This window comes from Humulus lupulus, chromosome 9 (genome assembly GCF_963169125.1).
Source record: "Humulus lupulus chromosome 9, drHumLupu1.1, whole genome shotgun sequence".
NCBI classification, from domain to species: domain Eukaryota; kingdom Viridiplantae; phylum Streptophyta; class Magnoliopsida; order Rosales; family Cannabaceae; genus Humulus; species Humulus lupulus.
In genome coordinates, this window is record NC_084801.1 from 35,236,383 (window position 1) to 35,308,471 (window position 72,089).

Consider the following 72,089-nt stretch of genomic DNA (forward strand, 5'->3'; position numbering starts at 1 on the left):
GGGGAAAGATAAGCTTGACCAGCCATGAGTTGGAGAGCTTCGGTGGCGGCGTGTACATATGCGACTGCTCGACCACCACGACCGAGGATATCTCAGACGAACGAGGGTTGTAGCCCTAATTTTGCCGCTTAGGTCGGCCGGATGTAAATTTTTATGTGTATATACCTTTTTAAAAGTTTGGTTGTAATATTTTTGGATCCCATGAATATATAAAAATAAATAAATAAAATTCAACAGTTCCTTGACCAAAAATTTTAACACTAACCCTTGACATTAACCATAGCCACACATTTTTAACCAAATGACTTGATTAGCGAGTCTGACAGAATTTAAAGTACACAGTGTAATGGTCCTGGATTAGGAGGACGTTACACATCTCATCCCAATGAATGGGCGACCTACACTTCATTCCATACAACATCGCGTATGGAGCTTCTCAAATCGTCGATTCATAACTGTTATTGTACGAAAATCCAATCAACAGAAGGTACTTACTCCAAGACCCCTCGAAATCAAGTACACATGCCCTAAGCATGTCCTCCAATATCTGAACCATCCTCTCAGACTGCCCGTCTTTCTGAGGATGAAATGTTGTACTGAACTTCAACTGAGTCCTCATAGCCTTCTGTAAGCTACCCCAAAACTTGGAGGTAAAAATGGGATCCCGGTTCAACACTATAGTTTTCAGAACCCCATGGAGACGTAAAGTATCCCTCACATACAACTCTACATGCTGGTCCACATTATAGTTTGTCCTCACTGGAAAAAAATGTGCTGACTTGGTATATCTGTCCACTATCACCCATACCGAGTCATGTTGCCTCATTGCCTTGGGCAAGCCTCCTACAAAATCCATAGTACTATCTTCCCATTTCCACTCGAGAATACCTAAGGGTTGTAACAACCCCGCTGGCCGCTGGTGCTCAGCCTTTTCCTGCTGACAGGTTAAACACTTTGCTACATAGTCGACCACGCCCTTCTTCATTCCAGACCACCAGTACAACGACCGTATATCCTGATACATCTCAGTGGTGGCTGGATGTAATGAATATGGTGTGGTATGAGATTCATTAAGGATCTCTCGTTTGATATCTGCGTCCATCAGAACAGAAACCCGATCCTTAAATCTCAACAAACCCATCTCTGAAATAGAATCGTCCTTAGCTACCCCAGATAAACATCCTCTCTAAGCTTCACCATCTGTGTATCATTCATCTGACCCTCTTTTATTCTTTCCAACATGGTGGACTGCAAAGTAATATTGGCTAATTGGCCTACTACCACCTCTATCTTCGCTCTGGTCATGTCTTCTGCCAATTCCTTAGATATTTGCTTCAAACTGAAAAATTGTCCTGGGCCCCTCTGGCTCAAAGCATCCGCTACTACATTGTCTTTCTCTAAGAGATAAAGGATCTCATAGTCATAATCCTTTACCAACTCTAGCCAACGTCTCTGTCTCATGTTTAAGTCCTTCTAGGTGAAGAAATACTTCAAGCTCTTATGATCGGTATATATTTCTCTCATCTCTCCATATAAATAGTTTCGCCACACTTTCAGCGCAAATACAGCCACTGCTAGTTCCAAATCATGAGTAGGATACTGCTGCTCATATTCCTTTAGTTGTCGCGATGCGTAGGTAATAACCTTCCCACTCTGCATCAACACGCATCCTAACCCCAGTCTCGATGCATCGCAATATACGATGAACTTATCCCTATCTGAAGGGAGACTGAGCACCGGAGCAGTAATCAACCATCGCTTCAGCTGTTGAAAACTATTCTTACATCTGTTTGACCACAAAAACTTCAGATTCTTCCGTGTCAACTCTATTAATGGTGTGGAAATCTTTGAGAATCCTTCCATGAATCGACTGTAACACCCTGCCAACCCAAGGAAGCTCCTAACTTCCAAGGCGTTCCTTGGCCTCGGCCAGTCTCTAACTGCTTCTACCTTGGCCCGATCTACCTTAATCCCATCTCCACTGACAATGTGGCCTAAGAATGCCACTTGCGGTAACCAAAAATCACACTTCTTAAACTTGGGGTACAGTCGATGCTCCCTCAATCTCTGCAAAACCAACCGAAGATGTTTCTCGTGCTCTTCATCTGAACAAGAGTAAACAAGGATGTCACTGATGAAGACAATCACTAACTGATCTAAACAATCCTTGAACACCATGTTCATTAGGTCCATGAATGTTGCTGGGGCATTGGTTAACCCAAACAACATGACCAGGAACTCATAATGCCCGTACCTCATGCGAAAGGCCGACTACAGGATATCCTCATCCTTGATCCTCAGCTGATGATAACCAAATCGAAGATCAATCTTTGAGAATACTGTCTAACCCTATAGTTGGTCGAACAAGTCATCTATCCTTGGTAGTGGGTACTTATTCTTGATAGTTAACTTGTTCAATTCTCTGTACTCTATACACATCCTCAAGGCCCCGTCCTTCTTCTTCACAAATAGAATCGGAGCGCCCCACAGTGAGAAGCTAGGTCTGATAAATCTCAGGTCCAATAACTCCTATAACTGTACCTTCAACTCCTGCAGATCTGCCGGAGCCATTCTGTATAGTGCCCTCGACACTGGTTCTGTACCTGGTGCTAACTCAATGAAGAACTCGATCTCCCGGTGCGGCGGCAGTCCCAGTAAGTCCCTTTAGAAACACATCTAAAAACTCACATACCAATCTAGTCTCCTCTGGTCCCACTGGCATGACCATAGTGGTGTCCAAAAAACTAGATAGGAATTCTATACAACTTCCTTGTAATAGGTCTCTAGCCCTCAATGTTGATATCATGGGAATGCGAGGTCCATGCACAATACCAACAAAGATGAAGGCATCCTCACCTTCTGGCTCAAAAGTCACCATCTTCTTCCTGCAGTCGATCGTCACTCCATACTTGACCAGCCAATCCATCCCCAAAATCATGTCAAAGTCATCCATGCCTAGCTCAATCAAATCCACTGACAGTTCTCTGTTATCCACTACCACTGGCACTGACCTTAACCATCTCCAAGAAACTACCAATTCCCCTATCGGAAATATAGTCTCAAACCTCGCAATATAATAATCACAAGGCCTACACAATCTATCAATCACCTTACTAGAAAGAATGAATGTGTAGCACTGCCTGAGTCAAGGCGAACACTCGAGCTGGAGTCAAGCTATCCACCTTCCTTTGTTCTTCCTTCTTCAAAGTCGGGCAGTCTTTCTTGAGATACCAAATCACCCCACACAAGTAACACAATTTTGCTCGACATTCACCCAGAAGGCGCTTCTTGCATCAAGCGCACTCCAGGTAACTTCTCCATGCTTCACTACCGCCCTGGACACCTCGGCCCCTCCTATTAGGACCAGCAGTGGTCGAGGTATCAGGGGTCTTCCTCTTGTGATCACTAGGGCCTCTGTCCCTACCACATCCCATAAATGGAGGCACATCCCTCCGAACATCTCGTCTTGCAGCGCTTTGCCTCCAAATCTTGTTTTCTGCCTCATCAGCTTTAAGGGCCTTCTCAACCACCTGGACATAAGTAGTCTCCCCAGGTACTGAGGTAATCTGCATGTGTCGGGGTATCATGGCACTCAGCCCCCGACAAACTTGTCTTGCCTGGCTGTGTCTGTAGGCACTAGATCAGGAGCAAACTTCGCCAACCTATCAAATTTCAGGGCGTACACAGTAACTGTCATGCTGCCTTGTACCAAACCGGTGAACTCGTTCACCTTTGCCGCCCTGGTGGTACTACTACAATACTTCTGGTTGACCAAGTCTTTGAACTCATCCCTACCCATAATAGAAACATCTCGGGTCTGAAATGCCATCTCCCACCAAATACGTGCATCTTCTCGAAAAATATAAGCGGTGCAAGCCACCCTATCATTACCTACCACCCTCATGAAGTCCAAGATGGAGGTGGTCAGACTTATCCATTATTCAGCCTTAAGTGGATCTGGTGCTTCCCTCAAAGATTGGAGGATGTTGCTTCCTGAACCTTTCATACAATGGCTCCCACCTGTTCCCAATATCAAGCTACTGTACAACTAGGGCCACAACAGGTGGCAAGTCTGGTGCAGCGTTCCCTGGTGGTACCTGCTGTCTTAGAAGACAAATATCTTCCTCTTGACTTTGAAGTCTAGCTTGCATGTGAACAAGCATCTGCTGCCAGTTCCCTGGGACTGGCGAAGGGTTCTGGCCCTGGTTATCATCTCAAGCCTCGATCTCGGCCCCGGCTAGTCGAACTTATCGCCTTGGTGGCATAACTCTCAAAGTTTATCTGCAATCAACGACTCAACTGATTAGGCAATGATAATAGGTTTTTAAAGTCACCCCACGATCTCATGCCACAATCTAGCAGGAATAAGCAAACACAATGCTAACAAGCATTCAACAATTATCCACATGCAAAAGTAATGCTAATAAGCATGCCTTATCATATACACATAGCAGTCAAGGGCCAGGCCCTATCAGTATAACTGATGCTTCCTATTAAACAAGCAGATAAGGCGTTCATATTTCATTTAATCAGTCAAACATATAATCACATTTATAATTATCAAACCCTAAGTCGAGCATGTCTTTAGCGGCGAGTGTACATGCCCAGCCAGTCTTCAACAACCTTTAAACCTAGACTGCTCTGATACCAAGTTGTAGTACCCTAAATAGTGTAGACCATTATACTGTATATTTTAAGTAGTGTTGTACTTGCTAATCAATTCGTTTGGATAAAAATGTGTTACTAAGTATAATTAATGGATTAGGGTTACAAGATTTTGATCATAGGAATAGTTGTTTTTCATTAAAAAGTGTTAGTCTGTATATGGGATCCCAAAAAGAAATATGTTTACAAGGCAATTACAGCCCTCAAAATAATTATAGCTGAAGCCAGCCTAAGTGGCAAAATAAAATTTGGCTCTAGTCCCTGTCAATCCCTTGGTCATTACGGTCGAGCAGCTTCTGATTTACACACCGCCCCTAAAGCTCTCCAACTCACGACTGGTCTAGCTTTCCCTTTCCCTTATATGCACCACATAGCACTCATGAGCCAATGCTCACCAAGAAAACCTAAATCAACAAATACAAAGAATAGCAAAATATAAGCAATAAACTTGAATTAACAAATGCAATAAATAAAAGGATATAAGAAACAAGTTTTGTAGTGATAACCCGCACAATCAAATACACATGGCAATCTCAACAATAGATACAATTAGTTAAGTGTAATCAACACTTCTATTTATTTAAGCGACGTTCAGACCTGGCGCCCTTAGGCCGAGTCCTCTGGTCTTATGGCCGCCCCCGACTCGCTTAGGCTGGTTGCGTTCCGCACACTTAAAGTCGGCCCTGGCTCCCTTAGGCCACTTCCAGGATAGATACAACCACATACATATATTACATAAGCACGCAACCAGATACAACACATGCAAGCATGCCTAATTGAGTATTCAAACCTATATTCATAGTCAAATCCATTTATAGGGTTTCAAGCCTCAATCACTTCCAGGGTGCAGTTTTCTTACCTCAAGAACCGTGCAATAGACTATACGACCTCAAGTGCGATCCTGATCCCGAGCCTTGCGATATTCTAATCACAACATAAACATTCTCTTATTAGGGATTAACTTCAAATCCTAAGCCTCATTCTAAACCTTATGCTTAGAATTACTATTCCTAGGTGTCAAGACGTTAGAAATGTCCCCCGAGGCCCCAAGTGAACCACCAAATGAATTCCTGGACTCCCCAAACCCTAAACCTAAAATCAGACCATGTTTCAGGGCACCTAGCGCGATCGCACTTGTAGAAAGTTTAGGCTTTCTGCGGTACTGGCGTGGTCGCGTCGTAGCCTAGAGCGGTCGTGCCCCTAACTCCAAAATCTAGAAATAAAAAATCAAAAAATCAAATTCCCCACTCCCTGAGACACTAGCACGATCATGCCCCAACCTAGCGCGGTCGTGCTAGATCACCAAAATCCCGAAAACGAACCCAGAAACTTGAAGTTTTTCCCCAAAACCAAAATCGTGATTCCCCTGCATACCTGACCCAGAAATTCGACCCCAAACAGATTCTCCAGTCAGTTTACAACCACAAAACACCACATAAAACCCCAACAACCCAATACCAAAGTTAATATACCACAAAAACTCACCCAACCCCATCAAAACAACAAAGCACAAGAGATTGAACAAATTGAGCCAAAGGTTTAGAAACTTACCCAAATCCAAAAATTCAAGCCTAAAAATGTGAAATCTAAGTGCAATCCAAGCTTAGCTCAGCCCCCAACACAAGCCTCTTCAATATTGATAGCCACCTAGAAACCCCAAACCACACAATTCAAATCAAGAGCTTATGAATTTCAAAACATAATGAGCACCTAAGTAAACTTGAGAATTCCTCACCTCAGCTGCACCAAAATTGAAAAATCTAGGTGCAATCCTAGCTGTTCATTGCTTCAAATCTCTTCACCTCCCCCACTTTGCAGCTGAATCCTTCAAGGATAGCCTTGCAATTCACAATTTCTCCTTCACTTCAAGGGCTCTCCTTAGAATACAAAAGTAACTAAACCAAGGGAAATGAGAGTGAGAAAGTAACATGGGGAGCAGCTTCTACTGCAGCCTTGGTCTATCCCTTGGGTCAAGATGACTATATTGCCCCTTTCTTCCGAATTTCCACCAAATCCCTTTAAGGGCGATATGGTCATTTAGCCTAAATGACACTAAACCTCAAATTACACTCGTAACTCCCAATAAAATTATTAACCCTCCAAATACAAGTATTTCCTCCACTAATGTCCTACTAATTCCCGACCTATGCAAAATTACCAAAATACCCTTTGGCTCACCCCGAGCCGGGTATAAATCCCCATTGTGACTTTTTCGCCAAATCGCTCTAAAGGATCGACTTAAGTCTGTCATCGCATTTATATTCAAATAATAATGTGGTTCCAATCATGTAAAACATAATTACAATTTATACCCTTAATGGGTCAAAATTACGAAAATGCTCTTTTTCACAAAAACAGGCCCACACTTACATTTAATACACATAAGCATGCATAAGTAGTTATATCTTAATATAACTCATATATTTAACATAATCACACATATATACAATTAAATTCACATATATATCCATTTATGTCGTCTTGGCACGCTAATCGAGGCCCTAAGCCCTATTATCAAATTCAGGGCATTATAGCACATGGCCCTGGGTTGACTCTATGGTCATCTATTCAGGGCAACAGGCCCCAAAATGATCCTGTTGATGTCATATTTTGCCAACTTAGAAATGAAGAGAAATTAAACAAAATACTAGAGGAAACGAACGATAATAGACACAATTTTTACATGGTTCAGCAGTGAAAATATGCCTAGTCCACGATTCATTTTATGGAATTCTCTCAAAGCTTTATAGAAGCAATTTCACAGAGTCTTCCCAATACAAATTTCTCCGTCCTTGTTCCATGCTATTTACAGAGTGGTTTACTGAATATCTCCCCTCATATTTTGGGGAGTTATTATACAAATCAATTAAATAAATGTAATTTAACGCGGATAGTTACTACGTACACGCATAAATCCCATGTTATTTGGGACTTAATAACAAATTACAACCAATCCCTTAAATATAGGGATTCTACAACAATAACTATGTTCACACTTATTTTACGATCTTAAATATCCAATTCACTCGCCTTCGAGACTGATCAACCATCCCGAGCTCACTACCTCGATTTGCCTCGACTTTTAACAAGTAACATTGTTCAGATCATCATTTTCGAGCTCACAACGCTCTAGCTCAAACCATCTTGTCTGATGGCAGGAAATGAATCAGGAAATTTCTACAAGTGCTGAACCATTATCATTGTAGCTTCAAGCTTGACTTATAATCTCAGGGCACCTCCGAGACCACGTAGTTTCCGAGCTCATTAATTCTAACTTTGTTGTTCTAATACTGAACGAGATTGCCAACTTATTTCTCATTAAGGCTGATTATGAAGAATTTGCTTATTTCGAGCTTGCACTTTACGAGCCTGACTTTCGAGATCAAAGTTTCCTTTCTCGAAATTTGGGTGTAACAAACCCTATAATCATTTATTTGTAATTGTATGCATGCATGAGTAGGTTATTACTACTTGGCATGCTAGATATGCATCTGGAATATATATTTACTATTCATGCACTTGTTTATAGTTTTGTTGCTGAGCCTTGGCTCACAGGTGCTATGTGGTGCAGGTAAGGGGAAAGGGAAGCTAGACCAACAATGAGTTGGAGAGCTTTGGTGGAGACGTGTACATATATGACTGCTTGACTACCATGATCGGGATTATCTTGGATGAACTAGGGTTGTATCCCTTATTTTTCCGCTTAGGTTGGCTGGTTGTAACTTTTGAGTTGTATTAACCTTTTAAACGTTATTTTGGGATCCCATGTATGAATGTAAATATTTTAATAAAATGATTACTCCTTTTTAACCAAAAATTTTAACCCTAACCCTTGTTATTAGCCTTAGTTACACGTTTATAACCAATAGACTTGATTAGCAGGTCTGGCACTATTTAAAGTATACAGTGTAACGGTCCTAGATTAGGAGGAAGTTACATAGGGGGTGTGAGCTTGGTCCTCGTGCCTCCTCCATCTCTTCAAATCAACTCTTGGGTGTTGGCATCTTGTTTGGCTTCTCTTGTCATTTCTCCATGTTCACATTAGTTGCTTAGTAAACAATAAATTCCATGGAGGCTTGAACTTGCCCCCCACCCCCGGTCGAGCCCTAGGGAGGCTTGAACTCACCCCCCCCCCCCCAAGCTCTAGGGAGGCTTTAGCTTGCCCCCCAAGCCCTAGGGAGGCTTTAGCTCGCCCCCAAGCTCTAGGGAGGCTTGAACTCGCCCCTAAGCTCTAGGGAGGCTTAAGCTCGTCCCCCCCCCCCCAAGCCCTAGGGAGGCTTGAGCTCCACCCCTAAGCTCTAGGGAGGCTTGAACTCGCCCCCCATGCCCTAGGGAGGCTTGAGCTCGCCTCCCAAGCTCTAAGGAGTCTTGTGCTCACCCCACGCTCTAGGAAGGTGCGAGCTTGATCCCCGAGGCTTTTCCTATCTCTTGGGACTCCTCTTGGGTGCTTTACTTGATGTGGAATTTTGACATCCACAATGTGCTTGTCCTTATGAAATTTATGGCTTGTTCAATCCTAATTCTCATTTCCTACTATAAAAAGCTTCAAGCATCCATTAAGGGCTAGGAAATAAAGAATTTGGGCAGTGATACTCCTTGTGTGTAAGCCTTGGTTTTGATTCTCATCAAAGAAGAAGAAGTTTCATGTGGTGTTCTAATAAGGGTTTGAAGCTTGCAAGAAGATCCAAGAGTTTTGTTCTAAAACTAGGATTTGTATTTCTATATCTCAATCTTTTATTGGACTATGTCAAGGATAATTGTGTGTAGACTCTTATTATTGTGGTAGTGTATTCTCACTTTCTCCCAACATTCAAAATCTCAATTATCTGATATTGAGATTGAGATTGTGGTACATCATCTTGGAATAATCATCTTCAAATTTATGACACAAGACTTTGTTAGATTGGATAGATTCGATGGAAGTAACATTGTACATTGACAAGACGAGAATATGTTTTTGCTAACCACTCTCAATATATTCTACATCCTAGACAAGGATCTAAAGACCATGGAACCCGCTAAGGAGGATGGCACTCAAGAAGTCATCAAAGAATGGAAAAAACGTAAAGAAGAAGAATGAATATGTAGGAGTCACATTTTGAATGCCCTCTCAGACTAGTTTTATGATCTCTACACCAATATAGAGACCACTACGGAGATTTGGGAAGCATTAGAGAACAAGTACAAAGCGTAAGAAGAAGGTACAAAGAAATTCATTATTACTCAATATATGAAATTTAAGTTTTATGATGTGAAGCCCCTTCCACCCCAAATCCATGAATTACAAGTTATTGTAAATAAGTTATCTATCGTTAATATTGTATTGGCAGAACAATTCATTATTGGTGATATCATATTCAAGTTGCCTCCATCTTGAAGGGGCTATATAAAGAAAATCATCCACAAGAATGAGGAGATTTCCTTGGAGGAAATTTCCAAACTTTGAGGATTAATGAGGAATCTTGTTCTAGAGATAAGAATGTAGAAGAGTCTAATATAGAGACTTCTAAAGCCAATGTGGTTGCTAAACCTCCCAAAAAAAAAACAAAGGCAAATGAATTGGGAAGTATAAAGGCAAGGATTACAAACCCTTGGGACCTAAGAAGAATGGAGTTCGATTCAAGAGATCCAAAGTGTGTCAGTCAGAATCCTGTGATCTGCAAGGGGAAAGGCTGGGTAAAAGTTGTGCAATCCCACATCGCCTGGGGAAGGTCAAGTGTGATGATTCTAAGACTGTGTAGGTATGGGACTACACAGTTGAAGAGGGCTTAAATGGATTGATGTGTACTACCTATGCCAACAAGATGCATCTTCTTTTCGGTAGCCCATCACTTTAGAACTCCAAAGTTAAGCATGCTTGACCTGAAGTAGTCTCATGATGGGTGACTTCCTGGGAAGTTTTCCCAGGTAGCATGCGAGTGAGCACAAAGCACGCTGGAAAGACTCGTGTTGGTTTGCAAGGCCAATCGTCATTCCAGGAAGCAGCCATAGTGACGTTGGGAGTTACACGAAGGACCTTTCTTTGTGTGTGGCAAGAATGGCGATTTTGTAAGGAATTATAGGTTCAATAGGAGCCATATTAATGAGGCAAGGGTCAATTCAACTGACGAAGAGTTTGTGGCAACACTAAGTGATATTAATGTCATACATGGAAAGGTAAAAGGTTGGTGGTATGATACTTGTGCCACCATCCATGGTACTTATGATAGATTTGTATTCAAGACATTTGAGACTTAAAAGGAAGGGCATGAAATTTAAATGGGCAATAAGAAAAGGTCCAAGATTGAAGGAAATGGAATAATTGTTCTATTCTTCACTTCAGACAAGAAGGTTCTACTCACCAATGTTTTGTATGTACCGAAAATGAGTAGAAACCTCGTGAGTGAAAATTTGCTTGGAAAACCGAGAATCAAGGTAGTGATAGATTTCGACAAGCTTACTTTGTCAAAGGGGAATGTTTTTATGGGGAAGGGATATGCTTTTGATGGCATGTTTAAATTTTGTACCTTAATTGATGATGTGAACAATAAAGCTTCTGGCTCTTCTTGTTATATGCTTGATTCAAATTCTATTACTTTGTGACATGTTAGACTTGCACATATAAGATTTAGCTCAATCAAATGTGGATTGATTAATTGTGATAATGTTGAGCATGATAAATGCGAACTATGTGTAAAATCTATAATTGTTAAGAAATTTTTTTATAGTGTTGATAGAAATTCTAAATTATTAGATTTGACACAAAGTGATTTATGTGAACTAAATGAAATGTTGAATAAAAGAGGAAGTATATATTTTATTACTTTCATAAATGATTGCTCTTGGTTCACATATGTATATTTGATTAAGAACAAAGATGAAGCATTTAATGTGTTTAAAGCTTATAAAGCAGAAGTTGAAAATCAATTAGACAGAAAAATAAAAGTGCTTCGAAGGGATATGGGTGGTAAATATATTTCAAATGATTACAACTTGTTTTGTGAAGAGCATGGAATAATACATGAATGTACCACCCCATATACTCCACAAAATATGGTATAGTAGAAAGGAAAAATAGAACATTTCTTGAAATGATTAATGCTATGCAATTACATTCAAAATTGAGTTTTAATTTGTAGGGTGAAGCCTTGTCATCCGCATGTCATATTTAATATCATATTCCCATTAAGAAAAACAATATAACTCCATATGAGTTATGGAAAGGAAATAAACCAAATATTGGTTATCTTAAAGTGCTGAGGTGTCTTTCTTATTGCAAGAGCACGAATACTAAAAGGACCAAGTTGGATCCATGGGTTATACCTCAAATATCAAAACTTATAGATTATTAGACTCGGAGTCTAATGTGATCATTTAATCAAGAGAGGTTGATTTCTTTGAGAACATATCATGTGATGATAACAAACTAAAAGAACATATTCAAATTAGAGAGCCTTAAGAAGAGACTTCTAAAATGGTTGGTGAGCAACATTGATTGCCTAGAAGAAGCCAAAGGCCCAAAGATTTGGAATCAAGTGAGAAGTGCTCTCAAATAGAGACACTATATCTTATAGAAGGAAATAATTAGGAAGTTACATGACAATATCCAATAGTTCTTCAATTAGAAGAGGATCCCAAACTTTCAAAGAAGTTATTCCCTCAAGAGACTCCACTTTTTGGAAGGAGGCAATAAATGATGAAATAAATTCAATTATGTATAACCACACTTGGGAATTGCTTGACATTCCAAAAGGGTCTGACCAACTGGATGAAAATGTGTATTTAGAAGAAAATACCATAATGATGGTACCATACAAACATTTAAAGCTAGACTAGTAACCAAGGGGTTCAAACAAAATGAGGGAATAGATTACTCTTACACATATGCACTGGTAGCAGGAACCACTTCTATTAGATTGTTATTTGCCTTATCATCTATATATAACCTTTATGTTCACCAAATAATGGATGTCAAAACGACATTCCTAAATGGAGATCTCTAAGAGGAGGTCTATATGGAACAACCAGATGGTTTTGCTCTTCAAGGAAATGAAGGACCTTGTAGGGTTGTTAAATCATTATATGGGTTAAAACAAGCACCGAAACAATGAAATGAGAAGTTTGATAAAGCCATTGTTTCAGATGGGTTTAGACATAATAATGTGGACAAGTGATTATACTCTAAGACTTGTTATGGCTATGTCATCTTAGCGTGTGTATATGTTGATGATATGTTGATTTTGAGTAATCACATGAAAGGAATAATAGAAACAAAAAGGTTTATATCTTCTAACTTTAAGATGAAGGACCTTGGAGAGGTCGATACCATTCAAGGTATCAAAGTTAGAAGAAATAGTGGGGGTATTATATTGAGTCAAACTCATTATGTCGAGAACGCGCTTGAAAAATTTATTCATCTCAAAATAAAAAAGACAAATACACCATTCAATTCAAACATAAAGCTTGAAAAGAATGAGGGAAGAGTGGTAGCTCAATTGAAATATGCAAGTGCAATAGGGAGCCTAATGAGCGCCATCCATTGTACTAAAGTGAACATTACATATGCAATTAGTAAACTTTGTAGGTTTACTAGCAATCCAAGTATCAAGCATGGAAGGTTATTGAAAGGATTCTAGGATACCTTAAGTGTACCAAATAATATAGCCTTCACTATTCAAATTTTCCTAGGATACTCTAAGGATATTCTGACGCTAGTTGGATATATGGAGTGGGAGACAATCTCTCCACCACCGATTGAGTATATACTCTTGGAGGATGTGTCATTTCTTTGGGTTCCAAGAAAAAAAATGTGTATATCACACTCAACCATGGAAGCGAAGTTTATAACTCTATCAGTAATCGGAAAAGAGGTCCAGTGGATTAGGGATCTCATGTTGGATACTCTTTTATTATGGATATGGTATCGACAATCTCGATACATTGTGATAGTCAAGCTACTCTTACTAGAGTATATAATAGTGTGTATAATGGGAAGTCTAGACATATAATTCTAAGACATGAATATGTGAGACAATTGATTCAAGATGGAATCATATCAATCTTGTATGTTAAGACTAGTGAGAACTTAGCAGATCCATTTACAAATCCTCTTGTGATAAGGTTAGTAAGTTCCACTTGAAATGGATGGGACTAAAACTCCTATAACGAGAAGTTCATCAATGATGGAAACCCAACTCCAATCTTGTTAAAATAAAGGGAAAATTTTTAATGGGTAAGAACAAGTCATTGATAAGTGAATGATTTCAACACTAAAACAATTGTGAGTTCCATACAAGATGGTTAGTGTTGGTTTCTACCGAGTGAGGGTTAAACCAAAGGTTTTTAATGAAGTTCAGTTGAGTGCAAGAAGCATCTATAAAGGTAACAAGAATGTTGTAAGAACTTCACCTATGTGAACTTAGAGGTGGTGCTGCCTCTCATGGGAATTGGAGTTTCTCCCCGAAAAGTTCTTGAAAGGTTGAGCACATGGCCATATGAGTACTAAGTAATAAAAGAGGGGAAATGAATGATCACGTGAATGTTTGTGAGATATTATTGATTTTATCATAAGGAATACTTAGTTTAAGCTTTTAAGCAACCAATGGTTTCGATAAGACTTTGTGGTATTTTCACCAAGGTAAAGTTCAAGTCGAAAGGAACTTTATTTTAGGAACCAATATAATTTTGAGCTAGAAGAAGAAGTTTGTATTTAACCTAGTGGGGGAATGTTAGGATATGTTAAAATACAAAGTCCAAGTCTTCTTACACAAGTTAGGTGTAAAACACTAAATGGTTTCACATAGTGAAGATGTGAAATTTTGAGTAACTAGGCATTTAAAAATTGTGTTTTTGGGTCAAAACCGATACATTGAGGTATCTAAGGATGCCCAAAAAGTTTCAGACCATTTGGAAGTTTTTATGGTCAATTTTGAGAATTTTGACCTGCCTAGGTGGTGTTGCGTCGCCACGTTGGAGGTGTTGCATTTCCTAAAACCCTAGGGTTTAGCGAGGTCCAGCAGGCTACACATAACATGTTAGTAAGCGATGCATCGCCTGGCAGGCAATGCATTACTTGTAGACAGGCGACGCGTCACCTGACTTGTCCGTACAAACAAGTGTTTTAAGCTCCAAATGATGTGTTTAAAACTTCTAATCCTATTGGTTGGTCTTAATGACAATGCCTAAACTATAAAATGGTTCTCTTAGAGTTTTGATAGACTTGAGCACTCTCCCAAATCTCTCTTTAATCTCTCTCTCTCTCTTGCTCTCAAGATCACAAGTTTTATCCAAGAAATTCATAAAGAAAGTGCTACTCTTTGAGAATTTTAAGGCTTGTTTAATCTTAATTCTCATTTCCTACTAGAGAAAGCCTCAAGCATCCATTAAGGGCCAGAAAGTTAGAGTCCTTTGAGGACATTTTTTCTTGAAATTTTTTAGGATCATCCTTCACTTGTATTACCATAGGATACTTCCAAGTAACTCCCTTATTTTTTCCCTCTACTAGGTAAAGAGTTCCCACTTTAGAGGTTTGATTTTCTGATGCACTTTATTTAAACATTTGGCTTTTTCTAGGCAATATTGGTTGCTCTACAACCCTTGAAGGTAACTTCTCATGAGTTCCTTCTAACGAGATTGATTCTTGAGGCTTATTGTCATTGTACAACAAACTCTCAAAGAACTCCACTTCTCTTGATTCAATTACCACATTAGACTCCAAGTCTAATAGCCTATAGGCCTTGCTATTTGAGGCATAGCCTACAAACACACATTTTATGGTCCTTGGACCCAACATAGTCCTTTTAGGCCCCATGCTCTTACAATAAGCAAGGCACCCCCACACTTTGAGATACCCTAGGTTAGGCCTATTTTCTTACCATATCTCATATGGTGAAATTTGATTCTTCTTTAGAGGAATCCGGTTTAGAACAAGTGGTAAGTAAGGCTTCTCCCCATAATGTAAAACTCAAATTTTCATGTAATAGCATAGCATTAATCATTTCAACAGATGTCCTATTATTTCTTTCTGCTATACCATTTTGTTGGGGAGTATAAGGGGTTGTACATTCATCTATTATACCATGTATCTCACAAAAAATATTAAACTCATTAGAAAAGTATTCACCGCCCCTATCACTTCTGATCACTTTTATTTTCTTTTCCAATTGATTTTCAACTTTGGATTTATACATTTTAAACATGCTAAAGGCCTCATCATTATTCTTAAGGAAGTATACATATGTGGGTCTAGAACAGTCATCAAAAAAGGTAATAAAACACCTATGTCCTCCTCTAGTAATTATTTCATTCAATTCACACAAATCACTATGTATCAAATCTAACAAATTAGTTTTTGTTGTACCCTAATTTTAGCACGAGTTCACTCACTCAGGTCGGGTACAGCTGGTAGGTAAATACGTGGAAAAATAACCAAGTAGAATATATGGTTATTAACCATGTGAGCAACTCGAAACTCAAAGTGGTCAAATCCAGTATTAGGCGTCCTATACTTATTACGAGCTCGGAGTCAGATAGTTGTCAAGATTGAGCTCGTATGAGATATTTAGCTCATGAGGACCTAGATATAACGCATACTGAAGGATCCCAAAAGACTCGGGGATTCTGTAAATACTCATTAATGACCAGGCTGCATCGTATTTATGTCATTTATTACCCGAGATAGCAAGAACGTGTTTATTATGCTATCAAATCATATCCCAATGTAAATGGGAATAATATGTATTAATTATATACCATATGTATAGCTACACAGTTTGTTTACACAGTTACCCAAACATGTCCATGGAATTCTCCTATAAATACTGGGAATATTGGATAGGAAAGGGGACTATTATTCTATATTACCGAAACTCTGCCAAAATAGAGAGAGAAATAGTAATAATATTGACTCGTGGACTAGGTGGATTTTAACCACTGAACCACGTAAAATTTATGTGCTTTTGAGTGAGTTCTTGTTATTTCATTACGGTTTACTATTAAGCATTAATCTACCCATTTTATTTCTTAATATCTCGTTGGTGAAAAACCGCGTCAACAGTTTTCCTTTAAACACTAGTAAAAGGTTTCTTTACCATCTTAGATTTAACACATAATTCACATTTTTCATGCTCAACATCATTGCATACAATTAAACCGTATTTAATAACTCTTTTAATTGTACTAAGTCCTATATGAGCAAGTCTATTAAGCCACAAAGTAATAGAATCAAAACCAAGCAAAGAAATATGAGCATGCATTATTATCAAAACCATTGTCTTTGGTACACAATTTTATTATCCCATCACACACATATCATTTTCCCACAAAGTAATTGTCTTTGGATAGAATTAGCTTACCAGCCTCAATCATCGCTTTGATGCTTAATTTGCTCAACAAATGCCCACTCACAAGTTTCCTACTCATATCCATAACATATAACACATTGGTCAAGAGAAACTTATTTCCAGATGTGAAGTAAAGATAAACATTCCCCTTGCCCAACACCTGGGACCTTTGCTCATTCCCCATTTGGATCTCATGCCCATCTTTTGATTCCTCAAAGGTCTTGAAGACCTCTCTATCATAGGCTACATGAATGGTGGCACAATTATCATACCACCACCCTTGCACCTTTCCTTGGATGGCATTCACCTCACTCAAAGTTGCAACCAACTCCTCTTCGGTTGTGTTGACTTTGGATCCATGGTTATGGGGCTTTCGATACTTGCATTCTCTAGCCATGTGACCACTCTTGCCATAAACAAAACAAGGGTCTGTCACACCCTTGAATTGCCCTTCATTCTTCCTTGGAGCTAGATGAGTATCTTTCTTTGATTGGGGTTTCTTGTGAGTCTTCCCTTTGGATTCAGAGGGTTTCTCTATGTCATTAGCCATGGATGTCCCAATATTGGACTCTTCCATACTCTTGTCTCTAGACCGAGACTCCTCTTCAATCCTTAGGTGTTTTAAGATTTCTTTCAAAGATAACTCTTCATTTTTATGGAGAATCTTCTTCCTATAGCCTCTCCAAGATGGAGGTAGTTTTACTATAATCCCTCCCACAGTGAAGGGTTTTGACAATGTATCTTAAGAGTACACAATATATTCACAATAACTTGAAGCTCATGTACTTGGGGAAGTAAGGGTTTAGCATCAAAGGATTTAAATTACATGTATTGAGTGATAATTAATTTCTTGGTACCTTCTTCTTCAGTTTTGTATTTCTTTTCAAGAGTTTCCCATAACTCATTTGTCGATGTAGTGTTTGTGTATAGATCATAGAGGCGATCCGACAAAGCATTGAGCCTGTGGCCCTACAAATGAGTTCATCTTCTTCCCTTTTCTTCATTTCTTTGATCACTTCTTGAGAATCACCATCCTTTGGAGGCTCCAAAGTCTTCAAGTCTTTGTCAAGAATGTAGTGAACTTTCAATGTTGTAAGGAGAAACTTGATCTTGTCTAGCCATCTTACAAAGTTTAAGCCATCAAACCTATCTAGTCTAACTAGATCTTGAGACATGAACTTGAGGGCTGAGATTGATGATATTTCTTCCATGAATTTAACTAGCACAAAAACCTTTAGAAATACACAAACTTTGACACAAAACAAAGATTTAGTGATAGATATTTTTTATTGTTTGGGAATAGGCTATAGATAACATTTGGTTTGTGATACAACTCAAGACAAAAGATACAAGTAAAATAATCTTCGAGAGTAGTTAAACACAAATTACATAAAAACAATAAGGTAAGAGTTTAGAGAGGACCTTCCTTGAAGAACAAACTCTAGGAACATAAAATGACAAGCTATGATTTTTATGGGAAACACAAAAGTTGCAAGGCTTGACACAAATAAAGATTTGTTGTCCGAAAATCTGTATTCCTAGCCTTCTCTATGGAATTGCTTGAAGCTACAACAATGGAATGAGATTGGGATACACAAGCCTTGATCCATACAAGCCAAGCTTTATTGATGAAGATTCTTGGAGAAAACTAGTAATCTTGGAGCTAGAGAGAGAGAGAGGTTTTTCTATTAGAGAGAGGGAGAGAGAGTTCAGTGATCAATTCACCAATTAAGTCATATAAAACCTTTAAATGGTATAGGATCCTCATTAGGCTCAACAAATGAGATTAGAACATTTAAATTTAAGTTTTGGAGGTAATTTACGTAATTATACGGACTTTCCGTAACAGCCTAGGCGATGCATCGCCTGACACTAGGTGATGCATCACCTGACACTAGGTGATGTATCGCCTATAACCAGGCAATGCATCACCCAGTCCATCTCATCCAAGGGTTTCATGCTTTTGGCGATGTGTCGCCTCGTAGGGGGCGACGCATCGCCGCCACTGCTGTTTTGGCACTCCAAGACTTGTCTCAAAACACCTCCAAATGCTCCCAAACTTCTTGGGTACTCTTATATATTCCAAATAAACATTTTGGACCCAAAAAGTTGATTTATAAATGCCTATACTGATATTAAACTTTCACATGTTTACTTTTGTGAATCGTTATTGTTTTAGCACTTCTTTGTGCCTAAACAATTTCACCATGTATTTAATCAGTCTCAACACAAAATTGGTAAAAAGTTTTATCCTTCCATCACTAAAATATCCCTTTCCCCACAAAGTTTCCTCCCTTGGACAAAATTAGCGTACCGGCATTGAACACCACTTAGATGACCAGTTTGCTCAACAAATCCCCATTCACAACGTTCCTATTCATGTCTGGCATATAGAGGACATTAGTCAGAAGAACCTTCTTGTTGGATGTGAAAAAGAGATCAATTATGTCATTGCCTTCAACATTGGATCTCTTTTCATTTCCCATTTGAATCGCAAGCCCATCCTTGGCATCCTCAAAGGTCTTAAAGAGAGACCAATCATAAGTTACGTAGATGGTGGGACAAGTATCATACCACCACCCTTGTATCTTCCCTTGGATGACATTGACTTCACTCAAAGTAACAACCAACTCATCCTCGGTTGCATTAGCCTTAGGCCCATTGTTGTAGGCTTTCCTTAACCTACAATTCTTTGTTAAGTGGCCACTCTTGCCACAGATAAAACAAGGGCCTCTATTTCTTTTGAATTGCCCATCACTTTTCTTAGGGCCTAGAAGATTGTCCTTTCTGCCTTGGGGATTTTTGTGACTCTTTCCCTTAGAGTGAGTAGACGTATCCACTACATTAGCACTACAACAAAAATGTCTTTTAGCGTCATTTTTTTGCGTCAGTTTTGCATACTCACTGCCAGTTTTAAACTGAAGCTAATTTTTGTTAATTGCGTCGATACACTAACCAGCACTATTAGTAAAGACCATTAGCGTCAGTTCTAAACCAACGCTTCTGATATCAATCGCAACAGTTCTAAACTGATTCTTCTTATATCAATCACGACAGTTTTGATATCAATAGTGTCAGTTATGCAACAACGCTAATGGGAAGATTATTAAAAATTGAAAAAAAAAGGCCAAAAAAATGCATTAGCGTCTGTTTAGAATCGCTACTTTTGATATCAATAGCATTGATTATAAACCGATGCTAGGCCAAAAGATGGGTCAAAGCCCATTATCCCTCAACACAATTAAAACTAATTATAACTCAATTACTACCTTCCTCTCATCCATTCCAAGCCACCACTCACCTCTCACCATCTCATTTTCTCTCATTCTCCCTTCCTTCTCTCCCTCATCTTTTCCTCTCTCTCTCTATTCGTCCGACGATGCACGGGCTTACGGGGCAGAGCTGCTTCGCGACAAGAGGGAGCCTTCTCACAATTTCTCAATCTCACTCTTTCTCGATCTCACTCTTTCTTTTTCTTTCATTTTTGTTGGTCGACGGAGGGCTTGCGATGGAGGACGCCTTGTTGTAGTGGAAAAATGCGAGGTTAAGGTCTACTGTGATGAGGTGAGGGAGTTAAGGGACGAGGCTGGTGAGGTCCAGGGCTTAGGGGTGCTATGTGGTTGAATTTTTTTCCTTTTTCTGTCTTCTATGTAGTGGTGGTTCGGAGTGGTGGTGGTAGTGGGTTCAGGGGGTGGTGGTGGTATTTGGGATTCTGAAATCGTTATTTTATATATATATATTAAATTTATGTGTGTTTAGCGACAATGAAAATCTGACGCAATTGACATCAATAGCATCAGTTTTAAACCAACGCAATTGACATCAATAACATCAGTTTAGAACCAACGCTTTTCAATGTACCAATCGCGACACCTTCTAAAACGTCGGTTTTGAAACCGAGGCTATTAACAATAGTTTCGGTTCTCCACCGACGCGAAATCCCTTATTTTTAGTAGTGTAGCCTTGGAAGTCCTTCCATTGAACTCATCCACACTCTTTCTTTAAAACAAGACTTTACTCAATCCTCAAATGTTTGCGAATTTTGTCCAAGGAAATATCCTCATTCTTATGGAGTATTTTCTTTCTACAGCCCCTCCAAGATGAAGGCAACTTGGCTATGATAGCACCCATAAGGAAAGAATCTGGCAATGCAATCTTCATTGTAGAATGTTTGTTCACATTAATTGGAGTTCATGAACTTGAGGTAGAAGGATTCTTCATCTAAGAATTTAAATTTCATATATTGAGTGATAATGAACTTCTTAGTACTTTCTTCTTGGGCTTTGTACTTGTTCTCTATTCTAAATCTCCTTAGCGAAAGTAGCTATTGTTGGTGTATAGATCATACAAGCCATTCGAGAGGGTGTTGAGAATGTGGCCACGACATATATCATCTTCCTTCAGTAGAGACAAAGCCTTCAATTCTTTGTATATATAAGATGTAGGAAACCTTCAAGATGGTGAGGAGGAACTTGATCTTATCTTTCCATCTCACGAAGTTTGAGCCATCAAACCTATCAAGCCTTACAAAATCCTGCGTCATAAACTTTAGAGCTGAAATAGATGAGCTTTCTTCCATGATAGTATAAATAAGAACTTAAAAAGCCCAAAGTAATAACGATTTTGAAATGTTGGGAAAGTGTGATTACACAACTCTAAAATTATAACTCTAGTTTAGAAAATACAATAGAAATATCAAAAGAGAAAACTCAAAAGACAGAGGGAAACACAAAAATGAAATCAACACGTTTTTATGTCGTGAGAACCGAAATTGTTGAACCAAAGCTTTCCATGATGAGAATCAGTGTTTGAAATATCTATTCCAAGTCTTTCTCAAGTTACTTGAAGCTTTTGCAAAGATGAATTGAGAAGTAAGATATAACAAGCCTTGAATATCACACAAGTCAAGCAATTCTTGGTAATTTTCTTGGAGAAAATATGTGTTCTTGGAGAGCATGAGAGAGAGCGATGAGAAGTGCGATCAAGACTTTACAACTCTAAATGAATCTTTTTATAGTGTAAGCATTGTCATTAAGTCTAACTAATATGAATAGAGCTTTTTAAAATCATTTGAAGCCAAAATTGCACATTTCCTATATAGGGGCAGGCTATATGTCGCTTGCTATGTGGTGACACGTCGTCTGCTGTAGTGTGTGCATTCCTCAAATTTGTGTGCGACTTGTCTCCTCTAGGCTTGATCAATCTTCACAAAATTGATCTTCAAGTACTCCAAATGCTCCCAAACTTTTTGGGTGCTTAGATACCTTATCATATCATTTTAGACCCAAAAAATCATTTATAAATGCCGACAACTTAAAATCAAATTTCACACTACAATTATGTGAAATCATTGCGGATTTTACAACATCTTGTGTGTAATACCACTTAGATTTTGCATTTAACCAATCCCAACATTAACATATAATATATTTGATGAAATCACATTCTTTCTTAATTTTTGTTTGTTAAAAAAAACATATTAAAGTCTAAGGTAACTTTATAAGTATTTGACACACTTTGTAATTACCGTGCGAGTATAATTTGATTGTATATCATGGTCTTGATTTTAATCCTTTCCAAAATAGTTAAAGTATGACCCTTTTGAGCAATTATTATTGACAAGACACAATATTGTATACATAATTATGCATCTACTTATACGTGTCAAATGCACATGTGGTATTCAACTTCCACCACAACTTTTTCTTTTAAAAACTAAAGCAAAGACCAAATGTAATTGAATAATATATGTATATGTTTATCATGTTGGATTATCAATATTGGCATCAATTAATATTTAATTTCACACAAGTAGATTCATCATCGAATATCTTTCTCCAAATTTTCTATATTTTAAAATTTGTATAAACTTAATTATTATTTATACATTGAACTCATCGATCTGCCGGCAACGCTAGCTCTCTCACAAGTCACAGCAGTAATAGAATTACCCGGCTTCAATTCGTGGAACAGGACCAAACACTAAACATACATGTTAAATATATATACCATGCAATAACTAACTATACGATTATATATACATATATATATATATATCAAAATAATAATAAATTAAGTAAAAGCCGTCTCGTAGCTAGTTCCACTAAGTTTCAAAGTCAACAAGGGTTGACCTTACTACCAATTGATTTTGGCATGTTGTGATCTACATGGATATTGAGTGTATCGACCATTTTCAGGAGCCATTCGAAATCCACAAAAAGTGCATAACACTCTTCACGATGTATATAAATATAGATATATATATATATTTATCTTTTAAACCCTCTCAGAGGTGACAAAATCTTAATTAAGAAACAAATGTTTAAGTAGGGGGTAGCTATATAGCTAAAGAGACAAATACGATTAGTTAAGAAATTAATTAATGAAGTTGTTATCAATATATATGAGTATGATTAAGCTTTTCAAAAAGGTGATTACGATGGAAACTAGGGGTCTTATGTGAATTATGTCGGGATTATGAAGGACAACGTTTAGACTTAATAGCTTTATAAAGTCTAATAAAGTAAGATTAAATTTTCAATTAATTGGTTTTCTTGTGTGATCTTTTGTTTGTGAAAAAAGGTTCGTAAACAAGATAAATTAAAACGTGCACTTTTGTTCCCACTCAAAAGTTGGATTTTATATATATATATATCTATATATATATAAAAATTATATTGGGGGTAGTTCTTTTGTGTGTGGACTTGTTAATGAAAAATGGTGCTCAAGAGTTCAACATTGTTTGTGCACTTTAATTAATCGTATGTTTTGATAAGACAGCTAAACGAGGGGTTTAAAGTTTGCCTAACTAACGTTGCTTTTCATACACAACATAATATAAAGTTTCGAAACGTTGTCATTTTTATACATTTTTTTTCTTTCTTTTCTAGACTGTATTATTGAATTGCTGGAAAAAATGAGAGCAAGGTAAGAAAGCTAACCTAAAAAAACAGTATGAGACTGTTTCTCAACTTGTGAGTTTTGTTTTTTGTTTTTTTGTTCTAATATATGTATCTATAGTTAACGGTATATTTATTATCATAGTTATCATATTCAACATTAAAAAGAAAAAAGAAAAAAAAAAAAAAGGAATGTAAGAATATAAGATCTTTGGCAATATCGATTTGCGAAAAGGTTTCTCTTTTTAATTACTACCACATATCAAAACATGACACTTTATTTTAAATTACAACTTAATTTTTGACAAAATTTAAAATATTATGATTAAAAATTGTTATTATTGTGACTAACAAGAAGTCCATGAATATATTTTGTGACCAAAAGGATATTATTAACTTGGTCGAGTATATATATTGAGTGTGGTCGAGTGTCATATCATGCATACTCGCACTAAAATTATTAACAAATATTTTTTTCAAAAAAAATATAGGCCATCTATTCAAAATCATGTATTATTACCTACTAAGAAATAGGTGGCCAATTTTGAGGCAAGTCATGTTTATTGATATTATTGTATGTTTTGTAAGAATATATAGTAATTTTCTATTCCTTTAACCTCATCATGGAATTTGGTTTATAAAAATAATGTATGCAACATAATAATAATTATAAAAAAAGATAAAAATTAAAAGAAAAAGCAATGTTTTGTGGGATGTTGTTGGAGAAGAGAAGTGGGTTTTTTGATTAGTAGTTGGTAGTTTTCAAGTTTTCAATGGAGCAACGATCATTGAGGGAATCACACCGACCTCTCTCATTCACATATACATGTTTGATTAGACGTTTTGAGAATCTATCATAGCCCTAATGACCTCTCTCTCTCTCTTCCCCAACTTTCTAAGGCCACCTTATTAATGGTTTTTTATTTTTATTATTTTTATGGCTTGAAATTCTTCAAAATTAAAGACTACCATTAATTATTGTAGATAGCTTAACCATATCCTTTTACTATTTTCATGTGTTCTTTTCACCCCATTCCCTTTCTTACACACTGTTTTAGTCCTCATATATATACATATCATTGTGTCTTGACCCTCTTTCTCTCTCCCTCTCTCTACACATGTGTTCATCTCTCTCACTACTATAGTACGATATATATAGTAGGTGGTAACCGATCGAATATAAATATATAATCTAACTAAGTATTCAAACCATTATTAATGATGAAATTATTCACATGAGGGCATTGGAATTTAATAAAATGGAGGCCTACTAAACCTAAATATATGACATTAATGAGAATTTCCATATTAGTACATTTTTCTTTCAAGTTGGTCACGTTGGTAATTTTCTATGCCCAAGAACCTGACCTCTCTTTCTCTTTTTTCTTTTTCTTTTTCATTTAAAAAAATAAAAAATCACTAAGATTGTGGGTGGTCCATACCATATTATAATATAAAAATACCCTTTTGTATTTGTTTAGTACACAAACTGAATCTTCAATTTGATTGGGGCATTAAGAGACAAAACACTTGCCCCACGTTCTTGCATGACAAACGAAACTACTTATTATACTTGTAATATTACTACTATATATTGTATTGTCCCTCTTTCTTCATTAAACCCACCTATCTAGCTATCTCTTCACAAAACAACAAAACTTAACTGGGATTCTCTTTCTCTGACCACTTCCTCTATTACAAAGGATTTTTCTTTTTAAACTCCCACAAATTAAAAGAGAATCCTTCTCCATGTGAAAGCAGGCCATGTAGTTTAATTAATAAGTAATATCCCCCTCATCAAACACAGCTATTTATCTTATAAAATAATTTAATAAACTTCATATAATAAGAGCATGACCCCAGGCCATTAGAAACCACCCATTAGACCATGATAAACTAAAACTTCAATATATTATTGCATCCTTTCGTGGACGCTTACGAATGCCCATTTGGTTAAATTAATCCAAAAATGAGGTGTCTCATCAAAATATAGTCATATATATATAAATGTAATCTCAGCAAAAACCTGTCTGTGCAGTGCTGAACATGATATATATAATTGATAAGGCTGTGCCTGTGTGTGTGTGAGAGTTCATTTGGCCAGCATGACACTTGCATAGGCATACATTTCACCTCTTAACGTCACTCTGGTTGCTTGTAGCGGCAAACTCACCCATTCAAATCTATCACAGCCCTCCATTGCATTCTACATGGACGGCTGTGATTCAACTTGCCTACCTGTTTGAATTTTTTTTTTCTGTAATTGTTTGTCCTTAACTATCTCATTATATATGGTATTGGTGGCCCCAAGTTTTAGAAGTCAAACTAGGGGTCCACTTGAGAGAGCGGCTAGCTAGTAGTATTATTCTAATTCTATGGTTTTATATAAGTTTATTAATGAAAGTGCTATTAATAATATTGCACATAATTAATGGTATTCAGCATTTTTTATGTATGGTATCAAATATACATATTGATATAGCTGAAAATTTATATTTATATTGGTACGGTTTTTAAATAACAAATTACTTATATAATATATACAACTAAGTCACAAAAACTAATTTCGGATTTTATAACATACATTATATGCTTTCTTCATGAGCTTTTTATAACACTTTTGTTTATCAAGAAATGTGCATTATATCTTGCCTTTCGAAACAAGAAAAAAAACCAGAAAGTGCGTTACACACACACGCTTTTATACATATATTTATTTATTTTAGGGGAAAAAAATACTTTTGAAAATTAATTAAAAGATATGTGCTTACTATAGAATTTAATTAATTTAATGATTAAAACACATACCTACCCAAATGTCTACACTCGTGCGCAGTAGTGAAGCATAGTCCTATCTACCTAGTCATAGCTACATAACACATTCATTTAAAAGTCACTCAACTATATATCTTTTACTAACATGGGATCCACTCAATATTTGTGAAATATTTATTTATATAGTTTATCAATATATGTATAATTACTTTGAAAGATATCAAAATTCCCTACAAGATATCTGGTATTGTATTTTCTTTTGTTGAATGCATAGCTATATATATAAGAAAATAAAAAAACCTTAGCTTTGCTTGTAGATGTGGATTTTACAACACTTTTATAGAAATTCATGCTAAAAATGTAGCCCTCACTTTTAAAATAATAATGTAATCTCGTGCTATGAAGAATGTTATTATGGATTTTCTTAGTCTTGATGATCTCAGGCTTATCTCTAAGAAAAGAAATAAGGTTGCTTATAGACTTACTTTTATTATTTTTAATTTCAAAAATTAATGATAAAAAAAATGGTTGAATGTAATTCTACATTGTAGATTCTTCCTTTCTTTTTTTTTTTTAATAATATTCACTCTTATCTAAACAGTCAAATTTCATGCCAAAGTATTTTAATTTTATATTTCGACTATATGAGAAATTTTTATTTAGAAATATGAAGTATATGCATCCATATACGATAAGTTTATTTTTTATTATTAAATTAAAACACAAAATTGAAAATGAATTATATATATAAAAAAAAAATTAAAAACATAATCCTTGGTTTATGAGTGCATTTGCACAAAAAATGCCATATTACAATACTTCTTGGGGATGGAGATTTGCAGGATTCGGGTTGCTTACAAAAACCAACCACAGTACGTACCTAATGTCAAGGCTCAGTTATGGGAATGTTCATAGGGTCCGGACCATATAACATATATCCACAATTAATTAATTATTTAATTTAATATATAAGTTTCTTCCCTAGGGTATCCAAACTTATTTTTTTCCCTTTAATTTAAAGTGTAGAGTAAAAATGAAAGTTGTCACTAACAAAAAACTTTAGAATAATGATTTTAAAAAAAATCAAAATCAAGAAATTACCGTAGAATACTCTCACATTATTTTTTTCAAAAACCAACATAACGTGGTAAGATTAAGATATTTGTGTAGTAGTATAGTGCCTAAAATGAAGTACCAAAGTGCCATAGGCATGTATATTTAAGATGAGCACAAACTTAACAATTAATGTGGTCTAAATTGATAATTATAAAAATCCCTATAAATATATATAAAAATAAATTAAGATTTCAAATGACAAAAAAAATAATAAAGTATGTAAAACAATATATATTTAGGAGCTGCAAAACTGTCATGTTTACACATGGGAAATTAATTAAAGGAAGATAGAAGAGAGAGATATAATTAAGGAGTTGTTGGGTGTTGTGCTGGTTAGCTTAAAATCACATGCATATGACTTTGCTTTGAATGAGAATTAAAGAAATTGCTAAGGTTTAGGCCAATTTTGGGGGGATTATTTAGAGATCCTATGCTATGGTTACCTTTATGTGCATTTCAAGTTCAAGAAAACCGTAGTCTTTGCATTGCATTGCATTTGCATTGTATATATACACATCTCATTGCATTGCGTGCTTCTTGTTATTCTTTTGTCACTTAGAAAACAACGAGTTTTTCTACTAATCATTAACTATCTTTGCCTTATATTTTATTATATTAAACAATATATATACCAAGATCTCTTCTTATCTTATGACCTTTCTTCTTTTCCCTTCTTAAACCCTACGTACCTAAACAATACACTTTTATTACAATCTTATTTGTATGTATATATGCAAAGTAAAAACAAATATTCAAACTATATGTGTATATCAAATAAGAGTTTGGTTGCAACTAATAACTTATGTTAATGAAAAGGCACATTATACACACATACTATTTTATGTTCACCTTTTAAGGCGTTCTTTAACAAAATCACCAAATAATGTGCCTTTTTTATTATATAGTTGTGTTCTTTAATTTTAATTGAAACAAAATGGATTATATTACTAGGTGTGCTATGTGTAGAATTTGATATGTCATCTCTATAAAAATTGATATACATGTTATATAAACTAGTATATTGTCGGAGAATATGTCAAGGGTACAAAATGTGAAAATTTTATTATTTTAAAGTCCTCTCAAATTGAAGTGGTGTGTCACGATAGAATTTTCTTAATTTGTTAGGGTTAGTTTATCTTCGAATTAGTTTTCGGCCCATGTACTTGAGTTTTCGTACATTTCAGGCCCAACATTGTGTTAGTGGGGGATGACGCAAGAGATTGGGTGCATGCATATGTATATATTTCTTTTGTTATGTTAGTCTCTTTCTTTCTTTCTTATTATTATTCTTATTGAGTTTATGCACTTGGATTCTTCTGCATGTTGTCGATAACTAAATATATCAAGATATGCAATACAAAAACTGAATTTCAAATTATTTCACCAAATATATTTTGCGGGAGCTAGATGTGATTTTCACTCAAAACATGTGAGTTAAGAGCTAGACCATCTATTAGAGCATAATATTTAATAAATCAAATTAATTTGATTAACTATAACCATAGCTATATTCAACCTCTGTTTTAATAGAGTCTTTATTCTTTTGTGATAGTTTGATTTCTCTCTTTTTTTTTTTCTGTGGGGAGGGGGGTCTATCTTTTGATTTTGTTCCTCATTTTTCATGTTTCTTAATGGAGTATTCTCCATTATTTATAAATGTGCTACAATTTAGTGAACACAAAAAGGGTAGTATCTGATATATAATCCTTGAACCAATAAGGGCCAGAGGAGGCAGGCAGGGACATATATTATGAAGCCAATATTTGGTGCAAACCCCACCAACACCATGAAATCCAAAACTTGGGAATTCTCATGTGTTCCCCTCCAAAATGAATTATTCCATGCAAGTGGGAAAATACATACAAATTCTTATATTAGGGACTAAATTCAAGTTAATATCGTAAATTCTATTTTTAGTGTTTTATAATTTATTTACTAATAAAGCACTAGAGAGAGAGAGAGAGAGAGACTGTTGCAAGTGGTATTTGGCGTCATTGTGCAATGAGTTTCTTTATTCCAAGGATAGTTAATTATAGAGTCCTTTTCTGTCTCCTATTATGGATCTCTATCTCTGCATCCCCACACAAAGTGGCTCCAATTCAATCTCTTCTCTTAGCTGGCTTTTATTTATCCATAGACCCAACAAAAACAATATGCAAATCCCAATCTTTTTCATTGCCACTCCAAAAGAAACCTTCTTTTTTTTCCCCTTTTTCTAAAAAGCCCTGCAGATATTACTACCTAGCATAATACAATATCTTTGTTCTTAGGTACACTTTTTCTTTTTAACACACACGTATATAATTACAATAAAGAAATAGGATGACCTGTCTCAAATTTCATTTCTAATTGATATAATTTTCACATCAATTATTAAGAAAATTTTATAAATAATATTATGCGTATAATATAAATGAGACTCACTTTCAAATTTAACCTAGTCCATAGTTGTGTAACATAACATTTCTAGTGTGCATGTTTAATATAAAAATATAAAAAATATTATGTTCTAATTTCAAGATCATTTTGGACATTCTTTTCTGTTTTGGGTTCTTTTAAAAATCTTTAAAAATGTATTATCAAGTGTACTTCTCTTCAAAATAAAGATTAAAAAACGGTGAAGAAACAAAGAATTGTTGCAACCAAAACCAGGTTTCAATTAAGATTTTTTTAGGCAAGTTCTTTTTCATTTTTATGTTTTGACAAGTGAAAAGTACAACGATAGAATGTTTTTAGGCTTGTTTTGACTCTTTTTTTTTTTTTGAGTGAAATTCATAGAATTTTATTGGGCAAACAGCCAAGATGAAGCAAAAACATCAAACATAAATAGTTTTAAGGCCACAGACATGAAAGCAAGCCAGGCCACCAAACTCGGCCACAGACATGAAAGCAAGCCAGGCCACCAAACTCTAGGAGAATCAAGAGATAATGCAAGTTTTGCTAAGGAATGAGCTGTAGAATTACTAGCTCTATTACAATGTCTAATGGAAATAGACGAGAAAGTGCTCCATGCTTGATAAATGTCTTGGAGAACAATGCCATATTCTGAATTATTAGCCTCCTTACGGGCAATGCTTTGGCAAACACGAAGACAGTCTGTACTAATTCGAATACGAAAGAAGCCAAGGCGAATACAGAGAAGCATCCCTTGAAGGGCAGCAGCTGCTTCAGGGACATGAGGCGCTAATGATGTCGTCAATGGAGTTGCAGCAGAGCAACAAACAAACCCCAAGCTATCAACCACCACTGCCCCCATACCCACCATCCCTTTATCACCATCTAAACCAGCATCTACATGAACACACATCTCTCCATCAGCCAAGGGAACCACTTGCGCAACAGTAGGATGCGTAGAGGACCCACCACCACCTTCCTCAGTTCGGGTTTGGTTTTGAGCCTCTTGATAACGCCACAGAAAATTCAGAGACCAAGGACCCACCATACCGTCATCAAGAAGCTTATTATCATGAACAAATTGGTTACGACGATACCAAATTCTCCAACACAACACCAAAAATTCCTCCACCTCTTTTTTCTCAAGAATCTCCATACACCCAATAATAACTTCATAGAAAGAGGAGGCACTTCCCAGCGGTTCCAAGCCTTTTACAAGCCATTCACCCCGAATATTCTTAAGGGAAGGGCACGTCCAAAGAGCATGAAGAGTGGTGTCATTATTTTGACAACAAATAGGACACACGGGTGGAGAAGAGAGGTCGTGTCTCATCAAATTAGCATGGGTAGGTAGAAAGTTCAGTGCCGCTTTCCAGACAATTTTTTTTACCTTAGTGGGTAGAGATAGAGCCCACATAAATTTCCACCAAGGAGATTGACCTGAAGAAGATGAAGCTTGGCCTATACCTAACCGTTTCACTTCACTCCAATACCCACTTTTGACAGTATAGTATCCTGACTCCGTAAAATGCCAAATAAGACGATCTGGTCTCTCAAAGGAAGAAGTGGGGGTGGAAAGCACCGCTTTAGCTTCCATTGGCTCAAACAATTCCTCAATGAGAGAAGCATTCCACCTTCCCATATCGTCCTTTAGATCACACACCCAAGTAAACTCTGGCCCCCCACGAAAAGAGTAAGCACGACCAACATGATCCTTAGGAATCCACACATCCTTCGTGATACTAATAGTATCGCCCTGACCCACAAGCCACCTCGCTCCATTTTTCCATAAGTCCCTCCCCCAAAGCACGCTCTTCCATAAGAAAGACGTTTTTTTAGAGGGTTCCACATCTACCACCGTAGTAGTAGGGTAATAAAATCCTTTCAAAACTCTAGCAGCTAACGACTCCAGAAAATTATAGAGCCTAGCAGCTTGTTTAGCAAGGAGAGACTGATTAAAGAGGAACATATCACGAAATCCCATACCCCCATCAGATTTGTGCCAGCAAAGACAGGACCACGTACACCAATGCATTTTCCTCTTATCCGGGTCCCCACCCCACCAAAACCGAGCGCATAACTTGTGGATTTCATTAACAATACCAACAGGGAGCCTAAAGAGGCTCATAACATAAGTGGGGATAGCTTGGACAACAGATTTCAACAACACCTCACGACCCCCTGAAGAAAAAAGTTTGGATTTCCAACCAAACAGTTTATTCCAAACTTTATCCTTAATAGACTGGAAGAGAGCACTTTTGCTTTTACCGGCAAAACAAGGCAAGCCCAAATACTTATCGTGACAAGGAACCAAAGGGACCCCCAGTATATAAGCCAAACCATCACGATCCTGAGTACTCACACGAGAACTAAAACACACAGCAGACTTATTTAAGTTAACAAGTTGGCCTGAAGCATCTTCATAAAGCATAAGAATTTCCTTAAATCTAGTGCAACTCGCCACAGTAGCTTCCAAGAAGAAAAAGCTATCATCAGCAAAAAAGAGGTGAGAGACAATAGGACCACGCCGACCACACTTAAGACCCGAAATAGTGTGTAAACGAAGCTCTTGTTTGATGATTGAGGAGAGTCCTTCAGCACAAATTAAGAAGAGAAAAGGTGAAAGTGGGTCACCTTGTCTCAACCCACGAGTAGGGACAATATGACCAATAACATCCCCGTTAACATTAATCGCATAAGAAACAGTTGTAACACATCCCATAATCAAAGCAATCCACCCACTAGGGAAGCCCAACCACATCATCATACCCTCCAAGAAAGCCCAATCCACCCTATCATAAGCCTTAGCCATATCAGCCTTAAAAGCAAGGTACCCCTGTTTACCTTTCTTATGCCGCTTGACTGCGTTGAGACATTCAAACCCAATCATAGCATTGTCATAAATAAGGCGTCCAGGGATAAACGCACTTTGCTCCTCAGAGATTACATCATTTAACACTTCCCGCAATCTGTTGGTAATCATCTTAGCAATAATCTTATAAAGCACATTGCACAAGCTAATGGGCCGAAAATCACTAGTGCGAGTAGGGTTCTTAATTTTTGGAATCAAAGTGATAATAGTCTCATTAATATTACTCACCGTACCAGTACCAGCAATGAATCCCAAGCAGGCCTTACAAACATCTTGCCCAACGGTACCCCAGAATTTTTGGTAGAAGCCAGCGCCCATACCATTCTTCCCGGGACTTTTACTGGGATGCATTTGAAACAGAGCAATCCAAACATCAGCTTCGGTGAAAGGACGCAGAAGGGTTGCATGCAAATCATCAGAAACACGACTCGGGACAGAAGACAACACCATATCCATCACAACTGAGGAAGGTCTATGAGAAGTAAACAAGGTCCCAAAATAATCTTCAAAGACCGAGGCTATACCACTCGGCTCCTCCACCCAGTTCATATCACTATCCAAAATACCAGCAATTGCATTTTTCCGCTTCCTATGCGAGGCACTTTGGTGAAACAAAGAAGAATTTTTGTCCCCAAGCCTAAGCCAGGAATCTTTTGATCGTGAAGCCCAATATTTCTCGTCTTTGTACACCAACACATCTAACTCTTTTTCAGTCTGAAGATAAGCCGACCAAGAAGAAGAATCTAAGGACAAATCCAAGTTATGCAATTCTTCCTACTTTTTCTTAATAGCCCCTCTAGTCTTCTTATAAGTAGACACATTCCAATCCTTAAGCACACTAGTCACCTGACCGATTTTTTGTTGCACCCCGGCGATGGTACCAGTACTATTAGAGCCTCAATTGCTAGTCACAATATCACAACAATCTTTCTCATTGGCCCAAGCCATCTCAAAGTGAAAACGAGCCTTTACACGAGGGACCGTCCGTTTCTCATTAGCTTGAAGAATTCGAGTTAACAACGGCCGATGGTCCGACCCCCAAAGCTTAAGATGAGACACACAGGAGTTAGGAAATAAATCATACCAGTCTTTATTACAAACCATGCGGTCCAACCGTTATTGCGTAAACGAACCATCTTTATGACGATTGCACCAAGTATATCTTGCTCCTTCAAAACACATATCAGAAAGACCGGAGTAAGCTAGGGAACGTCGAAAGTTATCCATAAGAACCTGGGCCCGAGGAGGGCCACCGCTCTTCTCATGCCCATAAAGAATCTCATTCCAATCACCACCAGCCAACCACGGACCCGAAAAACCATCCGCTAACCTTTCAACCAACCGCCAAAACACCGGCCTTAATGAGACATCGGGTTGGCCATAAAACCCAGTAAACCTCCACCAACGATTGCTGTGAGAGCCAACCATTACGTCAATATGGCTTTTTGAGTAACCTTTCAAAACCACATCAACATTAGAAGACCAAAATAAGCATAAGCCACCACTACGACCCACCTTATCGACCACTAATTTCCCCACAAAACCAAGACGAACACGCATGAATTCAAGAACCGAATGGGTGACGAGGGTTTCAGAGAGAAAGACAACATCAGGTAAGAATTCTTTCACGTAGGAATGGAAAATTTGGAACGTCCGGTCATTCCCCAAACCTTGGGCGTTCCAACATAAACAATTCATAACGTTCGGTGGCCCTGTTCCACAGGGTCCACCGTTTTAAATAGAGAGTCGTCATTCCCAACCACATCCGGTAAAAGAGTAGACAACGAAGAACTTACCACCACCTCATGTAAACATTCCGGAGTTGCCAATAGAGGGGCTGACAACTCCTTCGGACCCCGTTTATAAACCTTTTTTGGGCTTTTGGCTTTAATTCCAAGGGCACCTTTTTTTCCTGCAAAAGAAACTTTGAGCTTTTTCTTTCGAGAAGACATAGTGGAGGACGAAGAGTCCACCTTACCACTAGCAGAGATCAATCCAGTCGAACCACCAACCTGTGTATCAGCTTTCACGAAGGAGATTGGAGGTCCCTGCATGGAATCAACGTGAACAGTGACCTCCTCCATATGAAGCACATGTCCCTCACGTGGGTCTTTAGTTATCACCCCATTAGAACCCACGTGCAATCTAATCTCCCCATTAACCACATTATTATCAATTCCCAAGGGTCCCACCACTCCCATATCAGATTTATTAATAGCCTCATTCTCAATATTTGATACACGGTGAGAGTCAAAGTTCCCATAATCAGATAATACATTACTTGTATTAATGGGGTTACTCAAATCATGGGATTGGGTAACTATATTTGGAGGTTCCACATTTTTTGCCCCATTACAAGGCAAGGACGCAGAGGGGATCTCCAAACTTTCCTTAGAATGATTCAAATCTTTATTGAATATTTCCGAAACAAGGTGCCAGTTAATATTATCATTTATGGCTGAAGCTTTCCCTTTCCGTTGTCCTTCAGTCGACGGCAATACGACCGGCGTCGGGGCACAAGCAGACGTCAAAGCAACAGCCTTCGGACCACCCACTTTAGCCGTATCTATTCCAACAGTACCACCCAAACCAGTTGACGAACTCTCATGGTCCCGGTTACGAGCTTTTTTAGAAACAGTTCCGGTAATCTTATCCGGGAAGGGGACACGAATCCACTCCCCATATTTCAACTGATCTTTCCCACCAACACCCTTAGGCTTTGACAGGCATTCATTCATAGGGTGACCAAGAATGCCACAGAAGTAGCATAGTTCCGGTAATCTCTCGTACTGCAAAGGAAAAATAAGAATCGATTTATCCGGCGCGAAACGGCGCTTAATCACACGAGGAAGGGGTCTTTTGATAGCCACACCAATCCGAACCCGTAAGAAAGGTCCAACACACTGCCCTCCCGGACCGCAAGTCACCTCCCGGACTTCCCCGACAGATTTACGAGCTCGAAACCCCAAGCTTTCGACATACAAAAAACTGGAACCTTATGAATTTAGACCCAGAAAGGTGCCATCTCGAACTCCATCTCAGTCGGATCCGTATAATCATCCGGTTCCTTTAGAGCCAATAAACAATTTTCAAAGATCCAGGGACCACCCTCCAAGACTCTTTTACGGTCTGTAGCCAACTCAAACCGAAAAATGAACGTGTTCTTACCACGATTTTCCACTGTAAAAGTCCCAAGAATTTTCCAAAAGATCTTAACAGCATAAGTCAAATCATCACGATCAACCGACCTTGTGGTAATCACCCTGCCGATAATCGTCTTCGCAATAGAATTGGCTCCTTCATCAAGAAGCGTTTGATCCACTACATCACAGAATTCGTCCACCTCATCATCCTCAAGAGCAAGAGAATTATAGAAGGCAGCAAGATCATTATCATTCATGGTTCCCAATCACAAGCGTATGACTAATCGGAACTAGATTATACAGAGGTGGCCGGAAAATAAAAGAGGGACCGTCGATTACTCTAGAGAGAAAGCGGGAAGTATTGTTATAGTTTGTTTTGACTCTTTAGATTAGTTTTTATGAGAGTTTTAAAATTAAATAATATATAATTCTATATTTAATTATGAACTCAATAAAAAAGAATAATAATAAGAGATTGCAGGTTATTCTATATATGTTGCAGATGCAACTACATTACCAAACAAATAAGAATACATATAATTCTTATAAAAACAAATTACGCATAATGCTAAAAAATATAGTGCACAAACATTGTGTTAACCTTTTGGTGAATCAATTTACACATGCCAAATCATATAGAACTTTTGAGTTGATTTTAAAAGTGCGATTTTCTAACGTAACAAGTTACATTTAGCTCGTTATTAAGGAGAATTCAGTTGATGTCGGACTAGAAAACACCATAATACTAGATAATTAGTTTACAAGTTAGGAAAATGGGAGAAATGACCTCTTAATTGATATACATGCCAATGTCCAACTGAGGTTTACTAAAATATAAAGAACAATAAACATATTTAGAACGTAACCAACAGTGAGAGTTTGCCAACTTTCTCATCAATTACAAATGAAAAAGAGGGTTTTAAACTCATCAGAATGCGTTTCTAAACCCAAAAAAAATGTTAATAAAAAAAAACTATACATGTCACTAGTAAGGAAAATAAATGTGAGTTACTTCTAAGGTCTACCCAAATGTTTTGTTGCTAGAAGCCTAAATCTCCACAGAAGTGTGACTTGCAAGTCCACTTTGATTTTCGACAACACTGATGTAAACCAATATATACTCTTTTCCTCTAGTCTAGGTGATTGATTCGAAAAGCCATACTAAGCATCTCAGCTATAGATTACAAAAGACTAAGACAAGGAGCTTAAATTTAATGTGCAAGTATTTGTAAATACCTTCTATAATTCCTGCAACTGTATAAAGCTTCCTTCAAATCTATAAACCAGATTGTATTTGAACACGAAAATTGTCATCTTTGGTGAGGTTTGAATTGATGTTGTTTGGATCTCATTGGTATAGACTGATGTGATGGCTCAGAGCTACCTGAGACTCCCATTTGTGTTGTAGGCATATGGTTGGAGAAGGTTCCCTGAACTTGCTGGTCAGGAAGATCTGGTGTGTCTGAGAAAATCAAAGTAAAAGGAAGTTATAAGAATGCAAACAGACTACTAAGTTAGAATCTATCCCTCCCGGTCACCAAAATTGGATGCATACCAAACAATGTCTTGATAGATGGTCTCTTTGGTTTGTTGCTCTTTTTCTTCAGTTCAGCTGCATAGAATAACAATCATGAAATCAAAAGGAAAGACATTTCAAGCAGACCAACCAATTACTCCCATACGTAGAGAAATAGATTAGTAAAGAGCTTAAGGAAAGGGAATGCATATCAAATATTCAAACAAACAGAGGTACCATTGGAGGGTGTCACTAATTAGTACATACCTATGCCAGGCATATGGTTCTCATTGACAATCTCAAAATTCTTGTATGTATAGCCAACAAAATTGGTGTCCTTCGAAGAAAGCATCTGAAAGAAACAAAAAGGATATGATCCATTAATTCTGAGACACATTAAAAGTATTAGTTTCAACACACCACAAAGAGAAGCTATATGTATGTGTGGTATAGGAGCAGCCCTGAGGCTGAATGAGAAATTAAGGCTGAAAATCTAACGTTTCTCTGACAAGGAGTATCAATAGTGCATATTAAAATTAAGAGACTTGCCTTTCTCCATGGACCTGATTTTGATGGAGGTTGTGCTGGATTCCCCAACTGCATATAGTTAAGATAAAAATTACATTAACAACAGAAAAGAGCACTAAATATAAAGATGGTAGCATCAATTGCATGTGAAGCAATTTCAGTTTAAGGAAACCATTATTTCCAAACCTCTTCAAACTTCTCAAAGTTTTGTGTATCTAACTCATCTTTGACCTCTGGTATAAAAGCAGCTTCCATCTGATATACTCTATCCCATTGTAATCCTTTAAACCATGGGTGTGCCTAACATAAGGAACTTCTTATCAGCTTTGTTCAAAATTATAAACCAGTGCCTACATGAATATAAGAAAAAGATGATGGTTCATGGGAGCCAACTTTAATTTCATGAGCTCCTTTGGTCCCCAGCCTCTGTTCAACATTGCAAAGGAGCTTGCAAATTAGATCTTTAGCCTCGGCAGACAGCTTTGCTTCTTCTGGGAATTTCAAATGAGTTCTCCAGTTTACAATCTGCATAGCAAGAACTGACAGTTTGTTTGATAAGAATATACAAAACAGATGTTAGCATGAGAGACCCCATGATAGTACTTAAGGTGATGCAAAACAAAAGCTTTTACATGTATATTATGGTACTTTTTTGTAGTACTAACACATTTTTGTATATAAAAAACAGTCAACATTCATGTTTACCTTCCTGCATGTTGACATAGGTTCTTCAGAATAAAAAGGTGGAAATCCTACAAGCATCTCATACATGATTGCTCCAAGAGACCACCTGAGATAAACATCTTGTTACATATATGTAGCAATACATGGCAAAATTATAATCCATAAAAGTTAATAACTACCAGTCGCACTCCATTCCATATCCTCTTTTTAATAGTACTTCTGGGGCAATGTAATCAGGAGTTCCAACAGTCGAATAGGCCTACATATGCATATGGGAGTCTATTATTAACAGCAGAAAAATCACAATAAATTATTGGAAATAGAATAAACAAAAAATTACATGAATAAAAGTAAGGCCCTTCTACTAAAATTATCCAAGAATATTAAAGCAAAAAAAAGCTCTTTAATTGCAGGAATATTTATTTTAAATATATACAAGACAGCTATACTAACTTTAAAATAACATTATTGTAAATCTATTGTGAGTCTTATAATCTAACAAAACCTGAGTAAAAAACTTGTGTGTGCATTATAAAAAAGTATAACTGAATATTTTTTTATATATAAAAAAAATCCAAAATCCATGGAGTTTGTACAAATGTTTTGATTAAAAACTAAAGCCAGGAGAAGATATTTAGAAAGCATGAAACTCAAAATTATTCAACAGTTGGTGGTACTGAAGAATTCAATCTCAGATCATGTAAGAGCATATAAGTTAGTTAGCAATCCCTTCATAGACCCACCATATCTTTAAATCAGTCTGAGAATCTACACTAGAAATTTGGAATGATAGTGTATGCCTGATTCCTTGAGTAACAGAGTGAGAATCTACTTGAAATTTCAAGCATGAAGATTAATATGGGAAAAAGTGTTCAGCTAGATATTGATCTGGAAGATGGTATCATTATGGTCTGGCAGATTGTTCAGATGTTCCATGGGGAGTTGGCCAATAAAATATTTGGGCTTGCCTCTAGGAGGTAACCCACTTTGATCAAACTTCTAGGATCCATTGTGAGTTACATTTGAGTATGAAATTGGATAGATGGATAAAGCATATGTTTCTTATGGTGGTGATTAACCCAGAAACAATCAATTTAGTCAGCCCTTCCAACACATTTACTTTCCCATTTTTTTATTCTTAAGAAGGTAGAGAAGGAGATGGAGAGTATGAGGAACTTTTTTTTGGAAGTGATGGTAATGGGGAAGATCATTTAGCTCAATGGGAGGTGTTTGTAAGCCTTAGAAGTTTGGTGGGGTACATAAGGAGTTTGGAAGGGTAAAGGCAATAATATGAATCAAAACAAAGCTTTACTCATGAAATGGTTATGGCATGTTTCCTTGGAAAGAGATTCTATCAGGCATGAAGTTAATAAAAGTAACTAGAGCCTCTCAACAAATGGATGACATACTTGTTAGCTCTCATAATGCTATCATAGCTGATTTGCAAGAAAAAATAAACTAGGGAGAAATGATTATTTTTCTTGGATAAAACCTTATCATCTTCTATCAATATACAACCTATCATTTCTTAAAAAAAACTAATAAAGTTGAAAAAACAAACATACCAACATACGCCTGTTTTTTTGCCAGTGTAATAACTGTTCTTGCTGAGTTCGTTTTGGTGCAGTAGGCATCTTAGAATAATTATCACTGTTCAACTGAGATTTTCCCCTACCAACTCCCTGATCGTTCTCGCTAAGATTTGGAAAACTACTACAATGCAATGGCTTACACAGTCCAAAATCTGAAAGCTTCATGTGGCCGTAACGGTCAAGAAGCAAATTGTCAGGCTTGATATCCCTATAAAGGAGAAAATTCAAATTGTGGTTTAAGTAAACTTCTTAAACAACCCCATTCAAATATTTCTGGTCTAAAACAGAAAGCACAGAAAAAAAAAAAGTATGAATGCAAAGTGAAAGCCCAACAGATGACAAGAATGTTCATATGGTATACATGAATTGTATTTTAGATTATACATCTTAAAGTAACCATACATAGTAAGATGACATGGGCAGCTAAGAGTTTCTTTTATCACCATTCATAGAAAGAGATACCAGATAAGGCTACTTGCCGAATGATCTTAGTGAAAGTTAAGTTCAAAGACTACTGTTAGGAAAGATATTAATGATATCTAGAACGCTAGATCCCAAGTTGATAGACTATGATACATTACAAGCTAGAGATATCGATAACAGATATTATTAAACAATGCAAATGAAATAAAACCTGTGAATGTAGCTGTGCTTGTGAATGGACTCAATGGCAAGAACTGTCTCCCCAACATAAAACCTTGCTTCATCTTCATTCAGAGTATCTTTGCGCATTAATAATGTCATCATGTCACCCCCAGGAAGGTATTCCATTATAAGATACAAAAATTCATCATCTTGAAAGGAGCAGTAGAGCTTAACAATGTATGCACTATCAACCTCAGCAAGAAGATTTCTTTCTGCTTTGACATGTTCCACCTTTCAAATGCAAAAGAAGGGAAAAAAAAAGTAAAAAATACGAACTGCATGTACAAACTGCACAAGAAGTTTCGTTGCCATAAATTTCTCCAGACGAACGAAAGGATATTCCAAACATAAATTTAACAGACACCTGAATCTTTTCTGAAAGGAATTCTCATGGTGTGATATGGGAAGCCAGATATAATAATAATAATAACAACAGGACATTATCTGATCAAAATCTTCATGGTTTTCTTTAAATTTGAAAATCAACTGAAAGTGGCTTTTGATACGACTATATAGAAATGGTCATTGGCCAACCCACACCAATTGAGGCAAAGAGTTCTATAAAGTACCTGACCTCTCCGTAGCATCTCAGATTTCTTAAGCTTTTTCATCGCATATACATGGCCAGTAGACTTTTCTCTGCAAAGTCTCACCTACATTTTTGCAGAAAGTATGTTTAGACTATGACAACCATTAATGTTTTAGAGGCAAGAGTATTTTTGCAAAGTGTTCTAGTTTCCTAACTAGGTAATAGACAATTAGAAAAGCCACTGGAGCTTCAGCTTAAGTGATATAACACATCTTGGCAACAGAATTCAGAATAATCATTGGAATGTAAATAAAAATTTTGATAACAGCAAAAAATTATTTTAAAGGTGCAGAAAAGAACCTCCCCAAATGCTCCCCTTCCAATGATGGTCAAGAGTTGAAAGTCATCGACACCCATTTTATGCCTTTGAAGACGCATATATTCTGTCTCCTTCTTTTCTAAATATTTGAGAATATTCATTTGCTCTTCCTCAGAAACATCAGCATCGGCAAGTCGCCTCTCCAAGACCCACCGTCTATATTTGATAGAAGATAAAATGAATATCAAAGATATGGGAGAACTTCAATAAGCAATGTAGTAAGAAAAAAGCAACAATCCTGGGGAATATACAGTCCATTAGGCAACAAAAGAAAAAAAATATGTAGAAAATATTGTATATTAAGCATTTACTCAATATCTTTCCACTAAGAAAACCAAGCTGAATTATTAGAAAATTACTATAATTAGATTATTTAGTTTTAGGCTAATTGATTTACCTTAGAATATCTGTAAATAATCTAGAATATTTGGTATTATACACCACATTTGTTTATACCTCTACAGTGCCTATTTAAAGGTCTTATTCTCTATCAATAAAAATTATCAAAGGCTAATTTTCCACATAGTATCAGAGATTTCCCTCTAAACTAGAAACTTCGAAGCCTCCATTTTTTCTCTCAGCCTTCGTCTCTTTCCTTATGGCCACTCTCAAAAAATATAAAGTTTTCCTAGCAAAAGTCGAGCAAGTGGTAGTTCCTAAGGATATAACTGAAGCCCTCTCACAGAAAGAATGGAAGAAAGCAGTCTACGAGGAAAATGGGGCACTAGAAACAAACACGTGGACAATAGTCAATCGACCTAGAGATAAACATGTGGTTGGATGTAAGTGGGTATTTACGCTTAAACACAAGGCTGATGGAACGATAGACCGATACAAAGCGAGACTAGTTGCAAAAAGATTCATCCAAACATATGGAGTGGACTACAACGAGACGTTTGCACCCGTTGCCAAGTTATACACAGTCAGAGTTCTACTATCAATTGCTGCAAATCTCGATTGGCCCCTACAACAACTAGACATCAAAAATGCATTCCTTAATGGGCATTTGGAAGAGGAAGTTTTCATGAGAATCCCTCTGGGCTTTGAGGAAAGATATGGAAAAGAAAATGTTTGTCATCTGAAAAAATCTCTCTACGGCTTAATACAATCTCCACGGGCATGGTTTGAAAGATTTAATCGGGTGGTAAAACAGTATAGGTATAAACAGACTCAATCAAATCACACCTTGTTCTTCAAACACTCGCAAAAGGGTAAGGTAACTATTCTCATTGTCTGTGTTGATGATATGATACTCACCAGTGATGATTATGGAGAGCAAGAAAGACTTAAAGACTTGCTAGCCCAAGAGTTCGAGGTAAAAGATCTTGGATCAATGAAGTATTTTCTAGGAATGGAGGTTGCAAGAACAAAACAAGGAATTGTTGTCTCAAAGAAAATATGTCCTAGATCTACTTTAGGAAACAAGAATGAGTGGCTCTAAACCTGTGACAACACTAGTTGAACCAAAAGGCAAGAATAAACCAACAAAAGAGAAGCCAATTGAGAAAGAAATGTATCATCGGTTAGTGGGAAAATTGATCTACCTATCCCACACAAGGCTTGATATTGCATTTTCTGTGAGCTTAGTTAGCCAATACATGCACATTCCATTCGAAGAACACTTGGAAGCTGTGTACAAAATTTTAGGCTATCTGAAGAAAACACCAGGAAATGGATTGCAGGAAAGAGGTGTTGAGGCCTTCACAAATGCGAATTGGGTAGGGTCAATTGAAAATAGAAGATTAACAGATGGTTACTTGGAGGAGTAAGAAGCAACCAGTGGTAGCCCGAAGTAGTATCGAAGCAGAACTCAGAGCTCTTGCTCAAGGAGTATGCGAATTAATTTGGATCAAACGCATACTTGAAGAATTAAAACTTCAAAGGACTGAGCCTTTAAAGTTGTATAGCGATAGCAAGTCAACAATCAACATAGCACACAACCCAGTCCATCACGACAGAACCAAGCATGTTGAAGTGGATAGACAATTCATTAAAGAAAAAATTGATAGAAAGGAACTATGTGTTGTATATATTCCTAGCAAGCAACAACAGGCTGACTTACTAACTAAAGGGCTATCAACAGAAAGTTTCAACGAGTTAGTTTGCAAGCTAGGCATGTGGAATATCTATGCACCTGCTTGAGGGAGGGTGTAAAAAATATTGTATATTAAGCATTTACTCAGTATCTTTCCAATAAGGAAACCAAGCTAAATTATTAGAAAGTTACTATAATTATATTATTTAGTTTTAGGCTAATTGATTTACCCTAGAACATCTGTAATTAATCTAGAATATTTGGTATTAAATACCAGATTTACTTATATATGTACAATGCCTATTTAAAGGCCTTATTCTCAATTAATAAAGATTATCAAAGGCTAATTTTCCACAAAATACATTGATAGAATGTAAACTTTTAAACAACATAGCCAAGGCGGCTTCTAAGCTCTTGTAAAATGTAAGAAAATCATTGTTTTAGACAAACTATGATTATAGCAACTGGCCTCTCCAAAAGTGTCAGTTGAAGTTAAAGGTGGGCTCATTAAATTTCCTTTTGTAAAATGATCTCCTGAGCATGTACATACTTGGTGCAAGATTCAGGTGCACATCAAAAAGTTACAAGCAAACAGCATTGATAAGAAAAGTATTGAGATCCTTGGGATAATTATTAGGCATAATTTTCACAATTGTACTTTTCTAATGATAGATTAATCTCAATCAAATGTACCATTGTCATCAATTTCAAGAAAAATGAAGATGCATCTAGAAAATTATTAATATTTTTATCAAAACAAATAGTAGGCATGTAGAAAAGCCATAAAAAATGAGTATAATGGAATTCTCAACAAAAACAAAACAATCTTAGAAAACACACGTTCACACCAGGATATTAGAAAATGTCAACATTAGTGTCATACAAACTTTTTTTTCTTCCGCTAAGTATGAGTTCTCGTAACCAGATTCATCAAAACTAAAGAAAAAATAGGAAGAAAACAAAATACATTTTGCAGTTAGTTACAATACAATCTAAAAACAAATTACAATCCAAATTGTAGTTGCCACAAACAGCATGAGTTTTTATGTCGAGATCGCATATACTAGTAATCATACATAAAGCGTAGATAGAATGTATATTAAGACTAATCCCTGCAATAGCTCCAGCTACCAACACAATACTTGTATCTTCGTCACAATCAAATCCAAACTGAATAATTTGCATATGAATGTAAAGAAAAAATAATGAAAAAATAGTGCCTCAATAGTTCAATTTGACACACTTACCTCTCTTTTCTATCTTGCAAACACTTCATTTGAGATTTGTAATGGTTTTCTATATACTGCTTAGCTGCTTCTACTTTTTGTTTTGTTACATTTGAAGGCGCATCATCAGTAGGAGGATTATTTGCATCTTTTAAATTATCTGCTCCCTTCTTTTTTGTTGGCACGGGCTTTGTTTTAGGCTGAAATTTCTGAAACCAACTTCGTGCTGAATCCATGACAATAATTTAGCTCCTTAATCAACTGAGCATTCTTCTTCGTGATTCTATCTAAGAAGATTCATCCATTAATGTACACCCGAAACCCTGATACTAACAAGTAATGCCAATGTAGAATACTGGATAATAAACAAAAATTACATAAGAATAATGGAATAGTAAAACTAACTTCACATTATAATTAGCAACCAACTCAACCCCATTAACCTGGGAAACAACAGCATTTCAAAAGACCCAATTTATGAAGAAAAAAAAAAAGATATTAAAATTAAAATTAAAAGTCGTCATAAAACTTTATTAATTCATAATTATTCGCAGAACAAGATTATGAATATCAATAATAACATTTGGTATTCCAAAATATTTTATCAAATTATACAATATACCTTTAAACATTATGCAACTCTAACACAGAAAAATGTAATAAAACTTTACTTTTGGATCAAAATTCTTCATGCAAAAGCTAATGAAACCTCACCAAAAAAACAGAAATATTAATCTTCCATTAAACCCAAACTCTAAAAGTTAAATTATATGAAAAATCTACAAAAATAAATAAATAAGAACTTGAAAATCACATAATTCATGGCACTGCAAGAATGAAGCTTTTGACTTCAGAAAAAATTCACTCACTTCACAATCCATTCAAATTCCAAACAAAAAAAAAATTGGAAATGGTGATGATCAGTAACACAATACAATCAAATTAAATAAAAATTAAAAAAAAAAGACTAATTTCGAGAGATCGAATCAGTACCTGAGTTTTCTTGCTGATTAACCAGAGCACTTTCTCTGCAACTTCCCTTTTACTACTCTCAAACCAAAAAATAATAATAATAATCTTTTATTTTATTCAAGTTTATTATTGGGTGGGAATCTAAATTACGAAAACACCCTTACACTTCAGTGATACAAGGGTACGGTGAACTAATCAAGGGTATTTTGGGTAAATAGTATTCTTTTGTAATCATTAAGCATCGTGTAAGTCACGACGATGTTGACGTGGAAGTTGCCGTCCCGTTAAGGCTTAACCCCTTACCGGTAAGGTGACTGGTATTGTAGGTTTTCTGGGGTAGGGTTAAAAAAATATGTGAGCTTACCATATTTGCTAAAATAAAAAATAATCTATTTTAAATAAAAGAATATACCATATCATTTTGACACTTAAACAAATTTGTTAAAGATCTCAAGCTAATAAATTGATTTAATACCAAATTTTGTTTATTTGGAACATTAAATTTAATTTGAGATTTGGTTTGAAGTGTGGATTTTTTTTTTATTAAAAAACATTATGGGCGAAATTAAAGGAAAGAGTAAAAGAAATTATTTTCTATCTCTTTTATAAAATTGAATTTTCAGTTTTTTAACTATCAATCTTAATAATTTTAAATGCTTCATTTTTTTTTTAAGGATATGATCTTTCTTTCATTGGTTAAATAGACCACAGATATATAGATCATGTCATACTTAAATAGCAACAACAGATCTTAGAAAGGAAGTAACCTAAATAAGTCCTTACAAAAAATAAAAAATGACTAAGTCGAATACACTAGTAGAACAAATAACTAAGAACTAAGACCATCCCCAAATAGAGACGAAAATGACGGACTAGCAATAAGATAAGACAATAATACATCACCATACAACACCAACCCGCCATACAACAAAATGGAACATAGTCCAAACAAATCTAAACATTAATATAAAATAATGGAACCAACTAAAGTTCCTGAAAGACAAGGTGAAAACACCATTATTGAAAACCTAAAACAATTGAAAACAGACCCAAAACAGACATCAAAGCAAACAAAAACATAACAAGACCATAACACAAAGAAATAGTGCTCATTTCTGGCTCAGTAACACCACTCCAAACAACTTCCACTCTATTCCTGAGCCCAACCACTAGCCAATGGCCAAGAGAGTCGATCTGTCATGAAAACAAGCTCTCCAACCGACTAGAGTTGAAGTAAGCAAGGGTCCCCACGACACAAACCAGTGTCAGCTGAGAACAAAACCCCACCCCATTTACAACGGCTGAGATCAAAAGCCCACTGCACACAACAAACCCATTAGTTGATACCATGAATAGCGTTAAAGTTGTTGATGACGTTTTTCGTCAACTAAAATAAGAGCAATTAAGCAAATTAATAATGAAGAAAGAAAAGAATAACAAAGATTTTTTTACGTGGTTCAGTAGTTAAATCTACCTAGTCCACGAGTCACTTTTATTAACTTGTCTGTGTTAATGCTATGAAAGCAATTTCACAGAGTTTTTCAGTACAAGAATAGAGCATGAAAAATACAAGTGAACAATTCCAGATATTTATAGACTGAGTTCAGATACTCTCCTCCATGATTTTAGGAGGGAGTTATACAAATATCTTATTTGAATTTGAATTGCATAAGACTCAGTCAACAATACAATATCTAAACTAATTCCCCGAAAAATAGGGATAATTTACTTGAATACTATTTTATGATTCTTTTCAATGTAACATCGAGCTGAGGTCAATATTCTTCGAGCTGACATACTTCAGTTATTCTTTCGAGCTAACTCCCTTTCGTTCGAGCTAAAATAATACATTATTTATAACTACAGAAATATCATTAATGGTAATAATATTTAATTCCGCAACCATGTATATTATATTCTCAGAATGAGGGTATAACATTTGCCCCCTCAAAAGTATCTGCTCGGATCCCCATAAGAGAGACTTTTGAGTTCCCCTCATCAAAAAACGTGCCCACCTACCACACTCGAGTGTGTACAAGTGTCATGCTCGGATTGGTTACTCAGTTGTACTTGATGTACTACCATTTAGTATTCACATGCACCTTTTTGTCGTCGTTTCCCTTAAACCCCATCCGTTAGATTTCAATCCTAAGGTCGATATTATTCTTGCTTTTCTTTCTTTCTATATATATATATACCCCATTCCTCTTTCAACTTCTTCACTTTATCATCTTCTCAAAATTTTGAAGCCTTCTCTCTCAAGAACCAGCGAACTCGAAGCTTTCAATCTCTTCAAAATCTTCTTGTTCTTCAAGATTTTCTGAGTTTCTACAGTTGTTCGCCTTAACACACACTTTTAATTGAACTATTCAAGTAATTTTATCAACTTTTCTATGTATTCATAATTTCCATGCATGTGTTCTTTTGTATCGGTCCATTATTCTTGATGTTCTCGAGATTTTTAGGAAAAAGTGTGAGTATGATCTTCTTTGGGGTATAAAAATGTACAAAATTTCTGAGAATAGGCTTAGTTCAGTGCGTATTGAGGACGCTTTAGACTAGGTCTTTTAGGGAAGCTCATTAGTCCACAATTTGGGTAATCGTGCCCAAATTTTTAGGGATCCGTAGCTTTAATTGACACAACATTCTAGACGTAGTCGAGCTCATAACTTGGGCTCTTTATTCTTCTCGTAACATATTCACTTTCGAGCTATATTCCAACCCGAGAGGATCCTTACCTTTACTCTTTCTCTTGGTAGATGTCACATCCTGATTTCAAGAAGGAAGGGTGGGGGTTCTCAACTCGGGCAATCCTGTACCGGAAACCTAGTCCCTGACCTAAGTCTCCCTTTTCTCAAAACCAAAGGTTAATCTGAGAATATCACGAGAAAGTCGAGAGGGAAGATATTCGCAGCTCGTTTAGGCGTCAAATCAGAGAGATCCAAGAAGACAAAATAAAAAGACTTCGCCTTGCTGCCCAACCCAAGCAGTCCTCTGCTAGCAAAATCCCTCTAGCTTGCCCTCTGGACCTAACTCTAACTATTTCTATTGCCTTTCTCCCAAGTGAGCTAAAATTTGATATCATGGATGTCGAGTCTTCAACCTCAATAGGAAAATCTAAGCAACCCTAAGAAGAGTCACACATCCCTGAGTTCGGCCCCTCAATCAACATAAAAGTCGTCATCCCCAAAGCCACCTAATTCAAGGTCGAGCACTACGAGTCCTCGATTAAATCCATCAGACAAGTGTCTGACATCCTAGTAAGCCATGGACTTAAGATTTCTGGCTCACTCATTTTTTGAGCTCCTCGCAAAGGTGAATGGAGCTATTTTGCACCCGGAAAGAACAATCTGGATGCTATTGTTAGGCTTGGAGCCTGGAGAAATGAGCACATGAAGTCTGGAGCTCTCCATCCTGTGAATCTGTACTTCAAGAGCTTCATGAACTAGATTAAGATAGCTCATTTCCAACTCCAAACCAACTCCTAGCACATCCTCGCGCCCTCAAATTTCTCTACCACGAGCTAAAATGGGACGAACCTTCTCCGTTGGAGATCCATTACCTGTACTGCGTAAAGAGTAACCCTCCTCGGAAGAAAGGAGGTGACAGGTTCTACTATCTATCGAGCTACCCAAAAGACGGGAAGTTGCTTGAAGATATTCCCAACCACCCTCCGAACTTTAAAACCCAATTCTTCTATACTAATGGCCTCCAAACCTCCAAATACCACTCCTTCTAGGGAATTTGTAAGTTTTGACACTTAGTCCTTTTTAAAAGGTTTTCTTCATTTCAAATAGTTCTTCATCTAATTCATTCTTCCATTATTCTTGTAGCCATCTACGACCGATCTGATGCATCTCCCACGATGCAACAATGTCAGGAGGAGTTAGGAAAGCTCTCGTATGGAAAGAGGTCTCTTAGTTACCTCTTAAACAAAACTAAGCTATGAGAATGTGGTTTGCTCAGTGTTGGTGAGACCACGACTGACCACATGTACCCAAAGTATGAGTCGTGGACCGACGTCCCCGTCCCAGCTCCCAAATCCAAAAGGAGGTCCTCAGACTGACCTGGCTCCACCTCCAAAAAACAATAGAATAACTTGAACGAGGATGACACTCCCCAGGATGAGTCACTGGTCGAGCAAACTGACGAAACCCCTTCGACCTCGGGTGAAGGTAATATTTGAAGCCGAGCAGGATGGTCTCCTACCCTACTCGAACATTCTCTAACCTTTTAGTATGTAGAGTCCAAGAACTTTACTTAGCTAGTTAGATAGTAGTAGTAGTAATAGCTAGTAGTAGTTATAGTATGTTTATTACTATGGATTTTGGTTCAAGCCAGGACTTAGTTGAACACTCGTAACAACACTTATAGATCTTATAAGTGTAACCTATAGTTTAAGAATATTAATTATAACATAAGGTTTGATTAATATAGCTATTTATGAAGATGATATTTATTGTACAATAAGGTTTAGATAGAACCAATAAGATCATGACACTTGTCATGTGCATGTTTATTGAGAAATTAAGTATTTTTGAGGAATAGTTTATTAAGAATAATATTTGAAAATCCCAGAGTCTGCCAGTAGCTTTGAAATCGTTATAGGACTCAGTCAAAATTGTTAACTCAATTCAAATTAGGCTGAAAAATGCAATTATGTGTATAATATTTCAGCGTATGCCGATATATCGTAGCTCTAGGGGGTGATATATCGCCACTCGGGGAATACGAAAAACACGTAACTTCGCACGGACACTTCGACGAGCCTCGGGAATATAAGCCCAGGTGATATATCGCCTACCATGGGCGATATATCGGCTCTAGGGCATTATTTTTGAATGGTTTTGAAACCGAGCTCATTTTATTCCATAACCTCTTGATAAGCCTCAGAATCTTTTGACCGAGTCTTAAGCCTCTTCTCAACGATTATTCAAATATTTTTCAATTAAAAAGTCATTATTTTTATTCAAGCTAAAAGAAGATCTTTTCATTCTTGAACTCTATAAATAGGACCTAGTACACAGCCATTTCTTTCATTCTTCAAGCTAAGTTCAGAGCCTTCAAGCAGCTAGGTTTACTTTAGAGTGTTAAACACTTGGGTTGGGGTTATAAGCTTTAACATCTTAAGCTTATCAAACACTTGGGAAGTAAGGTTAATAGTGTGTATTGCGATATCGAGGTGTAGTTCGGTTATAGTGCCTTCAAAGGTATTCCTATTCCTAGTTCATTTATGTATATTTCATTAGTTTTTATAGTTTTTCTCTACTCAAATCCTAACTCAATATTTCCATTCTTGGTTAGGCAATTAAGTTCTTTGAACTTGAGGTTCTTTTCGGTAAGTATCTTCTCGGTGGTTTTAGTTCATTTCGTTTCATCTCCTTTCTTTTAGAAATACTCACATTCGTCTTGTTGGTATTAGGAGTGTTCCAAAATCTCGTCCTTGTTCTCACATCCCGATATTTGGTAAGGAAAATACGATAGTTATTATATTCTTATATGATTATGCTATAATATGTTTTTATATGTTATGATATATGTATGTTTTGGGGCTTATAGTTGCTTAAATTGCAAACCCCATCACCTTTATGTTCTTGGGGCTTATAGTTGCTTAGCTAGCAAACCTCATTGTATTTTGAGGCTTATAGTTGCTTAGTTAGCAAACCCCAATGATTACCATGTACATGGGTTAGAATTGTGATGTATGTTATAGTATATGTTATATGTTTATAGTTTATAGTTTATAGTTTATGTTTATGTTTCATGCTTTTAGTAGATTTTCCTTGCTGGGCATTAGGCTCATTCCTTTATTTTATATGTGCAGGAAAATAGTTATGGCGGTGGGAAGATTCTTGGTGGCTTGGGATTGTGTATTGAGGAAGAATGGATTCGGTGGACTGCGTGAACGATTCAAGGACGAAGTTGTTTTAAGTCATTTCAATTATGCTTTCTATGTATTTTTCGCACCTGATTTTGTAACGAATTTATTTAATATTTAAGTTATGCTTTATTTTATAACAATGGGATATCATATCCTACCTTGAATTTTTATGTATTTTAACCTTTGCTTTACAGTTTTTAATAAAGTTATGACTATTTCATATGTATGTTTTCTTAAGATTAGTGTCTATGTATAGTACTTATTAATGGTCCAAAGTCTAGAATTAGTTGGGTCATTACATAGTATCCTTTCAATATTTTAACTATAATTTCCTTATCTGGTCGGGGGTAGATCGAATTGTTCATAGGTATGATAGTGGGCTCGTAGAGAAACAGGTTAAGTACATCTCAAAGGATATTTGGGAGTGTTCTGGTTATCAATTTGGGTTGAATGATTGGAGGGATTTTTTCAAGCTCTCTCCTATTCAAATAGAAGAAGAACTTAGTACTCTAGCATTCCCCCGTTAGTTCGGAAATCAAAACCCAATTTAGCCTCTAACGTTGTTCCGAGCTCAAGTGACCAGGGTAGGTTTTTGAACACTAGATGAGTATTTTTGCTAACAATACATAAATGACTTGTTGAATTTTTCCTTTCTAACTTGATCCTTCTTTTTTTTGTGTTTGCAGGAGCTGAGATGCAATGGATGCCCTCCACAATGGCTAACCTCTTCAAGAACCATTTGCAGGTTAAAAGTGGGAAGAGAGGTCGAAGCAAAGCAGATGCAAGCAAGATGCCTCCTCCTACCTCCAAATTTTTTACGTATTTCCATCTTAGAGGATGCTCCTAGCTCAAAAAAAGGTAAAACCCTTGAAGCCACCTTAACCTAAGCCCTTTAGGGTAGCGACGACCCTATTCCTGAGAGGGTTGTTACAGCTCCTCATGAGGAGGAATTCATCCTTTCCCACTTATCAGGCAAGTTTGGAGCTAGGTTAGGATCCGACCTTCTTTCCGAATTGGTCAGATCCTGAGTGGTATGTCCGACAAGGACTGGAACTTCCTCCAACATGAAGCCTCCTCCTCGATCTAGGACAAAGCTTTGGACTTCATTTCTCTGGTAAAATCTTAGTGTATACCTCTCTCTTATGTTATTTTTTGTATAGTTATGTCTGTTGGTAACTAGTTTACCATGTGCGCAGCGAAATGCATAGGGCTTGTGGGCTCAGGGATTTAAAAAAAAAAAATTAAATAATCAGATCCATTAACATGTGTACATCAATCAATGACATGAAAAAAGATAAGAAATTTACCAGTTGTAGAACTATCAAGATTCATCGCTATCTTTTTGTATCTCCTACAAAAATCGAATCCTTAGCCGCCTTTGAAAATCTCAGACCAAGATTGTAACGCCATCCTAATCCAGGACTGTTACACTGTGTACTTAAAATTGTGTCAGACCTGCTAATCAGGTCATTTGGCTTAAAGCGTGTAACTAAGGTTAATGACAAGGGTTAGGGTTAAAAATTTTGGTCAAAGAACCATTGACTTTTATTCCAAAAATGTTATATAACATGGGATCCCAAAATATTACAATTCAACTGTTAAAAAGGATAGATGCATATCAAAAGTTACATCAGCCGACTTAAGCGGCAAAACAGGGCTAAAACCCTAGTTCCTCTGAGATAACCCCGGTCGTGATGGTCGAGCAGCCGCATATGTACACGCTGCCACCGAAGCTCTCCAACTCATGACTGGTCAAGCTTTCCCTTACCCTTACCCACACCACAAAGCACCCGTGAGCCGAGGCTCAGTAAGAAAACATAACATGCAACAACAGAGAATATAACTTTAAAATAACCATTCAATAGAAATCGGTAACAATACATCATAGCCAATATCATTTAAGTTCAATCGTATGATCATTGGATCAACATGGGGTCGCTGCCCTATTCAAATAGCTTCTAGCCACTTCCTGGGCATATGCCCTAGCTATGTGACCATAGAGTCACCTAGGGCCTCGCCCTTAGCTCTGTCTCACTAGCCATAGAGCTAGCCCAACCCCTGTGGTTCACCATCGACCTTACAGTCGATCAACGTAATAGTACGTTGTTGGTTTAGGCCAATGCCTCTCGACCAGGGCACAACGCACTATTGTCGTCCTTGACTCATAAGTCAAGCTCTAATCCAGGATTACATATCTTACTTACAAGATACAGATGTGGATAGGCACATCCCGACAAATTAAGCACATATTCATGCTAATCATATAATCCCATAGAATAACCATTTTTATAATACTAACATATTCATATAATGGGGCCACATGCCCTAATCATAGAATTCATGTAACGAATATAAGCACTTAAGCATTTATCGACAAGCATTTAGAACAATGGCCTAACATATCAAATCCTGGGGCCCAAGCCCTAATCATATTAATATACAACAAACGGGCCAAGCCCTAATCACATACAACACGTTCTGGGTGCAGTTTTCTTACCTTAGGTCCAAGCAAGCGCAAATAAGAACGTCCCTCGAGCACGATCCCAATTCTGAGCCCCTAGCAATACCCTATGTCACAACCATAAAATAGGATTTCATTAATATCGACGATCAAAGGCTTCCGGACCAATTCCTAGCCTCTAGGGCCTCGGGTTCCACCAAACCGGGTAGTGGAAACAATCCCGAGCCCCTAAGGTTGAGTTCCCACGCTCAAAATCTTCTTGGGGTCAAAAAATCCTGTAAGAGTCGCTGCCCCATGCCCTTATGTCGCGGCCCGCCTCCAACCAGAGGCTCAGCCTCCCCAACCATCAGATACGCGCCACAGCCCAGCCAAAGTGGCACCGCGGCCCGCCCTCGCGGCAGAGCCCTCCCTGGCTCCCATCTATTCAATAGGGTCGCAGCACACCAAGAACAGAGCTGCAGCCCAACCCCTTCGAGCCCAGAAAAACCTCCATTTTCAGCAGCCAAATCCCATCCAATTTAATCCAAAATCTGTTAGAAAAACATATACATGATCTTTATTTATTTTCACGTATATCTAATATTAAACAAATTAATACGAGATAGCCTAAAACATGTTTCTAAAATTGAATTCAAAGAGAAGCAAAGATTAGAATACTTACATTATACGCAGTAGAATTAAAGAGTCCTTCCTTCAGTTTCTCTAACTCTTGTATCCTCTCTGTCGCAGAGTATTATCAAGAAACTGAACCGATCTTCTATTTTCTTCACAGCCTTCCAATGTATCCTTAGAATCACCTAGACTAGTGTGGGAAATTCTCAACACATGAGATAGAAACAGAGAGAAGAAGAGATAATGGCAAAGAGGCTTAGAAAAGGACTTGTGTTTAGAGAGAATCTAAAACTATCAGAAAACTAGTGATTAAACTTATCAGACTTCTATTTTGACTTCTCTCTAAGCACCCCTTTTATATACTCAATTAGGTCATTTAATTTAATTAAAAAATCAATAAAATAATAGTCATTTTAAAGCCCTAGGTCGAAATTATCTTGGGCTTTAGGCCCGTGAAATTTCCCATTTGATTATTAGCCCATTGGACTTAAAATCATGGCCTGTATTATTTTCTATTGATTTAATTAATTAAATAATCATTTAAATCCTTTATCAAATTAATTATTTATAATTTGAACCTTGATTTAAACTTATTTATCAATTTAGATACCAATTTATCTTAATTAATAAATCTATCATAATTTCTCTTTTCTTCTCAAAATTACATAACTCTGTGAAACTATCAAAAATTGACCTGGTCAACTTTGATAATTCTAATTGATAATTAAATCAATTAATTGAGACTATCTAGATGATTTTATCCAAGGTAGAATGGGGACCATGGGCCTATGAAATCAAGCTCCAATAAGTTATCATAAAATCTAACAAATAAATTTACTAACTTATTAATTCCTTGTGACTCCACTATAGACTCGGAATTGCACTCTTCAATTCATAGAACGCTCTATAACAAATATAGATACACTATTAATTATCCATTGTTACAACCATAATTATCACTCAATCCTCTATAGACGGTCTACAATGAGATAGGACTAAAATATCGTTTTACCCCTCATTGTATTTTATCCTTAAAACACTTAGTTTCTTGTAAATGATATTTCAGTAAACTAATTTAATTACTGAAATGAGATCTCTATCATTTAACACCTGGAACCAAACTAAAAGGAAACCATCATTTCACTTCTTCATCAGAAGCTATAGATGTTCATATCTATGATTAACACTCCCACTTAATTATACTACCGAGTTCCCAAGATGTAAGTATGGGCTAGTCCATAGGGTAAGCTGGTAACGAACAAGTCAAAGAACTCAAATAATACAATCAGTTAGAATACTAACCACTCAGAATTGAGATTGAATTGACCTATGGTAAACTATATGATATGACTAGAATAGATAATAACGGTATGTTTACTTATCTTATCAACTGTCAATATCGGTCTTGTCCGATGTAACAAATACATCCGATCTTATCTACTTTGCTAATGTTCTGGAAAGAACATAACACTGTGATGTGTAAGTAGATCATACCGTAGATTAGCAAGTCAGTGTAAATCCTGTGCATTGACTAATCTTAGGACTAACTTATTTTGAACATATAAACATATTTATATTCCACTGTGATTACGTCACTATAAATAAGATTAGCTATATGCTTGGAATTTAATAGAAGTTTATATTAAATAAATAATCATGAAAATAAACACATGTAAGCAAAGTGATTGACCAAGTCAAAAAATGATTTCTATTATTTTATTGATAATAAAATGAGATTACAAAGAATTTGAGTTTTAATTAGGGCATAAAACCCCAACAAAATTATCCTAATAACATAATTCAACCAGCACAACAACTCTAACGTGTTCTGAGCAATAAAACCTAACAAAACTTAGTCTTAAAATGTCATCAAAACCCCAATTCAATCTTTAAACTTCAAAGGCTCAAGAACTAAAACCCAGCCAAGAAACACATAATTTAAATGCTAGAAATCATAATTTAAAGCTTACCTCTGATAAAGATTAAATCCCCCAAGTTGATACTGAGTTAATTCCCAAATCCTTATCTTCAATTCAAGTGATCCTAGCCCAAAATTCTCCTTAGTTTCAATGAACAACTCAAAGGAAGCTTGGAGAAGGAGAGAGAGAAAGGGAGGAGGTCGGTTTAGGCAACTTCCAAGTGTTTCTGTTGTTTTGTCTTTTGTTTTCAAACTTAAGTCACTTAAGGTAATCCCAAGGCTCGGGGTACCAAAAACGTCCCTGATGGAAAAATGGTAAATTTCCCCAATATTCCCTTCTAAACACTCTAACTCCAAATAATTATTTCCATAACCTAATAACCCAATTAAATGACTATTACCCAAAATACCCCTTGGGTCCCGCTGTGACTTTCTCACTAGCTTGATCCCTAGGATCGCCTCGTGCCGAGTAACCCAAATAAACCCACATAATAATGTGGTCTCTCACATATATCACATATATGCACATAGATATACAATTATGCCCGCAACATGCCAAATTACCAAAGTCGCCCTTCTAATAAAAAGCGGGCCCACATGCATATTTAATACTCCTAAATATGCACATCTAGTCATATTATCACGTAATTCACATAATTACAATTAACATAGAAATTAAACACATATTTTCACATATTGCTATCCCGACCCCCTAATCAAGGCCCTAAGCCTTATTAGGTAATTTTGGGACGTTACAAAGATCTTCCAAAATGTATCTCTACACCTCAAGATGTGAGTGGGCACTTAGAGTAATAGTGGGAATTATAGTGATTCTTAAGATATTCTCAACACATGAGATCTTGAAAATTTGCAGGTCTCAGACAATTTTTCAGGGTTAGAGAAAAATAATTCGATATCTATTTTTCTCTCTATGAAAGCTTAGAATTCTCTTGACATTTTTTAAACTATTTTCTATGAGATAGATTTATAAAAGAATAATAAAATTCAAATTATAAACAATTATTAAATTAAATAAATAAAACTATCCAATGCCCATACTTGAATATTGTTACACGCCAATCACATTGCAAGCACTGCGATTGGCGTGTAACACATGCCATTTTCAAGGCATGTGTCTTAACCAATTTTATTTATTTATTTATTATTTAATAATTATTTATTCAAAAATATCTAAAACCATATAACTAATCTTATCAGATAAATCTTTTAATTAATGAATAAATTTTAAACTAATTCAAACCAATTTTGAATTATATGATTTATATTTTAACATTATTTAAATAAATAAAACTAATTAATTCAAAATTAATCATTCTAATTATTTAAATGGTATTTTCAAAAATTACAATTATAATTAAATAATTCATTTCAAAAAATTAATTAATTAATATGTTAACTAATTAATTTATCTCAATTACATATTTGGTCTTGAAGAACAAATTTCTTCCAAATATGTCATTTCCCTGATTTTTCCTAGTTTCAACTCTTACCTTGAATAGTGTTGATAGAGTCATCTCGGGGACCTATGGACCTATAATTTCAAACTCCAATAAATTTATATTATTCATTAAACTCTTTAATATAATAACCTTAATTTATTAATCTATATAGTATTCCAATAAAAAGATGAGAGTGCACTCTTGCAATTATAAACATTTATTTATTAAGTACTTTTTAAATATAAAAGCGTCCATTGATTTAATCATTACATACAATTCAATCATCTATTAATGGTTCATAATTAAACTAGGGATAATATCACCATTTTACCTCTTTTATTATTTCTTATTTCCTTAAGTACCATTAACTTTACAAGTGAAGGTTAATTCATAAACTGGTTTATGAATTTGAGCTCAATAACCTTTCAGTTCCAAAAGATAACCCTTAAGAGAACCATTATTAAATTCATCTCAGAAAGGTATAGATTTCATATATGTATATCATGTCCCCAACCATTCACATCAATGAGTCGCCAAAACAAAAAATTTCAGCTTGATCATTTTGACAAACCATAACGAGTGAGTTAAATAACTCAAATGACATAAACAAGACTTCATAATAACTTCATGATTAAGATAAATTTATATATGATCATCTTAATTGATATGTTTAATTAATATTTATAAAACAAAACGGTATTCAATTAAGTATTAATAACATATCAGGTCCAGTTCATGTATAACCACATTATACAAAGTACATCCACTAAGATTTCCTACTGCATCAGTAATCCAGATCTAGATTACATGTATTCATAAAACTAGTAAACTGTAATTACAATATTTAATCAAAAAATTCCATATAACTTTGTTTTATTGTGAACTATTTAAATTTGTTCTCTGCAATCTTATTCCTCTCACACCAATACCAGATTGTAGTCACAATAATGAATTTGGCAATGTCCTAATATTCATATAATATTATTCAAATAATAATAATAAACAATCAATATATGCAAAAATTCATCTGAATTATTTATTTCATAAAACATTGTCCAACACATATGCTTTCAAGGGCACAATTCCTAACAATGTCCTTCAATCGTGTACCTTAAGACCTTCTTTTCCTTATACAAGGTCTGCTCAGCGTCTTCCGGTTCTCGGAGCTAGCCAATGGCCTTGCTGCTGCGAGCCAAAAAACTATGACTGAGGCTAAAGAGGCCCAGGTCAAGGCTGAGCTGGAGGCGACTCGTTGAAGGGCCCAATTGCCTCACTGACCCAGGAGGTAACCGACTTAAGGAGGAGAAGAAGACCTCTTCTGAGCTCATGGAGCAAGAACGGGTGTAGTTCCAGGAAGAGCTCAAAGCCATAGAGGCTGAGTATTCCAATCTTGCTTGCTATCAGGTCTGGACCCTCAACTCGGATGTCGACTTCTCTTTCTTAGGCGACACTCGGGATGCCTTAATTGAGAAATTCATGGTTCAACTTGCCACGGAGGAAGCTGTCCAGACGACAACCGCTGAGGGGAACCCTGATGAAAAGCTTGGAGATGAGGTCACTTTGGGTGCTAGAGGCGCATCCAAGGGAGAAGTTGCTTGAGGACTTCTTTGACTTGCTTATGTAAAAAAAATTATGTCTAAGACCTTCAAGCCATTTTTGTAATTAAGGACCTTAGGGTCGAGACAATATAGTGCTCGAATGTTCACAAGCATTCATCTTTTGGGAGGGTATAAGTGTTGGGTTTTATTCCCTTAATAAAACCATATTTCATATGTAACACGTTATTACTATCAATAAAAGAAGTAGAAATAATTTTGTTTATTCAATCGCATTGTTCGCTTGTTTTATTACATGTTTGTTCAATTAATACAAACATTCAAAAAATTCCAAACATATGGATAATTACAATTATAGTGACTAGGTCACAATGGGTTATAGTTGTAATTATATGTTCAAAAGAACGAGTCCTGAGATTAGATCGGTGCATTGGATTTTCACTGATTAGGCAATCTACGATATGATCTACTTACACATTCGGGTGTGATGTCTTATCCAAGGCTTTGACCAAGTAGATATGATCAGATGTATTTGGTTACATCAGACTATTACTGATATTGATTATTGATTGATAAATAAGTATCGTTGTTATCGAATCTAATCAATGTCACAATGTTGACCATAGCTTAAGTCGATCTTAATTCTGAGTGATAATATTCAGCTTATTATATTATTTAAATCATTTGACTTGTTCATTACCAGCATACCCTACAGTCTAGCCCATACTTACATCTTGGCGATTTAGTAGTGTAATTGAGTGGGAGTATTATTCATAGATATGAAATCTATAACTTTTGTATGAGAAGTAAAAAGATGATTTCCTTAATTTCTTTGTTCAAAAGGTTAAATGATTGAGATCTCATTTTTGTGATTAAGTTCACAGAAATATCAATTATAAGGAACTTAGTGGGAGTTAAAGATAAAATACTAATGAGGGGTAAAATGGTAATTTGCACCCAGCTCATTAGTAAGTCATCGATAGAGGATTAACTAACTGTAATGGTTATAGCAATGGATAATGTATTTATGGTTTGGAAAAAAACATTCTATGAGTTCAAGAGTTTAATTCAGAGTCTATAGTGGAGTCACGGGGAATTAATGAGGTAGTGAAATTATTCGTAAATAAATTCATGGTAACTTATGGGAGCTTGATTTCATGGATCCATGACCCCCGCATCACCTTTGAGTAAATCATCTAGAATGTCTCAAATAATTGATTTAATTATCCATTAGGATTTTTTAAAGTTGACTAGGCCAATTTTGGAAAATTTACAGAGATATGAGATTTAGAGAATAAAAGAGAATCTTTGGGTAAATTTATTAATATTGATAAATTGGTGTCAATATAAAAAATAATATTAAATCAAGTTTCAAATTATAATTAGTTAATTTGAATAAGGATTTAATTAATTAATTAAAAAAACAAAAGGTTTTGAATTTAGGCCCAATTGAGATTTAAATTCAAAATAAAGGTATTGGGCCCAAATTCATTTGTGGGAGCCCAAGACTTTTATCTTTTTGTTTATTATTTTGATTAATTTAAATTTAAATAAAGTCCATTAAGTTGTCTATAAAAGGAATGTGATATCTAGGGTTTTAATAAGTCAGTCTCAGTTGATTCATTGGGTAAGTGAAAACCTAGACACTCTAATTCTTTCTTAGCCACTATCTCTTCTTTTCTTCTAGATTTCTATCTCATGTGTTGAGAACCAGCCCACACTAGTTCTAGGTTGATCAAAGGCTTGGTGAGGAAGATTGTATTGCTGATCTAGTTCAATCTCTTGATAATACTGTACTAAAGAAAGGAATCAAGGGTTAGAGAGATTGAAGGATTGAAGGGAGTTGTTCCAATTCTGCTACGTATTCGTAAGTTTCTACATCTTTGTGTTTATGTTAATTTACGAATCTGATGTTCATAATGTATGTCATGTTATTCTATGTTACTATTATGTATTTGGAAAAATAATAAGAATCATGCATCTAGATTTAAATTCCAAGATCCTACAATAAGACCCTCTATTCAAAGATAATTATATGTAGAGTCCAAGAACTTTACTTAGCTAAGATAGATAGTAGTATGATAGTATTTATAGCATTATCTTTGTTACTTTGGATTTTTGGTTCAGACCGGGAGTTATTTGGACACTCATAGTAGTACTTATAGATTTTCTAAGTTTAACCTATAGTTTAAGAATATTAAGTATAACCTAAGGTTTGATTAATGTGACTGATATTAAGGATTATATTAGTATATTATAAGGTTTAGACATCAACCAATAGGATTTTAAGCACATGTTTTGAATGGTAATTAAGGATTAAGTATTTTTGAGGATTAAATTAAATAAGGGTAAAAGTTTGAATGTATAGGGTCAGTCAGCAGCTTTGAGCACGTTGAGGGCTTAGTCAAGGCTGTTTAGTCCATTCAAACTTAGCTAAAAATGTGTAAACTCGTGTTTAAATATTCTGCGTATGCCGATATATCGCAGCTATAGGGGGCGATATGTCGCAGCACGTAGATACGGAAAACACGAACCGATGCACGGTCGCCTCGGGAACAAAGGTCCAAGCGATATATCGCCTATAGGGGGCGATATATCGCCTCCACCAGCATGTTTTCAAATTCATTTGAATTCTTTTCCCTTCAGCCATTCAAACTCCTTCAACAGTCCAGCATCTTCTGAACGAGTCTTCAGCCTCTGCTGAACGATTATTCAAATGATTTTCACCTAAAAAGCCATTATTTTTATTCAAGTAAAATCAAGATATTTTCATTCCCAAACTCTATAAATAGGACCTAGTACCCAGCCATTATTCACCATTTGCTCTAAGTTCAGAGGCTGCTAGTGTTAAGTGAGTGAGAGAGTGTAAACACTTGGTTTGGGGAAAAACTATAAGCTTAAACATCATAAGCTTATCAAACACTTGGGAAGTGAGTGAGTGCTATAGTATTTCGGTGGATGTTAGATTGATCTTGCAATCTTTGAGGTAAACCCAAAACTCTAGTCCTTTCTGTATTCTATGTTATTTCTTTTCTCAAAACCTTCTACTCAGTCCCCTAACCTTATTCTTATTTTTGGTTAGGGAATCCAAGTTCTTAAGCACTTAAGTGGTGGTAAGCATATTTTCGTTTAATGGTTTAGTCTTCCTATACTCTTTCATTTCATCTCCTTTCTTTAGACTCACCCTTGTTCATTGTGGTTTTAGGAGTGTTCCAAAAGTCCTAACTCAGTCCATTTTATCCCGGTAACTTTGGTAAGGAAAATAGGCTAGAATTAATATGTTATGTGCTTATGTTATCTATATGTTTATGTTATTAAAAGTGTTATGATATGTATATGTGTATGTTTGTAGGCTTGGGCATATGACCCATATGACTAACAAGACCCCAAATGGGTTATGGGCATATGACCTACTTAGCTAGTAGGACCCCACTAATCCCATGGGCATATGCTTGTTTAGTCTATGGGACCCCAAGTATAATGGCCATTATAATAAGTGTATTATGTGTTATGATATGTCTTTACGTTATTATGACATTATGTTTATGTTTATGACTATGTGTTAGATTTTCCTTGCTGGGCATTAGGCTCATTCCTTTCTGTTTATGTGCAGGAAATACGCTTTAGAGGCGGAAAGATTCGTGACGCTTAGAGGATGTGTATCGATGGTGAATGGAGTCAAGGGGCCGAGCGTTATTCGATTCGAGGATGTAGTCTTGTTTATGTTTTTTTATGGTTTTAAATGTACTTTCCGCATTTTCTATGTAACTCTTTTTAGTTTTTAAGTTATTTTTGTTTTAAAGACAATGGGTACCCATATCCTACTTATTTTATGAAAGTAACCTTTGTTTCCACAAGTTTCAATAAAATTATGGTATTTCCGCAAAAATGTAAGTGTTATGTATAGATTCGTTAATGGTCCAAATAGTCTAGATTAGTGGGTCGTTACATTATATGCTCTTATTTTATTAAGCATTTAATTATCTTTTTTCTTATATCAATGCTTTCAATAGTTTAGACAAGTATTGTCAAGCTTCTATCATTTATGGCATCTTTTTACACTTATTTAATTTACACAGGTATTGTTGAGTTTTTATACACGTTTCTACACTTTCTATCAATGTAGTTTGTGCATATAATTGTGCTAAAAATTTATATGCTCGTTAAAAAAAACCATACTTAGGTTGAACTATGACTACGTAAGTTTGCGTTTGATCAAAAATTTGCAGTATACATGAGATTTGATCGGTTTACACACATTCATTATGAGTTAGTAAACTTTTTATAAACTTTATGAGCTAGTGCCCTTAATGTTCTTTGAACTCGATTTTGTGTTTTTCGAGCTTGTGAATTTAATTATTTTTTTTATTTTTTCGAGCCCATGGTATCGTTATATCCGAGTACAATATATACTCCCCTTAAATTCCTAAGATTATGATATTTAGTTATTTTACAATGACGTGCGAGAAAAAAATTATAAACATAAAAATAATGGTGCAAGTGACATTTTTATAAATAATAATCACATATTACATCACTAAAAATAAATATCAATCCTGAAACTATTGATAGTAGGGTCGTAGAAGTTCACTATTCCATGCTCGTGGGACAAAGTCTCCATTTAGTCGTGTCAGTTTGTATACTCTGGTCAAATTATTGCATTAATGAGATATGGTCCTTCGTAGCTTTGTCCAATCACTCCTGCTAATGGGTCCCTTGTTGCCAAAAATACACATCTTAACACCAGATCTCCAACATAGAATTTCCTATCCCGAACTCGCTTGTTGAAATACCTTGTAGCTCGTTGCCGGTATGCATCGTTCCTTATTTGAGAGTTTTCTCGCATCTCCTCACTTAAATCCAAGTCTTCTTCAAGATTTTTGTGATTTGAGTTTTGGTTGTAGGCTTCACTTCGTAGAGTTAATACTCCCACCTCGATTGGTAACATTGCTTCATATCCATATGCAAGAGACAATGGAGTGTGTTCTATTGAGTTCCAAGTTGTTGTCCTGCACGCTAGCAAGACTTGTCGCAGCACGTCAGGACATCATCCTTTTGCATCTTTGAGTCGTTTCTTAATGGAAATTTTTAAGGTTTTATTAATAGTTTTGGCTTGACCATTTGCTTGTGGGTGGGCCACAGATGAAGAGCTTTTTATTATTCCATTCTTTTAGCAAAATCGTGTGAACAACTCGCTATCAAAATGAGTTTCATTGACAGAGACTATCTTTCTTGGGATGCCGTATTGGCATATGATGTTTTTTACCAAAAAATCTAATACCTTTTTCGAGGTAATAGTAGCTAGCGGCTCTGTTTCAGTCCACTTTGTGAAGTAATCAACTGAAACCACTGCATATCTGACTCCTCCTCGTCCTGTTGGCAATGAGCCTATTAGGTTTATTCCCTACATCGCAAATGGCCAAGGAGCAAACATCATTATTAGCTCGGTTAGGGGATCTCGTGGTATTGATGCAAACTTGTAACATTTATCACAGTGTTTTATGTAAGTGAAGGCATCATCTTTGTGAGTTGGCTAGAAATATCCTTGTCGAATAATCTTATTTGAGAGGCTATGCCCCCAACATGATCTCCACAAATCCCTTGTGGATCTCTTTTAGGGTTTTTCTTGATTGCGATGGTGTGACACATCGCAATAATGGCATTGAATAACTCATTCAATACAATTTCCCATCAAGAATCGTATATCTTGGGATTTTGTATAGTAACTTTTGAGCCTTATTCCGATCCTCTAGTAGTGCTCCGGGTTCGAGTATTGGAGTCATCCAGGTTGGTTCTGCACTAATCATCTTAATATCTTGTGTTTTCTGCTTAGTAATAATGGGTTGTGGTAGGAATTCCACTGGAACTACGTTAAGTGTGCCAGCTTCCCTAGTTGTGGCAAATCGGGCTAGTGTGTTTGTATTTGGGTTTTGTTCTCTTTGGACCTGTTCAATCATGTAGTACTCAAACTACTTGAACGTTGATTTGATTTTTTTCTAGGTACGCTGCCATTTTAGTTCCTCGTGCTTGGTACTCACCTCGTACTTAGTTAACTATGAGCTAAGAATCACTGTAGCAATGTATAGATTTAGCTTTCAATTCTCGAGCTACTCGCAGTCCTACCAATAGAGCTTCATACTCTACTTCATTATTAGAAGCATTAAACCCAAACCTCAATGCATAGTGAAATCTATGTCCTTTAGGAGTTATAGTTATAATCCCTGCCCTCGAGCCATTCTCATTTGATGACCCATCGACGTAGAGTTTCCATAGCTCTCGAGCTGGGGTTATCACTTCTTCGTCAGATATACATGTGTATTCGGCTATGAAGTCGGCTAGTGCCTAACCCTTAATTGCCATCCTCGGATGATACATTATCTCGAATTATCTAAGCTCCACTGCCATTTAAGCAACCAACCCGATGCTTTTGGTTTTTCCAGCACTTGTCTTAAGGGTTGGTCGGTAAGGACATGTATGGGATGAGCTTGGAAATATGGTCGGAGCCTCCTTGACGCATGCACTAAGCACAATGCAAACTTCTCCATCATTAGGTATCGGGACTCAGCTTCGAGTAATCTTTTGCGTATGTAATACACTGGTCATTGTATGTTTTTATCTTCCTAAACTAATGTAGCACTAATTGCATGCTCGGTTATTGCAAGATATAGATACAACACTTCACCTATGAGAATGGTTTAGATAGAATGGGCGGTTCTACAAGGTTCTTCTTTATGGCTTGAAAAGCTTGCTCACATTCTTCTGTCCATTCAAACATTTTGCCCCCACTCAAAAGGTTGAAAAATCGCAAACACTTGTCGATTGATTTCAAGATGAACCTATTCAAGGCTGCCATTTGTTTAGCTAAACACTGGACATCCTTTTGTTTTCGAGGTGAAGACATGTCAATTAGGGCCTTTATTTTTTCTAGCCTTGATTCCTCGAGCATTCACTATAAATCAGAGGAACTTTCCTGAGGATACTCCAAAAGAGCACTTTTTTGAGTTTAACCTCATATTATACTTTCTGTATATAATGAAGCATTCTGTTAGGTCGACAACATGGTTAATGGTGTGTTTGGATTTGACTAACATGTCATCCAGATAGACCTCCATATTCCTCCCTATCTGCTTGGTGAACATACGGTTCACTAATCTTTGGTATGTTGCTTCAGCATTTTTTAACCCAAAAGGCATTATGTTGTAGAAGTATAAGCCTTTATCCGTCACGAAGCTCGAGTGTTCCTGGATGAGAGCATGAATGGATATTTGGATATATCTATAATATGCATCCATGAAAGACATAATGTCATGACCCAAGGTAGCATTGACGAGTTGGTCAATTCAAGAAGCAGTCCTTTGGACATGCTTTATGTAGCATCCTAAAACTCCTAATATGATTGGTGCTTTGAGTAGCCTGGCGAGAGGGCACGTGGGATAATTATGTCAACTACTTGATTTGTATGATTATATGGTTGAGTATTCATGATTATGTGTATTAAATGTATTTAAAGACCCACCTTTGTTAGAAATGGGCATTTTCATGATTTTGACCCGTTGAGCGTATATTTGCGATTTATATGTGCTATGTGCATAAGACCACATTATTATGTGGATATATTTGTGATTTTCGACATGAGTGGATTTGTTCGAGCAATTTAGCGGAAAAGTCACAACAGGGATAAATGCTTTGCTCGAGTCGAGCCTAGGGGTATTTTGGGAATTTTTAATATTTTGGGACTTATTGGTAAATGAAATTAAGTGGGGGAAATAATCGTGTTTGAAAGAATAATGGATTTAATTTGGGAATTATAGGTGTAATTTGAGGTTTAGTGGGAGTTTAGGCAAATGACTAAAATGCCCTTTGGTTTGGTTAAGGGACATTTGGTTGGCAAGGGAAAATGGGTCATTTGACCTTGTTAATAGAGAATTGGTTAAGAGCTGGAATTCGATTGCTCCTTAGGTTCAATACATCTCTATCTCCCTCACTTCTAGCCTATACTTGTTCATACACTAAGGTTCACTCCAAGAGATAAATTCCATGAGTTTTGAGGAATTTTTTGGAATTCAAGCTTTCAAGTGAAGATTGGCAACTATTAGAAATTTCTTTTTGGGCATAGGAATTTTAATTCCATTTTAGAGGTAAGTTCTTTTTTATGTTCTTCTTTTGTACTTTAAGTGTTATTGGTGTTCTTCATCGCTTTAGAATTTTTTGGGGATTTAAAGCTTTAATTAATGAATTTAGATCATAGGGATGGATGGATTGAGTACAGAATCTGTTTAGAAGTTCATTTGAGGCACAAAATTGGATTAGAACCATAGATTTAAGTATTGATTTTCTAACTTTGAAGCAAAAGTTTGAGTTTGAAACTCAAACTTGCAAATTGTGGTTTTAAGGTGTTATTGATATGCTTGTTGGTTCCTTGAAGTGATATATGGGTTATGTAACGTCCTAAATTCGCTAATAAGGCTTAACACCTTGATTACTGTGCCAGGAGGGCATAATTGGATTTTTATGTGCTAATTGTGATTATACATGCACGCTTACGTGAATTATATGAGTTATATCATGATATGATAGCTTATGCATGTTTAGGTGTATTAAATGTGCTTATAGGCCCGATTCTGTTAAGAAGGGGCATTTTTGTGAGTTTTTGACTCATTGGGGGTATATTTGTATTATGCGTGCTTTATGAATGAGACCACATTAATATGTGGATATAATTGTGATGTGTGGCATGAGAAGATCCTAGTGAGCAATTTGGCGAAAGAGTCACATCGGGGATTAATACCCGACTCGGGGTGAGCCTAGGGGTGTTTTAGTAATTTGGTGAGTTATCAGGGATGTTAGGGTATGAATTATAATTGGGAGGAAAATATTAGTGTTTGGAAGATTAGTGGGATTAATTGGGAATTTTAAGTGAAATTTGACGATTAGCAAGTATCAAGATAAAAGACGGTTTTTGCCCCTGAAGGCATTAAGGAGCTAATGTTTTGGGTAGGGGTGTTTTAGTCTTTTCCAAGCCCTAGGATAAGTTTAATCAGCTGGGGAGAAGCTCTCAGAACAAAACAGAACATTAAATTCACTCAGCCCTCTTTCTCTCTCTCGTTTGCTCCCTCTCACCCTCATAGATGGGTTTCTTTAATTTTGGAGAAGAAATCTTGGAGTTGAGAGCTTGGAAGTGTTCATAAAGCTTGGGAAATTGAAGAGAATTTGAGCTAGAGTTGGACTAAGGCAGCTTAGGTCGTGATCATATAGTTGAGAAGCTTGGAAACTCAGAGGTAACTTAAGTTCTTTAGGGGTTAATTTGGAGCTTTGATGAAAGTTTGAATTATGGGTTTATGATTGAGTTTTGATGTGTTTATAAAGTTGTTTACTATTTGTCTGAACTGTTGAGTCCATTTCTGGGGTTGGTTTAGGTTAAATCTATGTTTTAGGGAGAATTTGGGAGACTTGCGATTTCTAAAAATCACAGTTTTTCTGAGTTCGTAGGGTCGCGCTGCGACCCTGCTCTTGGGGCGTCGCGGCCCTCACGAACTTAGAGGCCAGGGTAGTTCCCTGAATCGCCATGGCACCGCGACACTTTGTGGGCTGCGTCGCAGCCCGTGTCTAGAAAATTGAGGGCTGAGCTCTCTGACTTGAGGAGAGTCGTGGCTCAAAATGGAAATTGTGGCCAATTAGGGTTTTTGAGCATGAGTACTCAAACCTAAAGTGTAATGCCTTGAAATCCCTAATGCGGTTTAATGGTTGGATTAGTAGGTCAGGAGGGCCATAATTGAATTATTATTCCATTAAATGATTACGTGCATGTTTATGTGAATTATATTATAATATGATGTTAAATGCACGCACGTAGGTCCACATTTTATCATAGGGGCATTTTGGAAATTGGCCCGTGAGGGCGTAATTATATATTTGTATGCATGTCGGTGATTTATTGTTGAGGCCACATTAAAATGTGGATTTGTTCGAGCCATTCGGCATGAGACGATCTTTGAGTAACAAGTTAGCGGTTTGGTCATAACAGGTTTAAGTTTAGGGCTCGGGGTGAGTCTCGGGGTGATTTGGTGATTAGAACATTGCCGGGAATTAAAGGGTAACGGGATATGAACTTTTAGTATTTGAGAATTTTGGGAATAACGGGAATTGGAGAATGTTAATTATGATTAGCGGGATTAGAGGATAAATGACATTTTTGCCCTTACTAGCCTTTATAGAGTTTTACTTAACCTAGGGGAAATATGGTCATTTGGCAAGGGATATATGTGACTCTAGTAAGCTGTAGAAGAACTGAAAGCAAAACAAAGCTGCTAGTTTCCTTTTCTCACAACCATCATCCTACTCCTTCCTTTGGAATTTTTGAACCCTATTTTTTAACCAAGCTAGGGAATCAAAGTTTGGAGCTTATAACCTTAGTTCATCCATTGAAGAGGACTCAATTCAAGCTTGAGGTAAGAATTCACCCATGAAATCTTAGCTATACTCTGTTTTTCTAATGGTTTTCAACTGAGAAATTTGAAGTGATTAGTTGAGAATTCATGGAGGTTTTTGAGAAAATTTGCTTGGGTTTTGTTGTTGGTATGTTGATTGTGTTGTGGTAATACTTGGTTTTGGATTTGGAGATATTTGAGTAAGTTTTTGGAATGATTGAAAGAGGGAAAAAATGAGGTTATGTGTAATGCCCTGAAATCCCTAATGCGGTTTATTGACTGGATTAGTAGGCCGGGAGGGCCATAACTGTTTAATTACGCCATTAAATAAATATATACATGTTTATATGAATTATATTATAATATGATGTTAAATGCATGCATGTGGGTCCACATTTCTTTACAGGGGTGTGTTGGTAATTTGGCCCGTTAAGGGCGTATGCATGTCAGTGACATATTGTTGAGACCACATTATAATGTGGGTTTGTTTGAGCTATTCGGCATGAGACGATCTTGGAATATTAGTTAGCGGTCTAGTCATAACAGGTTTAAGTTTGTGGCTCGGGTTGAGTCTCGGGGTGATTTTAATGTTAGAGCGTTGTCGGGAATTAAAGGGTAACAGATTATGAATTATTGATGTTTGAGATTATCGAGAATAGAGGGAATTGGAGAGCATTAATTATGATTAATGAGATAGGTGGGAAATACCAATTTTGCCCTTGGGAGCCTTTAGAAATCCTTATAAGACTTAGGGGTATTTTGGTCTTTTTACCCCTAGGATAGATATAAGCCATTTAAGGCTGTAGAAAGGTGGTGAAAACAGAGTATTATCTAAAGCTTCTCCTGTACCTTTTCCTTCCCGTTTCCTTTGTGATTTTTGAGCCATTCTTGAGGATTCAAGCTTGGGAAGTAAGTCTTGTGAGTTTGGGAGTGTGTTCCACCATTGAAGAGCATCATAATAAGTTTCTAGCCATTAAAATCCCTGCTTTGCTTTGTTTTAGTTCTGGTTTTCAGTTGAGGTTTCTAGGTTGGATGATTGGTTTTGTTGGGAGTTTTGGCTAGGGTTCTTATGGTTGTGATGCTTGGGGTATGTGAGGATGGTTTTTGGGTTCATTTGGCATCAAAAAATGGGATTTGGAAGCATTGGAATCGAGTTAGAATTGAATGAGTCGAAGAAGAAGGTTTCAGGGGAGAGCTGTTCTAGGGTAACGCTACAGCGCCCATCAGAGGGCGCTATAGTGCTACACAGGATTGTTGATGGGCGGTTTGGGGTTCTAAGTATAGCACTGGGGCGCTATTGAGCAGCACTGTTGTAACGTCCTGGATAGCCAAGACCGTTACACTGTGTGTTTTTAAAGGTGCAAGACTTGCTAATAAAGTCATTTAATTTGAAACATATCACTGAAACTACAGTGGAACTAGGGTTAAAAGATTTTGGCCTCAAAAGCTTCATTTCTTATAACACAAACATTTTCTTTACATGG

General features: G+C 36.4%; 2 protein-coding genes across 3 annotated transcripts; both read right to left on the bottom strand.

The window, feature by feature from the left end:
• Positions 1–30,557: 30,557 nt before the first annotated feature.
• LOC133799610 (uncharacterized) lies at positions 30,558–34,739 on the bottom strand. The gene is made up of 2 exons (XM_062237610.1): positions 34,175–34,739; positions 30,558–33,784 (listed from the first exon to the last, which is right to left on the bottom strand). The coding sequence occupies exons 1-2, from the start codon at positions 34,737–34,739 to the stop codon at positions 30,558–30,560; spliced, it is 3,792 nt and encodes a 1,263-aa protein (XP_062093594.1).
• A 2,219-nt stretch (positions 34,740–36,958) lies between these two features.
• Positions 36,959–46,379, bottom strand: LOC133802037 (uncharacterized). Of its 2 annotated transcripts, none has more exons than XM_062240271.1 (14): positions 46,312–46,379; positions 45,340–45,605; positions 42,039–42,213; positions 41,719–41,802; positions 41,139–41,380; positions 40,478–40,712; positions 39,092–39,171; positions 38,934–39,018; positions 38,622–38,753; positions 38,415–38,528; positions 38,250–38,297; positions 37,968–38,052; positions 37,740–37,796; positions 36,959–37,646 (listed from the first exon to the last, which is right to left on the bottom strand). In XM_062240271.1, exons 2-14 carry the CDS (start codon positions 45,552–45,554, stop codon positions 37,495–37,497), a joined length of 1,704 nt encoding a protein of 567 aa, XP_062096255.1. In that variant the 5' UTR covers positions 45,555–45,605; positions 46,312–46,379; the 3' UTR covers positions 36,959–37,494. The 2 variants fall into 2 exon arrangements, with proteins under 2 accessions (XP_062096255.1, XP_062096254.1); XM_062240270.1 differs by having other exon boundaries at positions 45,340–45,673; positions 46,312–46,376.
• Between the last annotated feature and the right edge of the window lie 25,710 nt (positions 46,380–72,089).

Bases quoted from the DNA above. Each gene is read 5' to 3' on its own strand.
- LOC133799610 (XM_062237610.1), bottom strand. From the start codon at position 34,739: ATGAATTGTTTATGTTGGAACGCCCAAGGTTTGGGGAATGACCGGACG. The intron at 33,785-34,174 runs GTTCGTTTACGC...ATTTGTCCTTAG, and splicing joins GTGCAATCGTCATAAAGATG to ATTCTTCTTCTTGGTCGGCT.
- LOC133802037 (XM_062240271.1), bottom strand. From the start codon at position 45,554: ATGGATTCAGCACGAAGTTGGTTTCAGAAATTTCAGCCTAAAACAAAG. The intron at 42,214-45,339 runs GTAAGTGTGTCA...TATCAAATATAG, and splicing joins TTGCAAGATAGAAAAGAGAG to ACGGTGGGTCTTGGAGAGGC. The intron at 40,713-41,138 runs GTTTTATTTCAT...TCTCCTTTATAG, and splicing joins AAGCACAGCTACATTCACAG to GGATATCAAGCCTGACAATT.